The sequence below is a fragment of the Mytilus californianus genome, unplaced genomic scaffold (genome assembly GCF_021869535.1).
Source record: "Mytilus californianus isolate M0D057914Y unplaced genomic scaffold, xbMytCali1.0.p SCAF_12, whole genome shotgun sequence".
In the NCBI taxonomy this organism is placed as follows: domain Eukaryota; kingdom Metazoa; phylum Mollusca; class Bivalvia; order Mytilida; family Mytilidae; genus Mytilus; species Mytilus californianus.
In genome coordinates this window covers 2449327-2521415 of record NW_026262604.1, presented here as the reverse complement: position 1 = coordinate 2521415, position 72089 = coordinate 2449327, and the positions used below count along the sequence as shown (strand labels likewise).

General features: G+C 31.8%; 1 long non-coding RNA gene and 1 pseudogene across 1 annotated transcript; both read right to left on the bottom strand.

Annotated features, from left to right (window-relative positions):
• Window positions 1-28990: 28990 nt before the first annotated feature.
• LOC127721207 (uncharacterized) lies at window positions 28991-36397 on the bottom strand (annotated as a pseudogene).
• A 9915-nt stretch (window positions 36398-46312) lies between these two features.
• On the bottom strand, window positions 46313-56719 carry LOC127721208 (uncharacterized). Its single transcript, XR_007991073.1, has 7 exons — window positions 56654-56719; window positions 54508-54631; window positions 52695-52810; window positions 51719-51807; window positions 49617-49714; window positions 48920-49145; window positions 46313-47295 (listed from the first exon to the last, which is right to left on the bottom strand). It is a non-coding gene; the product is annotated as an uncharacterized LOC127721208 (long non-coding RNA).
• Between the last annotated feature and the right edge of the window lie 15370 nt (window positions 56720-72089).

Here is a 72089-nt window from a genome sequence, read left to right as displayed (position 1 = left end):
AGTGTGTTACCTAGCAGAGAATAAAAGCTTTAATCATCTCATCAATCCTTGAAGCGTATTATTCAATTATAGGCAGAACTTCAAATGATGATTCTTATTGCCGAACTCATATAAATATTTCTACACAAATCATTTGTAACATAGAATATTGTTTAAAAGTTAACCCAATTAATGTATAATACGATAAATTATAGAAACCTTGTTATATATGAAATACTAATTCAGCATTATCCTGACCAGCTACATCTTACATAACCTACTTATGATGACATTAAGCCTTATTTTGCGAAGGAATTAGTATGCCGAACAGGAATGCTTCCAGGTAATCTTTATTTTTTGTTTTTAACATTTTTGTATTTATAGCATGATTATTTAAATCATGTCTACGTCTCAGAAGAGCTCTAATTTTGTGAAATTCTATACATAGATTGAATTAGTGCAAACTCATAACATCAGGATAGTGTTTCTTACTAAATTACAAAGCACATAATAATCTCTGCAGACACTATTACACTTATTCTTTGTATGTTGTGTTATATGCTATTGGAAAATGTGATATTCAAATGTGGCTAAATACAGCATCTACCGACAACTGTTTGTTTTTACAAAACACAAGTTAAGCAATTGTAAAATTCTAAAGACGGATTATGATGTCAAACAATTGAAACAGGATGATTTAAATCGAACGCAATCGAATTACAGAAACATTTTAACATTACACATAGTCAATTACGTAATGACTTGTAAGGAAATAGGTAGAATTTGATTGATTTTAATCAACTTAATATTTTTATTTCAAGAAAGGCTGCGAAAAAATTAAGATTAAATGTCACTAAATTTCTAAACCTTACTCGTCTAATAATTGCTAAAAAAACCAGTATATGACAACAAAGAACGACAACTTTTGAAAATATTTACTTAATACTTTGTACTTTTATGTGACAAACCCAAGTCACTGCAAATGACATGGTTTTCTGAAATATGTTTTTGCGGACCGACCGAAAGATACTGATTAAATATTTCAAAGATTAAAAACTCAAACGATCGGCCAAATTATCCATGGTCATTTCGGCCTGAAGCAGTATGAACATTATTTGTAGAAATAAAACCACCTTTGAAATAAGACAACTAAAACAATTCCGGTGCCGAAGCACTAAAGTTCCTGTAATTCTCGCAAAAGGATCATAAGTGGATCCCAAAACTTGTGACTAGAATAATAATACATTTTAGACTGACTGGTACAGTTATTCGTGTAAGACATTTAGAATATGTTTCAGAAGCAATCAATATGCGTCAATTATATTCCCAATGAGGCTGAAAGCTTTTCTTATAGACAAAACGTGTAGCATTTAAATAGATTGAAAATATTTCACGAAATAATATAGTATTATTTGATAAGATAACTGCGCTAAACGAATATATAAGGAAACTCACAAATACTCTTTATATAACAAGGGATGTCCACTTCTTTACATATAATCATGCTGGATTTTCCTTTAAACCAATGCTTTATATTGTTCCGTTGACATTGTATGTACAAACGAAACCCAATAATTCTGATGAACAGGCACATTGAAATTGAAAATAAGAAAAACCTAACATGGATAAAACAAGAACCAGAATTATAAATATATTTAAAAAACGGTCAATGGAACTAAGCACCAGAAATTTTTGATTAACTGATTGTTGTAAGCTTGGCTGTATGAATGCGTTTTATAATGTAAGTGTTGATTGTCATTAAAAACTTAAAATTTACGACAATACATATTATATAGTTTTCAAAATTTTAGATCTACCATTACAAATGAAACGTTTGTCACGCAATTGTATCTGAATATTTTGTAATCCTTAAAATGTTACTTAAAGATTGTACTTCAGAGGTAGAAAAATGTAAAAAAAAAAAAAAAATTTCTCATAGCACATCAAAAGCAGAATATGACTGCGACCTTACGCGTCGGAACAAAATGCAAATGAAAATCAGTATTTAAATGCAAATGAAAATATGTTTGATGTAATGTTAAATGTTTGATCTATCAATTTATCCGCCACATTTCATCTTTCATAAATGATAACAACATAAGGTGAGTAAAGAAAAGCTTTATAAACTGTTCATTTTTTATTTTTTGAAAACAGTTTTACATCAGTTGTAAAGTATCTATTATTTTCGTTATCACTTAACATATCAACACCTCGTTGTCATAAGATATGTCGCCTTTAGTGTGATAGAATGATAACCTTTGACATGAAATTATACAAGTATTTTACGGCAATTAAGTCCATTGCAATCACGATAGCTTTTCAACCCATGGTATTGTTAAAGTAGTTTGATTGAAGTAAAGATATCATTTTTCTTCTTATCAAATAACATCCAAAGTATATCGAACAATGTTAATCATGTTAATGGATTATAATAGATTTGATGTTTTTTTTTCTCGTGAATGTATGCAAACAACCTACAATATAACTACTTCTCCTTACCCACTTGAATGTTTCTTTTTATCACATTTCAATTGCTGATAATTTAAAAATTAATGTGTGCATTTTTTACTGTGGTATTTGAAAAATGAAACATTGCGATTTCAGATCAATTTGATTGCATACATATACATTTGCAAGATATCAGATATTTTTGCGATAGCAAATCACTCGCATAATTCACATTAATATAAACCTTGAAATAATTCATGCATTTACAGTAATTACAATTTGCCTTTCGTCTCAAACATTTACTGATAAAACGGCTATCAGATTTATGCACATAACGGCTAAAACAAAAACCGTTCTGCACACGGCTACTACCAAATAATACACAGCCCCTGGATGCTTTATAAAATATCTTGATATTCATTTTCTTAGCATTGATTTAGATTTTCTTACGAAAGAAAGAAAAATATTCAGTTATAAAAGGTACAATTTCATTTATTGAAAAATAAGACATCCTCCTTTCGCCCTAAAAAAGAGATAACAATAAACAATGAACATAAAAATTATCAAAATCTAAACTAAAAGAAACTGACCATTATTCTGTTTTTTTATTGTTGCAAACTCATTTTGACCCTGGTACCTCCATAAGGCTGAAAATGACATAGATTGTCACATGTGTGATGATCTACATAATTTAATTTTTTTTCCGAATGACGCAGCTACATTAGTTTTCACTCTATTAACGACACGATTTGTGTGATTTCATATATAATCCATCAAGTAGGAAAAAAAAACATGGAGAAAAAAGTAGATAATGATGGTGATATTCATAATGAAATATGTGTCCTGAGTTTATAACTTTCTTATACGACATATACATACATGTCGTAAGGTTTTGTTGATTATATAATTACAAAAACATGCCCCTTATCAATATAAAAAAAGTAAAATTACAAAATTACCAAACTTAAAGAGAAATTTAAAACGCAGAAATAAAATGCTCAAACACATCAAACGAATGGCAAACAACTGTCACATTCCTGACTTGGTACAGCATTTCCTTGTGTAGAAAATGGTGGATTAAACTTGGTTGCATGGCTAGCTAAACCCCTTTCTTTAAACGGTTTCTTGTGAAGTAATGCAAATAACGGCCTTGCAATCCAAATATACATATGAGTTCAAAGAAAGATAACTCTTTTCATTTTAGGCGACAATATCACCAAAACAGTACGCAGTTATCTACTTTTTCACTTATAACTATACATAAACAGAACTAGATTCATGTGGATATTGTTCTCAACATGAATGATTAATCTGCCTAATTTGCAACATTTCACATTCTACAAGATCTTCATTTTTCCAGTATCTATTTTTGCATTTCTTATCACAATAAAATAGTAAATAGTAAAATTGTGTAAATCAAATAATGTAACACGCACAGCAACAACACAAAATGAACATGTTAATACATACATTTGTACATAGTATAGCCAAGTTTATGTATCATGTTACACATAAAACATTATAAAAGCAGGTTACAAATCATACATCAAATCCGATACATTGATATCTGTTCATTAAACTATTGATACAATATTACTACACTTATGCATAATTCGAAAATGATGGTGACCACATGTAATAAAATTTATATCTATCATTTATTTGTTTTTAACTTATTTTGAAATTACTCCTATTTGTATGCATTAATTGTTGTTTATCAGTTATATAAAACTGAGGTATTGATATAACTTTATTATATTTTCTCAACTTTAAACCAGGTAGGTATTTTCATTGTGTTTTTTTAAGCAACGTTTCCGTTTCTTAAAAAATAAAAGCCCTTTCTGGATGTACCTTCGGCAATAATGCTCAAAGCTGAACATTTGAAAGCCATGGCTGTATAAGAACCGAAACAGTTGAGCTATATGGCCATATAAGGACCATTAAGGACCTAAAGATAAAAGCTGAATCAATCGTAAGTCAACTTTGCCTGAGAAAGTTTCATCCTTAGTTTCTTTATACTTTCTCAATTTATAAACGGACAATTTTAATAATGATTATTATAAATCATGTCAGTACCGAAGAACTAACTACTGCGCTGATGATACGTTTGGTGTTTTATATGCACCCCCCTCAGTTTTTCATTAGTTTTGGCAATTTATACAAGTACATTATAATTATTAATTCATTGTTAAGAAGTGAGGTATTAAGTTGAGGAAATTGGCCTTTTGTATGGAATCTTGGACGTCTTCCAAAAAGGAACTTAAGATGTGTTGAAGAGCAATACAGCACTTTTTATTTCACATAATATATGCTTTTCAATAAAAGCATCAAAGACACAAGATTGAAGCTGTGAACGCCAGACGCGCGTGTCATCCACAGAAGACTAACCGATGGCCGTAAAATCAGAGAAACAAATAAAGTACGAGGTTGAAGAGCATCGAGGACCCGTAATTTCATAAGGGTTTACCAATAAAGCTAAGATTATATATCAATTTAATAGACAATCCTTAGTATTTCGAAAAAAATCAAATTTTTGTAAACAGGTTATATATAATTATGACCATATTAATGATAATGCATGTCAACAGTGAAGTGTTGTCTACTGGGCTATGTTCAAATTTGATCATACGTAATAAAAAAATGGCACATATGTTTTTTTCGAAACAATATAAAAGTGTTGACTGGGAGTATGATAGAATAGTTTGTAAAGTTTATAGAATATATCAGTCAAATGTTATTAAAATGTTGATATAATTCAAGTTTAAAATATTACTCAAATAATGAATAATTGATCTACAATAGAATAGTGTAATGCATTGTAATGCATTAGTTGATGGGAAAGATAATTGTACACAGGATTCAGTTAATTGCACTATATCTGCATGGAAAGAAGTCAAAACAAAGTCAACTCTTACTACATAGCATTACTTTGCGTGTATTCAACCAAAGTAATTTGCATTTATCGTTCTTCCAAATGTCTATATTTACAATGAGTGAACTATTACGGCAGAACATCAATGGGAAATTCAAGTGTGTTGGTACAACTATTTTATTAAGCATGTTCGATTGTGTTGATTGATTTCTATGGTTTGCATGCTTGATTTCCGAATATGTATAATAAAAGAGAAGGGAAAGAAACCAGAGAGACATTTAAACTCATAAGTCGAAAATAAACTGACAACGCCATAAATTGTAGAGGAGAAATTATGAGAAAACCACTGTTTAACTATTGAATTATAAACTCCAAAAGTGTTATTAGTATAGCAGAAGTGTGTAACACATTAGTGTGTAAGACATCAGTATTTTTAAAAATTGTGTCCTACATATGTGGTGAAGGAATTACCTACCCTTCCGGAGCCTCTCAGTTCAATCCCATAATTGGGTAGAGCTCGTGTTGCTTAATATTTACTTTATTTGTTTTTTTTGTAATGACACTGTTTGATTTATTGGGCATTTTGTTTGTTTGACTGCATGATGTATTCTTTCTTTCATTTGACATGTACATGTATGTACCAAGTCTGCATAAACTTAAAATATTTCAAAACATCATCATCTAATTCGAGATGTTGTCATACATGTGTGTAAGTATATGTAGTTTGATTTCTTACAAGGCTTAACGAGAAAGCTATTTTGCTAGACGATAATATGTTTTGTGTAAGGCAATTTTCTTGTACAAAAACAATTATAGTAAAACTACAATTAAAAGTCAAATATTCCTATTTACGAAAGTATCAATTTTATATTTATCTGCTCGTAGTTGATAAAAATCATAATTTTTAAAGCATGAATGGTCTTACAATTTATTTAACATTTGCGGTCGACACATATTGACCTTTAACATAAACCTTACTTCATCAACTTGAATATTTTTAAACTGAATACTCTGCATGGTTTGTGTTTATTTGTGTATTTAAATCACCGTTTTGACTTTATTTTTGCTACCTAGTAACTTAATACAATAGTTATTAAAATAAGGCTACTCGTATTATCAAAATTAAATTAAATACCTGTCAATTATTCTTTTGAGCATAATTGGTGATTATCTATTTCGATTTAGAATGATAAATGTATTCAAATGCAAAATAACATTATAACACGATAAGAATTAAAGTTTGGATTTTATGATGAATTACATCAACATGAATAATCTCTTCGTGTTTCGTTGATGCATTAATTTGTACAAATAAGACATGTAGCTCAATAATTAACAAGTGTACCATCAATTTCTGTTATACGTTATGGAGAAGTGTAACAAACTGATGCATCAAGAATTCCTCGGAAGAAGACAAACGCGGGAAAAATCAGTAAATGTACAGAAAAAAACGCAAGACGGTATAGTACTTCATTAGGATTAAATTTCTTTATTATTTTATTGTTGTTTTTTTATGCATTTCATCATGTTCATTTTGCACCAAATTGCAACAGCTTATGATAACAGTTAAAAGATTTTTAAAAACGGTTCCCCAGTAGTAAATAAGCTAATTAATCGAGATAGTTTACTTTCAGTAAATTTGGACATGCATACCTTTGCTTACAATGCAACACTTCGTGATTTGCAGTTAAGAAGATGAAACGTATAAAACAATAAACTAACAAAATTCATATAACATGATATACTAAGATTATATAAGATATAAATAGTCAATTGAACAGATTAAACGACAATTTTGGTATCTTAAGATCAAAGACTGCAAAAAGATGTCGCAAGCGACTACGGACACATACAAAACGTATCTGACAACCGATTCGCGATGATGACCGTAAAAATTAACGTATTATTCCTTACAGTGATTCTTCCTTTATTTCATATATGTGAGGAACACACTCCTTCGAATAGAGTTTGTACAGTATTTTCATGCAAGAGCGACATATCAATGGTGATATGTACACCCCAAATAATAGGATAGGGCTCTTTTACTGCTATGGAACTTTTGTACATGTTGTAATAGATTTTAGTTTGCAGTCGCCCAACTGTGTCAATACCGCGAAAAAAGATCAAGATATTAAGCAAACCTTCTAGTGATGATAGCATTTCTGACCTCGTGATCTTTTGGACATAAGCTATACAAGCATTATCTGAAATGTTTGAAGATGCTTATCATTTTCTTCGACCAATAAAAAACTGCCCAAGAATAATTATGTGGCATTAAACACCAACAACCAATATATCAGTCATAAGTAGCTACTATTCTCATATATTTAAGCGTTTGTCAGAAAAACGGATTCAGACGGGAAATGTGCTAGCATTTGGTTGTTTGACGTCCTAAATATGATTGGAGTAAACGAAGAATATAGAAGGACTTGCCAACAAGCAGGAATAATGAGAGAGATTCTTGATTCTTTCGAACGCAAAGACTCTTTTTATTATATGGGAAGTTCAATTGAAGGCACCATTGTACCAGGTAACACCTTGTTTTACTAAATACAATTTCAAAGACTTGTTGAGCTGAATTTGATATACGTTTCAGCAGTGAAATTCATAGAAAATGCAAAAGGGTAAACACAAAGAGTTTACTACATCTTGAGCTAAATAATTTTTTTTTTCTCACTTATAGACCATGGACATTTATCTCACTATTTGGTGATAAAGCTGTGAATACTGAAACAAAAAGGATGTTTTTATCTGTTCAAAAGTAATTTCAATTACCAAACGTGTTTCTCTACATTGACGACCTTAACTCTGTAAACAACATATACGAAAACAAATGTGCATATGCAATTGCTCATAATGACTACTGTTATAATTCAATGGATTTATAGATCAATATTAAACATTGCTTTGTTTTTTTATTATCTATTATAAGATTATAAATCAAATTATTTGAAACCCACAACTTTTTAATTTTAGAGTAATAATTACACAATATACAATGGAAATGATCGAAATTTCCCTTGATTTGTATATTTTTTTATATTAAGACATACGATATGAATGTTAAAACATATACACTATGCATGTCATTGATATAAGTATATCTTACAGCGTACTGCATTTCAAAAGATAAAAATATTTTTTTTATATATGTAAGACTTATTGCATTCGTCCATAGTGACGTAAATAATTTGAAATAATCAGAAAAAAAAAACCACATGAATGAGAACCTTTACTCTAGTAAACATTCAAGACATTTAAGACGTATAGTTATCATTATATTCAAGAATTAATTATAAATTAAATTACCAGTTGACATTTTCTGTTATAGTTATACATGTCAACATATAAATAAAAACGGTCTGTTTTGATTTACAGGTGAAATACATGACCTTGATGATATGCAATGTTTTGAATTATTCCCTGTCGTGGAGACCATAGAGAAACCTGAAATTTTGCAAAAGTCGCTTTTAATTGTTAAAGAACTGGATACACCAGCTGGATACATCAAACTACAGCTCGTAATTGGAGATACACAGTACATGTCTAAAAATTGGTGCAACATGCATGACACTAATGTTGATACGACTGTTTTCACTGTTGAAATATTTGAGAGAAGAGTGTTATTTGATTTGCCGAAATTTGCTCCATATTTTCATAATCGTAAAAATAAACCCGCTATGTCATCCGGAAACAAATACAGAAACCAATTTGATTGGGTTATTTCGTATCGATGCCGGCACTGGCTTACGTTTGCACATGAATGGCTCAACCGAGAAAGATTGCATGGGTGGCCATCAGAAACTATGATCCAAGAGTTGTCATCATTTGGATTTTTTGTTGTCAGAAAAGGCCATCAGCTGTTGCCAGAAGTAGATTTCGAATGGAGAATATCGTTTTCTTCACAAGAACAGAAACTAATGTTCAGTCTTACAGACGTACAATATAGAGGTTACATTTTTCTCAAAATGTTAATTAGAGACATTATCAAATCGCACTGAATAACGTCTTACCACTGGAAGACGTGGTTATTTTATGTAATAGAAGAAAATGACGGGGACATTTGGGAAAAAAAACTTTTATTTCAATGTGTTAAACTGAATATAAAAAAGATGTTGAAATGGATCATAAGTGGGATTTGTCCTAGCTATTTTATTCCCGAAGAAAACTTATTTGATGGACGGCTATATAATAGTTGGAGATTAATATTAGAAAACATTTTAAAGGAAATTTTCTATGTCGGATTTGATTGTTTGCTTTGCATTGACATAGGCAATATAAGTAACTATTTTAGATCACGGGGATCTTTAAAACTGTTTGAATGCCTTCAGTCAAATAGTAATAAAATATACAAAGAAGTGCTAACAATCAGAAGAACATAAAAAAACACAGAGGCATTAGATTGCTTCATTCAAACGATACTTGAACGTTATTATTAAAAAGCTAATGAATAAATTGCTCCTTTCATTCAGTTTCTCTGTTATACGCTAGACAATATTCAACGTATTAACACAATCACTGAACACTCACACGAAGATACAAAACGTTATCTATATTTCCTGATACCCTATATCTATACGTGTCTGGCTAGTAACATTTTTGCAATGGTGATTTACACTACGAACTCTTCTGTTCGAGATTTCTTGTTATTCGGATCTTTTACATACTTTATGAAAGGTGGTTTATCTGGAAGAAGTTTATATCAGTAATGTATACACTAAAGTTGTATAAAGACTGTGAATGGTACCTTGACCAATTAAATGAGGAATATATCAAGTGTAATCCTTCTTTTTGTATGTGTAGATATATTTACACCGATTCAATGAAGTCATAGGAAAATATTGTGAAGCTTCACAATTAAACGTATCGACATGTGTTTTATTTCTGCCAACAGAATTTCCGATTACCCCCGACCCCCTGAAGTATCAGATATTCAGATATTTTGGTATTTCTTTACAGGAAAAAGACAAAATGCACGACCTATGCAAATGTAATTGATCTCAATATTTAGTTTCTATTGCTAAAGTTTTTAATTCAAAGAAAATGCAGAAGATTTCAGCAGTCTGAGGATGCTAAAGACAATATCATTGGCTTGTTGCTCCGTTCGTGTCTGAGCTCTACGAATCTTACGATTGTCTTAGGAATCATCTGCGAGTGGATTCGTGGTATATTCCTGTACCACCTTCCATCCTATTTCGGACGAATCTGCCATTTTAACTAGCTTTTGTCTGTAGCGTATAAGTTGATATTTTCTCCTTGGCTAAAACGGTACTTGGATCCCTGGGCTCAAAACTAGCGTCGGCTTCCTTAAAGTTACGGTACGTTTACGGTTGAATTTGTATTGGTCCTCACAAGACTTTCTTTGAACCTTGTAGTCACCATTCACCGAAATCTCATTTTGTAATCTGTTCATTTGTAACTCTGACCTCTCCTTCTGTTGGTGATCAAATTCCTGGAACATAATGATTCAAGTTACTTAATATTTACATATCAAATGAAACGAAAACAATACTAATTCAATGCAGCAAAGTTGAATACATGGGTTATTTTGTACAATACATGGTTTGCACGAAAGCCATCCAACATCTACTTTTGCTTTCAGTGTGTTTTCTATTACACTAGTAAGTAGAAGAACTATTAAAATAGTCATAGATGCAAATAGCCACGTATTGCTAAGAACAATGCCGAAGAATTAATTGATAAGCACATATAGAAGTCTGTAAAATTGTCAGAAGATATAAGTTATCATGTCTCTGTTATCTACAATATTACACTTTAATTTATCTCAACCGAGTTATGTGCAAGTCATTTTAAAAAAGGAGCTTGCAATATAATACTGACTTTTTCAGTTGAGACATTCTTTTGCTTTAAAATGGTTTAAGCGTGTTATTATTTATGAATACTGTATTTAATGAGAGAAAAAAAAACGCTCTTAAAGGAAGACAACTGAAACGTTCTTTAAATGAAAGTATTTTCATATTGTCACACATTTAAATTGTATTAAAAAATTATAGCAAGAATAAATACATCATCACTATTCTACATCTTCCGCATGTTTAAGGGAAGGATTATCAAAAATATAAAAGATAACCTTGTTGAATTGTTGATATACATGTAGTAATTACCGTTATTATCTCTTTTTCAAAATCCAGCAAAGGGGAAAAACTATCAATTTAAACAACAAGTTAATGTAAAATGTTTAAATTTTAGCCGTATTTGGAACAACGTTTAGTATTTTGGGTCCTCAATGCTCTTCAACTTTATATTTGTTTGGCTTTCTAACTATTTTGATCTGAGCGTCACTGATGAGTCTTATGTAGACGAAACGGGCGTCTGGCGTTTCAAATAATGAGCATGGTACATTTGATAACTATTTACCCCATTGGGACGATGCCACTGCTGGTGGACGTTTCGTCCCAGTGGATATCACCAGCCCAGTAGTCAGCACTTCGCTGTGGACATGAATATCAATTATATGGTCATTTTTATAAACCTACTGTTTGCACAAGTATGAATTATTCAAAATACAAGGATTTTCGTATCCCAGGCATAGATCACCTTACCCTTATTTGGCCCAACTTTTTGGAATTTTGGGTCCTCAGTGCTCTTCCACTTTATACTTATAAAAAAGAAGATGTGGTATGATTGCCAATGAGACAACTCTCCACAAGAAACCGAATGACACAGAAATTAACAACTATAGGTCACCGTACGGCCTTCAACAAAGAGCAAAGCCAATACCGCATAGTAAGCTTTAAAAGACCCCGAAATGACAAATGTAAAACAATTCAAACCAGAAAACTAACGGCCTAATTTTTATACAAAAAATGAACAAAAAACAAATATATAACACATCAATAAACGACAACCACTTAATTACAGGCTCCTGACTTGGGACAGGCACATACATACAGAATGTGGCAGGGTTAAACATTTTAGTGGGATCCCAACCCTCCCCTAACCTTGGACAGTGGTATAACAGTACAACATAAGAACGAACTATGAAAATTAGTTGAAAAAGGCTTAACTCATTAGATGGATACAAATAGAAATACATCTAACAGAGTGGACGTGATTTTCTAACTATTTTGATCTGAGCGTCACTGATGAGCCTTATGTAGACGAAACGCGCGTGTAGCGTATCAAATATTAAGCCTGGTACCTTTGATAACTAATTAAACGTGTTGATTTTGCGAATATTTTTGTTGTCGCTAATATTGTACAGAAATAATGATGTTACTTGTTAAATTTGTTTTATGTTCGTGAAGTATTTCTGCATAAAGTTTACAATTTAACAATAACAGGTATAAAATATGCTATTCGGTATGTTAAAGCCTTAATTTTTAACAGTGTTGTCTCATTTCGTACTTTATTATGCCACTTTTAATATTTTTCGTTTTTATTTTAACGTAACCGATTAGTCTTTTGTAGACGAAATGCGCGTCTTGCGTACAACATTTTAATTCTGGTATCTATGATGAGTTTATTTTCGAATTTGATGGATGTTCTAAACTTTCTAAAAATGCTGAAATTCTGTTAAAAAGTATAACAATAAACCGTTTCATAAATTATTGTCGAAAAAATTCTTTTTATTGTAAAATTGCATTTGCTTTATTGGATAGACTGAGGTATTCTACACTATTAACAATTGAATGTGTTTTAATGATGTAAATGAAACAATTATCAACAGGAAAACCCAGGGAAGAAAATTAAATCATTTGAAAGTCCCCGTTAGACCTTCACCAATCACTAAGATATTAATTCAGACAGAAAAATAAATCATAACTGCCTTAATACCTATATATCTTTTTTTTAATCAAACACAACTTAAAAACATGATTATTTGAAAATGTAGGGTTTTACAATCAGTACAATGTTTCTATTCGCAGTTTATAGAAATGTATATTTCAATCAACTGACTTTTGTACTACCATCAAATTATCAAAATGTATATATTTGATATTAAATCTTTTTACCAAGTATCATAATAGTCTTTGCCTTTATTATCAATAAGTATTGACAAATGCTTGTGTAATTTTTATGTATAAGCAAGTCAATGTTAACTTATTTGACTATATATTTCAAATATACTATTATCATAAATAGAAAAATTCAAAACTAATATTTAAAGACGTCAATTTTCTTTTTTAAAGACGCCAAACTGTACCATAACCAATATATTTAGATTCAGATAAATATGAATTCTTTACGACTTAACCGATTCTATTATGGTTACTGTTATTTTATATTCTATGGAAATGACGATATTATATAGGGTACTTTTATTCCTGTCACTGTAGAAACATGCATTCTTTTCGTTTCAAAACACGATACGTTAGTTTTTTCAAAGTCGAGTATTTTCGCATGTCTTGATTTTGTGCCTATTATAAAATAAATGTTTCCGAATAAAGTATGTACAGTAATGTTCATCTACTTAATAATAGTAGATATTAAATTAGACAGAAAAATAAATCGTAACTGCCTTAATACCTATATATCATATCTTATTTTCCTTATAAGATAATAAGAAAATATTATTCGTTTCTTATTATCTTAATAATAATTAAAAATTCAAACATCTAACACACATATTTTTTTTTCATGTAATGTCGTCTGATTTATCCCCAATAACAAGATTGTTTGTTATCATCACTTTAAATACGGATTTTAAAAAATCAGCATATTTCTTCTTCCTGATGCAGTTTCCAAAAATGCATAACGACGGTGAAATAGAATGTAGAAATGTAGGGCGAAAATGTAAAAGCTATTCAATTTGATTGATAATTACATTTTGCCAAACTTCATTTTATAGTGTTATAGAATTTGAGCATTTTAAAACTGATATTAGAGAAATTATAACCCAATTGCTCTGAAATTTTGACTACGCTGATAATAATAAATAATCTTTATTTCCAAAAGTCATAACAACTATAGGCATACAACATACAATACGCATTGTATACACACCTATGTAAGTAATTCAAAACTGTAATACAAATACACACTATGGTGTGAATTTAAACAAGTTAGCTGTGTACCCTGTTCATATTGAAATTTGTCTCGATTCACCATTCATTTAAGGAATAAAGAGATATTCAACAAAATAAGTAAAATCTGCAATCTTGTTATTATTCTATAAAAATAGAAAAGTGTGAAATGTTGATACTAAGAAAAACGCAGAATAAGTTAATCAATGGAAAGGCGATACTAAAACAGAAGAAATCAGGAAGGTACAGTATTGATTTTCACTTCTATTAAATAGTTTTGTCATTAGACAGACATTGTGAGTTTGTATACACACTGATTAATTCCACAACGGAAGGCATTTTTATCAGTTAAGTCTGTTTCCGGAAAAATATTTATTATGTTTTAAACTCAAATAATATATATGGTTTAATAAATGAACAACCACTGCAAATTATACATCTCAACCGTGTGACTAAGACATCATTGTTTCAAGGGATGATCATTGCTATGAATCAGTTTTAAACCTTCAGAAAACAAGAACGAAAAAAGCAAAAAAGTATCCGCTTAGACGAATTGCTTGTTTCATAATGTATTTTTTATAAATGCATTCATTCTTTTTTAAAATCATTAATCTGCCACAGGTTAATACAATAAACGATTTACTAAAATTAATAAAACTTGATAATTAAACTTCTATTTGACAATTGATAGTGAGTAGAGCAGACTTTGAAGGCCCTTTTTATTGTTATTTATAGTTATACAGTTTTGTGCAAGTCAGGAATATTCAAGAAAATATTTCAATTCAGACAAATTTGATCAATTAATTAACAGTATGATTGAAGGTAGGAACAAGACGTATACAGTCATTTTGAATAACTTTCTATAGACGTATTGTGTGAAAGCATATTGATCTTGTTATTCAATTGGTGTCATTTTGTTATCTAATTGATATAACTATGCCAATTTAATGTTTATTTATATAGCAAAACTCATAGTTTTATACAATTGGTTCGTTTTAGTCAATTAATTTCAAAATAATTCACATATTAGGATAATTTAAGCACATGAATATCATTAAGGAAGTACGGGTTTTCCGTATTCTGAGTTAAAGGTGTAAGTATGTCGTAAATCTTCCTGGTAAGTATCTCTGTGTTTTTTTATCGTGACTTTAAAAAAACTTCTTTGTAACTAAATAAAAAAGTTGATAAAAGAAGACTAATCCAACAGTTAAAATTTTAATTGAACACCTGTTAAACGTTCTTGCAAGTAAAATAACTGAGCCGAAGCCGTACTCTTAAGTGACCAGAATTATATTACGGCAAAGCTTGTTTATGCTCAATTAAGTCCTTTACAGCTGGTACTGTTGCAGTGATGCGTTTTTACGCTAAGATATGACTAAATGACATAATAAAAGTCAATGAAATAAAATGAAGGTAACACGTCTTTAATAAATTTTAAAATGTGTGGTATTGAAAAGCGTAACAAATTCGTTCATCGACACATCATCCGAAAAAGACGAATAAAAGTCAATGACATACTGTCATGCAAATAGTTATATGATTTAAGTCAAAGTATTATTCCGTTTAGACAGACATTAGTAGAATTTATAAATTTCACTTTGTTCCCACTTTTTGAACGGTGACTAAATTGTTAATCATAAATCATCCTCCGCTACTATTTGAGCACTTGCTATCAGACTTTAGTACTCTGCCAATTTGCAATTAGATGACTTTCTTTTGACGAAGGCCATTTCAGGACATGCCGGTCGTGTAAATATACAAAAATAACAGAAATTTTCCACATTAAGTCAAATTCTAAACGTTGTTTGCTTTCATTCAATGTGTAAATGGATATAATGATTGTCAACTTTGACAACTTTCGGCAATGGTACTTAAAAAAAACGGAAGTACAACCGTAGAATTGCAATATAATATAAACATCATATGTGAAAAAGAGATATACAAAATACAAATAAATGAACGTATACAAGACGAGGTTGTTAATGAATTGCTTACTGTCTTGAATATGACAATAAGGATATGTGGTATGATTGCCAATGATAAAAAAATCCACCACAGTTCAATTAAAGTGAATATAGGCAATCGTAAGGCCTTTAATTTGAATTTCAATTCTGTGTTGCAATACTTTTTTCCATGTGTATAGATAAGCTGATAAATGCAACTTCTAAGGCTTGTGATATTTAATGTTTATTCATTCATGATTATTGACGATTGCTTAGTATAATCTAGACATTATTTTTGATAGGTTACTTTCTTATTCGCATATCTCTTTATCTCTGTTTGGACATGGACAACAAGCTATGTTGTTGGTATCTGTTTCTGAAAATGCAATTTTCAAATATAAATGCACTGTTGAAACTATTTAATCCACCTCTTTGTGTCCAATCCAGCAACAAAAACAAATACTATAAAATTTCTCTCGACATTTCACACGTTTCAATTTCTGTTAAATCGAACAAACTCTTATTGTTTAAAGGAATTAATGGTACATATCGCCAAGAAACGCTGATAATGGAATTTAAAAAACGAAAAGGAAAGCTTGTAAGACGTTAATTCCTGTAACAGACATGTCCTTGATACGTGTGTATGTTAAACTCTTCCTAATGCTACAATCTTAATTTTCAACTGTTAGGGCATTTTTATTAAAGTTGTCCCATGATAAATTCAGCCATTTAACTCCGCTTCGGTTATTTTATATAACGATGGCTTTCTCAAATTTTCGGCTTTGAGAGTTCCTGATGAATGTAAATCCAGAAAAGACAACGTTTCGGATGCATGACATTTATAGTGTTGTTTTCATTTGTTCGCAACAGGATAAAACTTATTCATATAATAGGATGGTAAGAGATATTATGGCTTTACAGTCGCACTTAAAGCGATGTGTAAAACTCAAAATTTGTAAAATTTGGAATGAATAATTATTCAATACTTTTAATTCAATTTCAAATAACTTTAATACATTTTCCGATGCTGACTGTATAAAACAGATACAGAAAAGGTGAAAACTCACTATTTCAAAACTGTTTATTCTAAAGTGAGGTATATAAAAACTCGATACTAATTATGTTAATGTTGTTATTAAAATACCCACTCAATTTGAACTGATTCCGAACTCAAGTTTAAGTCAAACAGAAAATTGCAAGATATAGTTTTTACATGACGTGGATACCAATGAAGATATTATGAAGGTTTTGTCACATAGAATTTCAAGTTCAATATAAGGTTCATCGGAAAGTACCGAGACCAGGTTGATAAAAATTCGTTTCAACTTCACAAATAATACATGATGCTTTTGAAGTAAAGATTGATTGATTTATTAACTGATTGATTGATTGGGTTTTACGCCACTTTAAACACTATTTCATGGCGGTCAGTTTTTATTCGTGGAGGGAGCTGGAGTGCCCGCAGCAAACCACCGACCTTCGATAGGAAAATTGACAGTCCTAGTCAATTACGATTAGAGTCGAGTGGACCTGGCCCGTGCGGGATTCAAGCTCATAACATCAGTGTTAAATGTCTAATGATACAGTTTCCGACTATTTAGACCGCGCGCCCTTCGGGGCCCCCTCTTGAAATATATATTGTAGGTACTGACGTTGTTTATCATTTTAATTAAATTTATAGTGTCCTTTTGTTTGTCTTTGTAAATTATTAACCTTTACTGTTAAGTTCATTTTTTGTGATATCTATTTTGGCGTGGCTCGGTACCTACACATCACGCAATTTAGTTATTGTTCTATGGTCTGTTATTTGTAGTCTTGTCTTTCATTTTTTGCCTATGTGCTTTGTCTATACAGTACTTGCAACCTTAGGCGTTACTATTTTAGCGATCAGTCAGCGGTCATCGATCCGTCACCGATCAGTCAAGTTCGCGTCAAACTCACGTCACCGATCAGTCAGATATTTAGTGAAAATCCTTGACTGATCGGACGGATCGGACGGATCGGACGGATTGACCTCTCTGACGGATTGAACTCTACTACGTCACATGTTGAACTCTTACAAATTACGGAATCGTAATTTCGTTTTTGATTAACCAAGATGGCGCAACGCACAAGTTCTAATCGTCTGTCAACAGTAGCACGACAAATTATTTTAAAGTATGCTGCAAAGTTTTCAGCACTAAAAATTGCACGTTTGTTGGAGGACAAATATGATATTAAAACATCAAGACAATCTGTGTGGCGATTTATGAACAGGTACAAAAAGTCCAAGAGCATACGTGATCCACCAAGACAGAGACCGCGTAGTATTTCCAAGTTACATATAAAGATCATTGATCAGTGGCTAAAGAGAGACAATGAACTGACTGCAAATGCAATCGCCGACAAATTCAGAAAAACATTTTCGATAAAAATTAGTAAGGGATATGTGTCTTTGATCCGGAGAAAACTAGGATGGACAGCTAAAAGAGTGAAATATTGTCAGCTAATATCGCATATCAACAAAGAGAAGAGACTTCATTATGCAATGAAAGTGTTGTCCTTAAAGGAGAAATTTTTAAATGTCATATTTGTTGATGAAAGCACAGTGGAGCTTACTTCAAATGGAAGAATATTCTTCTACAAGCCAGATTCGGATTTGTCTCAGCTACCAGCAAGAAAGCAGAAGCCTAAGCACTCCTACAAGGTATTTATTTACATACATTGTTCAAATATATCAGGAGCCAAATACAACCAACAGGTTGTTAATTTTCTTTCAATCTATGGAAAGGCTTCAAAGCAACAGATACTTAAAGATACAAACTTCAAAGGCTTTAAAGTTGTGTGTAGATATTCACAAATTTATATATATATATGCATTTTTAAAAATTTCCAAATTATGTTCTATGGGAGAGGAATTCTCAGGAGGTCTTTATATAGCCAGTGGCGATCCAGAACTTTTCATAAAAGGAGGGGGGGGGGGGGGCCTTTCCTGTCATGCTTCAGTGATTCCCTACATGTATATAATCAACAAAATTTTTCGCACAAAAGACAAAGCCCCCCCCCCCTCCTTGGATCCGCCTATGATAGCACCTTTATATAAATAAAAAGAAGATATGGTATGATTGCCAATTAAAATGATTAAACAACCCTTACCAAGAGACCAAACATGCCAAATGACACAGAAATTAACAACTAAAGTATACATGTACATTTTTTTATAGGTCACTGTACTGACTTCGGCAATGAGCAAAGCCCATACTGCAAAGTCTGACAGCTAGAAAACCCTAGAATGACTATTAATGTAAACCAATTCAAACAAGAAAACTATTGGCCTAATTTATGTACAAAATGATAAATTTTAATATGTATGTTACACAGCAACAAACCACAACCATTGCATTACAGGTTCCTGACTATAGCATACATGTACATGTATAGTCTGTTTTAGGATTATAAAGATTGTGTACATTTCATAGTCATTGTTTGAACTTTGCATTTTTATTTTCTCATATTGTGCAGAATTACAGTCAGGGGTACTACTTGTACAAGTAATCTTTATTTACTTGAAGAAGTAAATAAAATATACTTATACAAGTTAATTATAATGTTTGAATAATCTCCCCTTAATTTTCTGAAAAATTTACTTGTATAAGTAAATTTTTTTTACAATCCCACAAAAATTCTCAAGTTTTGAGATGTAAAATCATGCCTTTAACAATTTTTCTCAGGTTAGCTCATAATTTTTGATAAGAGTTCAATGTTTCATCTCATTAATTCAACAAAGAAACTGATTGAGCAAAGATCTTAAGTATTTGCGCAAGGCCTTCAAAAATTGCTCCTTGGGGGCTTGTAAATGAGCAGTGTTCTAAAGATAACATACAAATGAGATTTTCATTGTGCATGAAATTACACTTAAATGAATAGTAAAGACATCTGCAAAGGACAGACAATTCAAAATTCTGTTAGAGCAAAGAAGTTCTAAGAATTCAAGAAAGGAAGATAGGATGACTTTTTTACTTGTATAAGTAAAAAAATCTGAATGTCTAAGGGACATAACTGGGCCAAAAAAAAATTTACTTATACAAGTAAATAAAATACACTTGTATAAGTATCCTACAAATTTACTTATATAAGTATATTATAATTACTTCTTCAAGTAAATAAAAATTACTTGTACAAGTAGTACCCCTGACTGAATTACATGTACATGTGCTATGATTACCAGAAATTAAACCTGTTAAACATGTTAAAAAGCCTTTCTATACATCATAATAATTTAGACTAGCTTACATGTACATGTATATATAATTAAGTACAAGAAGTTCAGGGTGATGTATCATGTATAGTGTCCAGAAATTAAACATGGTAAATAGCCTTTCAAGATGTCATAATAATTTAGACTACCCCGGTAGCTTATACATGTATGTTATTTTAAAGTACAAGAAGTACATAAACTAAAGTAATTTCAATGAATCTACATGATTTAGACTAGCTTATATATCATTATATAATAAAGTTCAAGAAGTACAGATGGATGTCTCTGATGGGAGTTGTTTGCAAATGGTTTGTGGTAATAACTTTATTGTAATACCATGAATACTCAGGGTTTCCCCTGGGTCAGTTTTCTTTTTCGCCACTTTCTAATTTTTTTTCGCCAACTAACAACTAACATTAGCACATTTTTCTTTATAATTTTCCTTCTTTCTAACAAAAAAAAAGTCAGTTTGCCCAATTGTGGTCTATGATATTTCTACAAATCTTTTTTTTACTCTATATTGTAATGTAATGCACTAAACATTTACTTGTCAAGAGATACTGTTAAATTGCAATATAGATCATGAAATCATATTTTTTTACTTCTGGGAACACGAGATTCGTCTTCAATAAGTTTATCGGATATATTTTTTCCTGTCTAGTTGAAGGATAAAGACTAAAGTCAGAGATTTTTCTTACTTTTGAATACTTTTCTTCGTAGCAACAGTTTTTCTTTTACGGACCATTGTAAAAAGAAAAAGGCTAGACGTAAAACTATACGTACTTGAAACATGTGCGTCGTAAAAACTATGGGAAAGTACTGGTACTCACTTCTTATCAATTATTTCTATCAAAGTTTAAGGATAAAGTTTAAAGTCGGAATTTTTTTGGCTTATACTACATGCCTCCAGATGGGGGATTTTTTGCTGTATTTATTTAAGACTCATTGGTGGCCTTCGGCTGTTTTCTGCTCTTTGGTCGGGTTGTTGTCTCTATGACACATTCCCCATTTCCATTCTCAATTTTATTTAATCTGAAATGTGAGTTTTAATAATCTAGGATATTATTTCATTGTTTTTTCAGAGGGGGTTTTATTTACTAGATCAGTTTTTATACGACTGCAAAAAAATTTTGAGGTCGTATGTTGGTATGACGTTTTTGGCAGCGTCGTCATCGTCCGAAGACACATTGGTTTTTGCACTCTAACTTTAGTTAAAGTGAATGGATCTCTATGAAATTTTACCATAAGGTCCAATACCACAAAAGTAGGTTGGGATTGATTTTGGGGGTTATGGTACCAACAGTTAAGGAATAAGGGGCCAAAAATAAGCATTTTTGTAACTTCCAGACATAAAAGAGGGACGAAAGATACCAGAGGGACAGTCAAACTAACTTGTGTGTTTGTGTATGGATCTCTCTGACATTGGACCACAAGGTTCCATATCAAATAGGGAATGCTGGAATTGATTTTGGGGGTAATTGCCTCAAAATTTTAGGAATTAGGGGGCAAAAAACAATCATTTTTCTAGTTTCATTACAATAACTTGTGTGTAAGTGTATGGATCTTTCTGAAATTGTACTACAAGGCTCCATATCACAAAGGGAAAACTGGAATTGAGTTTTGGGGTAATTGCCCAAAACGTTTAGGAATAAGGGGCCAAAAATAAGCATTTTTCTAGTTTCCAGACAATAACTTGAGTTCAAGTGTATGGATCTCTCTGAAATTGTACTGCAAGATACCATACCACAAAGGGAAGGCTGGGATTGATTTTGGGGGTAATTGCCTCAAAATTTTAGGAATTAGGGGCAAAAAACAAGCATTTTTCTAGTTTCAGGACAATAACTTGTGTGTAAGTGTATGGATCTTTATAAGATTGTACTACAAGGTTCCATATCTGATTCAAAGGGAAAGCTGGGTTTGAGTTTGGGGGTAATTGCCCAAAACATTTAGGAGTTTGGGGCCAAAAAACAAACATTTTTCTAGTTTCCAGACAATAACTTGTGTTCAAGTGTATGGATATCTCTGAAATTGTACTGCAAGGTACCGTACTACAAAGGGAAGGCTGGGATTGAGTTTGGGGGGGATGAATCATAAGGGGGTTAAAAAAAATTTCATTTTAAATTGGTTATTTCTGATATATATATATAAGCAAATAATATTGATATGGTTTGAATAGGTAAATTAAAAATTTTAAGCTCTTAGACTTCATTCATTCTGTGTCAGAAACCTATGCTGTGTCAAATATTTAATCACAATCAAAATTCAGTGCTGTATCAAGCTTGAATGTTGTGTCCATACTTTGTCCATACTTGCCCCAGCTGTTCAGGGTTTGACCTCTGCGGTCGTATCAAGCTGTGCCCAGCGGAGCATTTTATTAAAATATTTTTTTCCCTCATGTCATAGTTGGGCTTGAAGAATTTTCTGATGGTCCACACTGTTATTGCAAAATAATGAAAAAAATGTGTCTGTCATTTTAAGATTACTGTGACTTCTTCCGTATAGCAATAATACAATTTCTCATTGTGATATATATATATACTGATATATACATGTGTAAGAAGCTTTCTTTAGATTGCAGTTATTTATTATTCACATTTTTGTTTAGAGTTTCAAGCTTTTTTATGATCAACTTTCTTCAGACTAGGATTATCTAGAAATAATGTATGCTCTTTAAGCATGTTAAGTATGTTATCTCAATTCCGGAACGGAACGACTAAAAACATGAGAAACACATTAACCATTATTTGACCAATAAAAGCAACATGCAGTTACAATGTACATGCTAGCATTACTTAAGTTACAGGAATATACATGATATGTAATGACAGCAACCAATGACTCAGATGTACATAGAGTTTTTAATTTCTTGACCTCTACCATTTTAATACATACATTAATAATCATGATCATATATAATAAATATGACAAATAATATTAAATGTGTTTTTGTACTATACATTATGCATGTCTTAACTTGTGTGTTTAAACTTTTTAAATGTACTGTACTTATGAGGGTACATGTAAACATCACATTATACATGTTCTCGATAAAAATACATTATGTACATGTACATATGTAACTTGTACTTAATTTGTGTCATTCTTACAGGTTCATGTTTGGGGTGGAATTTCATACAGAGGGAGAACAGATGTGTGTATTTTCACTGGAATCATGGACTCTGTAATTTATCAACAAATTCTTGCATCTAATTTTGTGCCATATGTTTCTGCTGCTTTCCCAGATGGATATCGCCTATACCAGGTAAGTTAAATTTCATATTTGTTATTGTAGATACATTTTGTTTTATTTTTTATTTAAAATTTTGTTTTCCAACATGTCATAATTTAACTGCTAGTAAAAAGTCACTTTTGTAATTAAGAATTCAGATTTATTTGTTTTTATACGCCAGTTTACGGGACATTTAATGTTATATATACTGTTGTCTGTCTGTCCGTCTGTCGTCAACATGCTGGACAATAACTCAAAAACGATTGAACCAATTCACATGAAACTTTAGTGAATTGTTTATCATGTTTATATATATTGATCATGTTGATGTAAGCTCCCTTTTCGATTTTTTATAAACTCAGATTTTCCATTTCGAAGTTATCATGGTTATGTGATTTTATTCATAAATCATAAAAAAAGGGGGGATTTCCCAGTTTTCAGACAATGCTTTGAGCGGTTTTCATGAAACTTTTGTGACTGCTTTATCGTGTTTATATCTATTAAGATAACCACCCGTACTTACAACTTCAAGTAAATTATCATGCATACATGATTTACATGTATATATCATTGACATTGTATATCAGGGTATACTGTGGAGTGCAGTAGTTGTCAGATTTCATACACATGTTATACATTTATATTGCAACTAAATATTATTTAATGAAGAAAAATAAATGCATTGTTATGATTGTTATGCTAATACTAAATGCCTTTATCTAAACAATAACATGCTATAAGCATGATAAGAAACCTGATACATTTGTACATATATATATATATATAATGAAAGAATTGAAATTTGTTAATATTTTACAAGCTTTCTATAAATTGACTTTTCCATCATGCATTTCAGCTATATCATGTGTATGATGTACATGAATTATTGATTTGATTTAGAATGACATTGCTATCATATCAATGTACTTTACAGGATAACGACTCAAAGCACAAATCCAAATCAACAAAAGAGTGGATGAGACAGAATGGAGTACTTGACTCTGTAATGGAAACCCCTGCATCTTCACCCGACCTCAACCCCATTGAAAATGTTTGGGCAGCAATGAAACAGCATCTCCAGAATAAGGTGAAACCAAGAAAAAAAGACGAACTTGTCCAAGGAATAGCTGATTTTTGGTTGACCTTGACACCTCAGAAATGTTCAGCATACATAGACCATCTTCACAGAGTCCTACCTTTTGTAATTTTGAACTATGGAGGTCCATCTGGATTTTAACATTTTGCATACCTGTATATCAATGTATATGTGTACTTCAATTTTCAATGTTAATTTTGAGTTTCTTTTTCTTGGTAGGTTTCCGTTTCTCATGTGTCTTTGTCATTTTTATGTTTTATTGCAATTATCATGATTAATTCGCATTCCTACCAAGTACAGATTTTGCATTGTACTACAAAAACATTAAAAAATAGTAAATTTAGTGTATCCATTCAATCATCAAGTAGAAAGGTAAATGTCATGTTGATTGAACAAATCTTGATTCTTAAGTTTATATTTAAAATATTTTGGTAAATCATCTATAAATGACTGAAGAATTTGGAAAGGATCTGTAAAATTGATATTTTTATATTAGATTGTATGCAACATCATTGTACATTGTTTTAAACATTTTAAAGGTGTATAAGTATTTTTTCTAAAGTGGCATACCATTTATTTTCAACATTTTGCAACACCATTCACTAGAATATTTTAGACCAAAATTATCTGGATTGCTCAAAATTTGAATTTAGAAAGCTGATAACAAAATATAGTGTAGGTATATGACTCCTATTGATTAACTGTAAAGGGGGGTATCTTACAATATTGAGAGAAGGATTATGCAAAAATTGGAGATGAAATTCATTTCTTATTACATTTTGAAATCCAGAGTTTTATCAATCCTTATGTCTGATTTAGTTATTGCGTTATGCACACCATAATGGCATCATGCAGCCTCTTGTAAATATACCTTAAATAATATTGCAACAATTCATAATGATCAGTGTCAAAAGTACTTAATTTCTAGTCACTCAGATCTTTTTTTTATATCTTTATATGCCCATACTGTAAATATATTTGTTGATAAAATGTTATTTCTCTTAAGGATGTTAAATTGTTTTCACTGTACAGATTTTGTTTTGTAACTTTTGTGGTACTTGTATGTCCATAATACTTTGTTGGCTGTACTCTAGCATTTTCAAATCTTGTATATATATATATATATATAAAATATGCAATGTTCTACAGTCCCTTGTTCTCAGTCATGTCCTGTTGAATTTAAACTTTTGCATAGTTTCTTATAGCTGCTGTTTGTCTTATGTCTTTGTTGTTAACTGTACTATAATTTTATAATCAAGTGTCTTGTATTGATTTATATTTTATGATCCAGCTATATCTTCTAAAAGAGGTTTGCTACTATTGTTTTTAAATGTTTGCCAGATTTTCAGAATCCTTTTGTTTTATATCCATTCATTGCCATTTAAAAAAATTGCCTGCTACATGTAACTCCTACATTTATTTTCATAATTAGTCCCCTACTGATTAAGTCAAAAGGGGACTTTAGGTTTGCACTCCGTCTGTCTGTCCATCCATCAGTCTGGCAAATCAGTTTTCCACTTTTTTTCTTCGTGCTTGAAGATATTAATTTGATTTTGGTATATAGTTTAATCATGTTAAGTTACAGTTCAAGTTGAATTTTGTTTCGGTGTGAGGACTTTTTTTGTCATTCTTGCAGATATTGTGCAGAGTTATGGTCCTTGGAAAATTCACCTAAATATTTAGTTTTTCATGCTTACAGATATTGACTTGATCATGTTGATATTTGTAGTTTTAAAAGCCATATGAGAAAATATTGTTATTTAGTTTTTTAACTAAAAAAGCGGCCAATGATAATCATAATAATAGTATGAAAACTCTAGAGAGAATCATTACAAGCCAAATTTTCAATGGGTCATATTTTGAAAACAAGCACATGGACCCTTCATTTTTTTCTGCTGTTTTAGTTCCTCTATTTATATACTATTATTTTAGAAGAGTCTTTTAAAAAGCTGGTTATTTTGAAACATAGTAATAAACATCCTTAAGTGTTTAATTAATCTTAGTAATAAACATCCTTAAGTGTTTATTTAATCTTATTTTTTCATGCAAACATTTCAGAGTGTCTTTTTTTTATGACAATAATTCTATGGTGGAAATTAAATATATTATGTATGTCCGCTTTGTAATTTTCAATCATTATCTGTTAGGATTTATTAAAAAGTATTTGTTGTACATATTTTATATACATGTATATATAGATCAGATTCATATGTTCTATCTGGAGTAAATGTTAATTCAGTGTTGTTTTCTTTTAAGTACTAGTTTTTCTCCAGTTGTCCCTGATATTTTCAATCCGGCGGCAGCTGCGGCGGCGTTAGCTAACTTCTTAAAAGCTATAAATTTTAGAAAGTGGAAGATCTGGATGCTTCATACTTTGTATATGGATGCCTCATGTTATGAAGTTTCCGTCAGTCACATGTCCAATGTCCTTGACCTCATTTTCATGGTTCAGTGACTACTTGAAAAAAAAGTTAGGATTTTTTGTAATGTTAAATTCTCTCTTATTATAAGTAATAGGATAACTATATTTGGTATGTGCGTACCTTGCAAGGTCCTTATGCCCTTTAGACAGTTTTCACTTGACCTCGACCTTATTTCATGGATCAGTGAACAAGGTTAACTTTTGGTGGTCAAGTCCATATCTCAGATACTATAAGCAATAGGTCTAGTATATTCGGTGTATGGAAGGACTGTAAGGTGTACATGTCCAACTGGCAGGTGTCATCTGACCTTGACCTCATTTTCATGGTTCAGTGGTTATAGTTAAGTTTTTGTGTTTTGGTCTGTTTTTCTTATACTGTATGCAATAGGTTTACTAAATTTGGTGTATGGAATGATTGTAAGGTGTACATGTCTAGCTGGCAGGTGTCATCTGACCTTGACCTCATTTTCATGGTTCAGTGGTCAAAGTTAAGTTTTTGAGTTTTGGTCTTTTTTTCTAATACTATATGCAATAGTTCAACTATATTTGGTGTACGGAAATATTTTATGATCTATATGTCAGTCACACAGGTTTTATTTGACCTTGACCTCATTTTCAAGGTTCATTGCTCAGTGTTAAGTTTTTGTGTTTTGGTCTGTTTTTCTTAAACTGTAAGCAATAGGTCAACTATATTTGTTGTATGGAAGAATTGTTAGCTGTACATGCCTGCCTAGCATGGTTCATCTGATCTTGACCTCATTTTTATGGTTCATTGGTCAATGTTTAGTTTACTTGGTTAATGTTAAGTTTATGTGACAGTTGTAATAAAGCTTTATATTTAGGACTATCAACATAATATCATAATTAGTAAAGAAGGCGAGACATTTCAGCGTGTGCACTCCTGTTTCTTTTGTGTCAAAGATGGATACTCCATATCCATTGTTTTAATATTAAAGTACAAATATGGATGAAAGCAAGAAACATCAATCAAATGATTATTGGTTTTGGGCTTGGGAAAGGCACACAGAACTTTGCAGAGCTAAACATGTCTGTAAATAGATATAAGAAGATGTGGTATGAGTGCCAATGAGACAACTCTCCATCCAAGTCAAAATTTATAAAAGTAAACAATTATAGGTCAAAGTACGGTCTTCAACACGAAGCCTTGGCTCACACCGAAAAGTAAGCTATAAAGGGCCCCAAAAATTACTCGTGTAAAACCATTCAAACGGGAAAACCAACGGTCTAATCTATATAAAAAACAAGAAACAAGAAACACTTGTGAACCATATCAACAAACGACAACTACTGAACATCAGATTCCTGTAAGTAATCACATCTACAACACCAAGAACTAACTCTTAAAACCAATTCAATTGAATTTCCTCAGGTGGTGCTTATGATATAATAAAAGACAATGAAAAAAGTCCAAAATGCAGTAATTATAGGTACTGAAAGAAATATTTCAAGTTGCAAATAAATCATGTTCTGGAGACTGACACTGTCCTAAACAATACACATCCACTTTGGTAATCATATCACACTTTGTGTGCATAAACTAAACCAATCAAGTCTACAACTTGCATTTTAAGCAATCAGCAATCACATTACTAGAAAGTTAACAATCAACAATTAATAAAATTACTAGGATTGTAAGCAATCTATCAACTTTAAAACTTAAACTTTTCAAAAGTAAAGCCCACAACAGCTTTTGTTCCGCTCTTCACAAATATTCTGTTGAGGAAATGTTAACTATTAAAAACTAATGAGATAACGGTACAATAAAGTGATATTTTAATAAATATATAAACAAAAATAAAATAATCTTCAATAAAAACTATTCACAACATATGCAGATTACTGTTTCACACCTTAGGTAAATGAAAGCTATTTAGCCGCAAAACTGATGTCCATAAATTATTAATGATGGACAGTCCATTTTAAATGAGCATTAACTGTTTAATTGTTTATCACCAGATGAATAGATTGTAGTCCATTGTTTTAGTTGATGTCAAAAAGCTTATTCAAATTTTATTTCTTTCGGAACAAGTTACGTATCCCGTTGTTAATAGACGTCCCAACCTGTTTTAGCACGTGTGGTCCTTTGTTGTCAAATATACAGTGCTCAATGGCATGCTTCCTTCTTGGTGAGAGGCTTTGTTTTCCTTTCTGACCGGTGAAATTCCTTCCATACATTTCTGCAGGCGTATACAACTCTTTTGCCAAATTAAAGATGAATTGCGAATCAGTTAGGCTATTGCTAGAAACTTTAGTGACTGTATCAGGATGAATTCGGAGTTCAAGGAAGTCAATTTCAATATCTGTGTTAGATTTTATTTGATGAATTGGTCCAGGATAGCAGTTGTATACGTTTGCTGGTCTGAAATGTTGTAAAGCTAGAGATGACTGAATTGTATCCCTTGTAAATGAGGAATTTGATGAAAGTGGTAATGTTGGTTGCAATGATGCCTGATGTGTGGATGATAAAACCTGAGTGGCTGGTGTGGTGTTAGCTTCTTGTAATGGAGCAGAGGTACTATTCAAAGGAAGTGTTATATCTGGAGATGAATGTAGAACTGGTGATATTGTTACTGGTGTTGAATTAAATGATGATCCTGGAGAGATATCTATATCTAATGATGTGTAATCCACTAACTCTGGTGGTGTAGAAACAATGTCTGATTCTGAGGTTATGATGTCATGCTCATCAATTGGAGGCAGATGGCGGATTCTAGGTCTTGTTACTGAAGATGTTTGCATGTTTTGGCCTGCTGTTGTGCCATGCTGAAGCGCATTGGAAATTTGACCTGTTCTGGAAGTTGATGTATTTGGTCCTGGTGTTGATACTTGGTTGGGAAAATTGTGAATATCCACTACAGTGATAATAGGTGATGAAATGCTTTGGCCTGTTGTGCTCACCTGTTGTTTTTTTTGTAGCGACAAGTCTTCTGTGATACAAGTTGTTGATACCCTTGATGTATTAGGCATTTGTTGATCTGCATGGCCAGATGAAGAAGCTCCTGATGATGTTATCTGCTGATGAGTTGTAGCTGGCATTTGTTGGAGTGTGGGGGCCAGTGGTAGTAGCTGCTGATGACGGCATACTTCCTGTTTGACATAATATTGAAGTAAATAATGCAGTTGCATCAAAGCTGTCTGTTGGTGTTGATTTAGATGATGGAGGCGAACCGGTCACTAATTCCATTAGGTCTAAGTCCTGTAAGTCCGACGGCGGGAACGGTGCTAAGTCCTGTAACTCTTGGGAAAAGGATTGACCTGACAATGGTAAGTGTCCATGGATGTCTTTCACTATTCTAAGTATTTCCAATATCTGGCTTGGCATATCTGGAATTCCAGGAGAATCTGTCTGTGTTGAAACTGATCTGGTCTTTGGAGTTGGCTTGTTAGTTAGTATGTTCTGCAGATCTTTCTCGTCTGATAATATAATGACAGCATCAGTCTCAGTTTGTTTGTCAACAACACCTTTCTCGTAATTCTGGACCTGATTCATGACCATATCTGCTTGGTCTTGGGTAAGGCCTCCCTTAAAACATGGCTGTCTCTGTGGAACTGCTCTTGTCTGACTATAATCTCCAGCTCCTTGATACAACACTTTGACTAAACGACTCTTGCTACCCTGCCAATACAAAAAAAATCAACTATAAATATAATTACTTCTATAAGGAATCAATTGACATTTCAGCCACATTGATACATTTGCAAATATTGTCTAGTTGATCAATTGTGCTATTTTCAGTTTTTCTTTACAAACTACTATATTTTTGGAAAAGAAATGGGAATGTGTTCATGGGACACAGATGGTGCTATTAAATATCATTAAGGGACATAACTGAAGAAATCGTAAAAGTGACACTACCCTAATTTGTACTTGATCTGAGTTTTGTGGTATAAAGTATTGTGTAAGTTTCATTTTATTTGGTTGATGCTAACTTAAGAATGAGAACATAAATTCAGCATTTTTCAATTTGTAAAGGGGCATAGTTCTAGAACAGTAAGTGACGTCACCAAAATTCATTCTAGATCTGTATTTTGTGGTTTTAAGCGTTGTATATTAGTTACATAACATTTGGCAGAGGTAAACCTATAAAATTAAGAACAAAACAAAAATTCAGCAATTTTTCTATTTGCAAACAGGCATAACTCTATCACCTGGACAGTTAAATTGACACAACAAAATTTTAAATTTGATCTAAGTTTTGTAGTAATAAGGATTGTGAATAAGTTTCATAACATTTGATTGAAGCCAACTAAAGTGGGTGAACCGAAAAAAAAAATTCTGCAATTTTTTTCATTTATAAAGGGGTATAATTCTAGAAAGTTTAAAGTCATGCCACAAAATTCAACTTTGATTGTGTTTCGTGGTAATAAGCATAATGCATAAGTTTCATAACATTTCGATGAGGCTAACGAGGAATGTAAACTCTGTGAAGAAATAATCAAGTATGGGTTTTGCTCATTGTTGAAGGCCGTACAGTGACCTATAGTTGTTAATTTCTGTGTCTTTTGGTCTCTTGTGGAGAGTTGTCACATTGGCAATCATACCACATCTTCTTTTTTATATTTATAAGGCCATACTTATGTCACTCAGATTAGTAGCAACTGAAAGAAAAGTTAACAGCTGTGCTTCTAGTGCATGATTCATTTGTATTTTGCAGTTCAGATAATATGCTCCGCACTTTGATACGATGACAGAGGCATAGCCTTGAACAGTTGGGGCAAGTGTGGACAGAACAGTCATGCTTTATATCGCTCTGAATTAAGATTGTGCTTAAATATTATGACTTTAATATGACTTTGAATGTGACTATGGTATCTTTCGCCTATTTTTTTACACTGAATAGGTTTTGGCATGGACATATACAAATCTAGTCTGAATATTTTCAACATACCTTGAACTCAGTAGGCTGGTCTGGTAAAATTGCTATTTCTGGAGAGTCAGCCTGTTCCTCTTGAATGTCATCAGCTCCAATGGAGGTGTCATGTTCTGAATTAACAGTATCCTAAAAAAAGAAAACATCATGATATATGTTGGTCATAAGTTGCAAACAAGTACATCTCCTTATTTTTTATATAGAACAGAACATAAATGCACTTTTTTCCTGGCTTACATTTTATTAACCATTACATATATTTATGTATTGTGCAACCTGATACGAACACAGTGGTCTAATTTTATTGTAGCTGAAATCAAACAAAGTTTAATTTTGGACCCTACAAACCTTAATATGAACTATTAATTTAAAAATGGGGCCCAAAATAAAAAATCTAAATGCACAATAAGATTCAGTATATCATATTGCCGCAATAATTCAGTTTTTGACCCTTTTAACCTCAATGTAGACCAATTCAAGAATGGGGTCCAATAACCAAAACAGTAATACAAGTTTAGAACCCCAAAAATATTAATCCCATTGAAATTGGTTAAAAGATTTGCATAGGCAAATCCAGGGGGGGGGGGGGATAGGGGGGCACGCCCCCCCCCCCCCCCCCCCCCCCCCCCCCCCCCCCCCCCCTTTCGTGGGATCCGCCACTGATTTGAATTTATTTTCAATTGAAGATTTCTTGCTTTTGCATAAACTGTGCAATTAAAGATTTCTTGCTATTGCGCAATACAGTGCTATTGAGGATTCTAGCTACTGCGCAATACTGTGCAACTGAAGATTTCTTGCAAACGCTTGTTTATCATTATATCGATATTAAATAACTCGAGTTGATATCAAGCGATATGCCATTCTCACTCCTTATGAAACCTATAATCATTATAGGCTTTTTTATAAGTTGTTAGTGGCTTTGAACTAGCTGAAAGTAACTGTGAGTACACTCACATCTGTACTTAGTGTTTTTTTGTTGTTGGGACATATACAAGTACTCGGCCACATCCACTCTGAGTAGTATTTCTATTTGTATTGATCTGATGCGTTAAGCCTTTTTCCAACTGATTTGTATAGGTTGTTTTTATGTTGTAATGTTACAGCACTGTCCCAGGTTAGGGGAGGGTTGGGATCCCGCTCAAATGTTTAACCCAGCCACATTCTGTATGTATGTGCCTGTCCCAAGTCAGGAGCCTGTAATTCAGTGGTTGTCGTTTGTTGATGTGTAACATAATTGTTTTTTGTTCATTTTTTGTACATAAATTAGGCCGTAAGTTTTCTCTTTTGAATTGTTTTACATTTGTCATTTCGGGGCCTTTTATAGCTGACTATGCTGTATGGGCTTTGCTCATTGTAGAAGGACGTATGGTCACTATGGTGACCAATAGTTGTTAATTTCTGTGTCATTTGGTCTCTTGTGGAGAGTTGTCTCATTGGCAATTATACCACATCTTCTTTTTTATATTCTTAGGAAAACATTGAATTTTGCATTATGTAGTTAACAATAAATTTGTATGCAGTAAATGCAAAAACATTTTACCTGTTGTGGTTAATTACATAGTTATAATTAAATGTTTTATTCTTATCTACAGAACTTACATGTGTGATAAATACACATGATGATTATAACATGACTTTTCCATATTGGCCCTGGTATCATCCCTCAATCCATATCTGCTAAAGCCTCAGGCCGATATGGGAGTATCGATATTATACCAGGGCCAATATGGAAAAAGGGCATGATATATATAATCTACAAATATATATTTAAAGGTCTTAAGTGAATGGATGATGTTATATCATAAACAAGGGACGTTGTCCAATTTTTAACCATAAGTTATGACCTGATGACTGAAAACATTTTTGCTTAAGGCTTGACAGTTTGATTCTAATAGCATTTGTTCAAAAAATGAAAACAAAAATTTTTGGGCAGGCACTCAAAATAAGGTCTAGCAGAAACATAATTATCTTTTGTATAAAGCATAAGTTTAAAATAAATATAAGTTTTATACCTCAATCTCATTAGGCTGAAATGGTTCTGCAACAAGTTCATCTGTCGACTCAGCTGTTGATTCCTGCCAATACAAATCAAACATGTTTTAACACTTTTTATCAATGGCAAACTTATCATTTTTATATTAACTGAAGCTTTCTTGTGCTAATGTGGTAGACAATGGTTTCAACTTGACACATTACAAATTATTCAAAGATACTGTCACCAATATTAGAGTTAAGAATGGTAAAATTTCTACGTCACCAGCAATTAACATTTGTTTGAAATTTCAAGTTACTAGTTTGTTTTTCTATGGTTGTTTATCATGTTTATTAATGGGTTAAAATAGCAGATATCTGCTTGTTTCTGTTGAAGGTTTTCACAACTTTGATTTTAAGTACAATTCAGAGCTTAGTATCAATTAATATATTGGAAACGCACATGTCTAGACTATTGTTGACAACAGTATGGTAACCTGTAGATGTTTATTTTTTGGCTTGCTATAACCTACTTCTCCTTCCATACTTAAATGTTGTAGAAAAGTGTATAGCTGTTTCAAAAATAAAAAATGTTAAAATAACTTGTTGAAAGTTTTTCAAAGCCCTTTGATGAACAATTGATTAAACATGTTGAAAGTTATTTTCCCTAATTACAACATTAGCAGTCATTAGAAAATTATCATAGTAAGAAAAATGCTTACAATTTTGGCAGCAAATGCTAAAAAAAAGCATGGTATAATATCTAGTCAGGAACCTTTAGTTCACTTGTTGTTGTTTATCGCTGTCTATCATATTTGTTTTGTCTCATTCTTTTGTACATAAATCAGGCCTTTAGTATTCTAAAATATACTAGTTTTACTTTTTTGAATTTCCTGGCCTTTTACAAATAACTATGCGGTAGGGATTTTCTCATTGTCAAAGGCCTATTGTTATTAATTGGCAAGTTGTCTCATTGGCAATCATGCCTCATATTCTAATATTTTTTAAAGGTACTTTAAAGTATCTATTTGGGCTTACCATTTCTTCTGGCCAAACAGCTAAAAAACCGTACTCCTGCTGGTCTAAGTTTTGTCTTCTGGCAATTTCCCTGTCAATGGCAATAGCTCGATGAGTTTTCTCCCATTCATCTTCATATGCGTCTAACTCTTCTTCAGTTTCTGTTCAGGAAAAATAAAAAATAATTTAACCAAAAAATTCATTCAACAATTGTCTAAATGTAAAGTAACAAAAATACCAAACTCAAAGAAAATTTAAAACCCACTTTAGCTCAATCACACAAAATTATGGATAACAAAATGTTGTAAATCAGGGTGAACTGAAGCATATACCTAAGTATGAAATTGAAGTAATATAGACTATCCTTAGTATACCTTACAGCCAGAAGTTATACCTTTTACATGATATTATAAGTGGGGTTTTAAATGCATATTTAATTCAAAATGAATATCTCCTAGAATAAATATATATTATTCCTTACAACATATACAATAAACATGATAAAGTGAGATGTAGTATGATTGCTAAAGAGACAACTTCCCAGTTCATATGGATTGGATGTAGGCAATACCAGCCAATTGTCAAGCTTTCAACAATGATAAAAACCCAAACTATATATAGTCAGCTATAAAAAGCTCTAACATAAAAAATGAAACAATTCAATTGAGAAAACTAATGGCCCATATTTGTTTTAAAAAACAATTTAGGAAAAACAAATCTGAGTCTAAAGACTTCATTAACATTCCGAGAAACACATGTTATTGTGCATTGCCAAAAAATAAGTATCAACTAGAAAATGTGGATTCAACAATATTGTAGTATCGTTCTAATTAAATAAAATAACAAAATTAAAATTCATACCAATTAAAACAATAGTATATATATTTCTTGGCATCTCTGACAATAAATATTGTTAGAAAAGTACTCTCTTCATCATCATGATGACAGTAAAAGAAAAATACAGGAAGTGTCATACAAAACATGCAAAATAAGTCTTTGCCTAAAAAGCATTTGTCATAAACTTTTGAATGTACAAAAAGTAACCACTTAATTGAATAATCAAACATACCTGCTATTTCAAGAACTTCAACTTCCAATGATTTGGTACCAAGTACCAAGGATACTTTGGCACTTTTTGGAGCTGATGACAGTTTTGTTGATCTGACCTTTGCTGTATTGCCATCAATGTCAAATAATACAAGTGACCATTTGGATACCTGAAGTTGGAAAAAATGTAATAATAGACTGACATATATTTTTTTTTGTAAAACATTATTGTTAATAGTCTGTGGTCCTTCTTTTTGGCAATGTTAGCACTCATGTGCATCTGTTCCATACCATATGAGTATTTGGACCATATGCGTACGGTCTAGACCGTATGCATACTTTTTCCAAATATGCATTCGGTCGGACTGTACACGTACGGTCTGCTGATATTAAGAAGTTGGGTAACTTTATTAGATAAAAATGTATCCTAGGCGCCCCCCCCCCCCCCTTTTGTGGGAAAAATTTGGTTGATTATATAGGGAATCACTGAAGCATGACTGGAGCAGTTAGTGGGCCCCCTTACAAAAAGTTCTGGATCCGCCACTGTGTATATTATTACAAATCAACCTAACTTAAATCTCAAGTTAATACAAAAGTTCAATTGTAATTGAAATCAAAACTTGATCATGTTAATCATGTTAATATTTTAACTATTTAAGATATAGTCCTGTATTTAGCATATTTAGTATGTCAGTAATATACATTAATGGAATTCTCTCACTCAAATTGAAGTCATCAGAAGTACTGGACATAATCATTGATAATTATGTAGCAATAAAAGTTTTTTTAAATATTTAAGAACTTTACAAAAAATGCAATTTAAAGGAACATGCATGAACAAAACATGTAAATGTTGACCATATATGATGTATCTTCTGGTAGCAAGTGTCAAGAGTAAGTTACCAAAATAGGATTCAGATAGACAATTAACATGATTAAATAAATATTTAATTTCAATTGATAGAATGTTCACTTATTCACTTTATTCATTTAACTGCAATAATTAATTTATAAAACTAAATAATAGTTTTTGATAAATTTTTGTCTCAATTAAACCGTATGATCCAAAGACATGTATGGTCCAGCTTGCAGTACTAGACTGTATCATCGGACAAGTATGTGTATACGTGTGCGGTCCAAATACTCATATGGTCTGGAACATATCCATTATGTGTCCACTTACATGATGTAATTCATATTTTTCAAAAGGTACAAAAATTATTTCATGAACTACATTTGATGAGGCAGTACTTTATATTAACTTACTCATGTTACACAACATGCTAAATATAAAAATATTTAATGAAAATCAAAAACTATTGGAGGTTCTGGATGGGGTATAATTAAAAAGAGAAAACTTGAGTGTTATTGTAACCATGGGTTACAACAGAAGGCAAAAGGCTATAAACATGTAAAATATCCAAATTATTTTGTATGTTTCATTGCTTACTGGTATTTTTTGTTCAAAAGTGTGACAAGTTGGTGAAAAAGTTGGGTGAGTTGTCATGGATTCCCTTTTTTTTTACGATTTAATATGGTGTGGCCGTGGAGCCTTGTTTTAAAACGTAAATTGTGCAATGTCATGGGACTTTCAACCTGGTTAATTTAAAAATATAGTATTTACACTTGTGAAACGTTTTTGAACTTTAAATATTGATGTTACCTTATAAATTTGTCATTAAGTAACTTTTAAATCCCAAACTGTTATATTTTCCTTGAATTTTGCCATGCTTTTTATTAGAGGAGTTCCGAAAATTATTATCTCTCTAGATTTTTCAATTGGGTGCGTTCAGAGATCTTTCTCTGTGCGTTTTTCTAAATCGAGGCATAACAAGTTTTTAATAGTAAATTTCATTGGTTTAACTTATGTGTTGATATTTCTTATTTGGTTTATAAATTTAGATATATAGTTTCTATAATTAGAACTTAATTAGTATATAAGGCCCACATATTCTTAATATCATTGCTTTTTATGCAAGAGCCACTTGTCTGTAACAGACTCTTAAGGTAGGTGCCTATTAAATTAGGAGTTTTCTACTAGCCAGCGTTAGTCTTCGACTATTAGCAACTTGGCTGATGCGTTAGTTACGACTTACAATTTTGGCTTGTTGTAAGACAAAACTTTGGCAAAACTTTTCAAACTGTTAAGCTTCCTCGTCTGGTTTTTCCCTTCCCAAATTTAATTAAGTAGCCTGTTTATTTTATAAAACAAGTTTAGGTAACTAGTGTTAAGTAAGTAGGAAATTAAGGTTTTTCAATATTATTTTAGAAAAGGGGAGATAACTTTGCCCAATTTTCATTACACTGTGCTTTATAGGTGAAGTGTTGATTTGATGTATATTTATATTAAATTGTGACATGTAGATTTGTCGTTATAACATCATTAAACTATGTGAACTTGATTGTCTTTATTTAAATAAGCTACCAAGAGGAGTCAAAGACTCAGGATCAAACTACAACAGAACCTAGAGCTTAGATATACCCTGTTTTAAAGGTTTAGTCATTAACATGACACCGTTCATATTATTTTGGTTGTTTTAGTCATTGTCAATAATTCTGGTTGTTCCTTTTTGGTTTTTGGTGGTTTGAATCTTCCAATATATTATTTAGGTTGATCTCCTTGAACAATCATACCGTACTAAAACAAGACATCAAAATTTACAAATAAACAATTCAGAAATTACATGAAAAACAAGACAGGATAACTAGCTCCGGTTACAATGGATTCAAAATTTAACAGTTTAAGTAGGTGGACTATATAGTAAATGTGGATACTTATTTGGTGGCCTTCGACTGTTGTCTGCTCTTTGGTCGGGTTGTTGTCTCTTTGACATATTCCCCATTTCCATTCTTAATTTTACATGTACAAAATAAACACACAAAGGAAAATTTAGTCTGAATCTTAATCCTGTCTAATCATGTGTAAAAAATGTCAAAATGAGTGAAATTTGGGTTCCCCCTTTTAGATGCATTTAGTTTTTACTAATAAATATAATACTAGCTTAGTTTTCGTGTTTTGACATTTTATTTCTTGTTCTCTCGAGTTTGGTTTGATGTGCTTGCATCGTGTTTCCCTTTATTCATTTTCCATGTTTCATGTCGGTACTCATAACTTCTGGTGCTTGTCTTGCATTCGATTTAATAAAAAGTAAACTGGGACTTATTCAAATTATTAATGAACTGGTTCCCATGATATTAATTGCTCTCATGTCCCTGATTGTCATTAATAGCCTATAAGTACTTAAATAACAGTATCAACAAGTTGAAATGAATGTTAAACTAGCGGACTCTATAAGTTGACAGCAGGCCAATATTGACTATGTTGATAGACATGTATGACTTGACTTGTAGATATAGTCTTATATCTTATATCTTGTATCACATCTTCTTATATCTAATATATAGACTTGAAATTGAGGAGCATGATTTGTTCTCGTTCATGAAACTCACTTCCTATTCATTTTTTTAACCAAACTGCAGTTTAACCAGCACCTGTTCAATCACTAGTCTACGAATTGTAATACTATTCTTATGATTTGGGCCATGAAGTATCATTTTTTTCTATCATTACAATCTTGACACATGATAAAAATCGGAAGTAACAGGGTTAAACTATTTCTGGATTGCAATGTCGTATACAGAAATGACTTATTTCCGTATTTTGACAATCGGATGAAAAAAATCAGAACACAAACTTTATATATTCAAGGATTTAAATTTCATTAAAGTTATACAGTGGCGGACTCTGATACCTGTCCGCTTTATGGAGGTTAACATTTTACTCATAAAGGGTAGAATAAGAATAAGAATATTTTATTTCCAATTAAAGGGCCCTATAAAGAGCTTTCAGCACCTTACATACAAGTACATAAGATTAGACAAAAAATTTAGAGACATATAAGAAAACAACACCGTTTAACAGTGTTAAAAATGCTAAAAAAGGCCAGGACAGAACCAGATAATATAATCAATATCTTTAAAATATACCATTGAAAAACATATACCACTCAAAATATGTATATTTGTGGCTAATTAGCATTTATTATCTTTGAACTTCTCCTTATCTCTAGATTTTTAGAATAATACTTTCCCACATATTTATATACATTTCAATTTTCTTGTGTAAACCTGAGACTACTATGTGTTAAAGTAGTCTCAGTGTAAACAGCCATGAAAACTTTGAAAAATTGTCTAAAGATTGAAAATTATTGCAAGTTACAAGAAATTTCAGTAAAAAATTCATTTCTATTCTCAACATATAGTGGACATTCAGTCACAAAGTGTATCTCATCCTCAACTTTATTTAATGTACAGTATAAACATTTTCTAAGTGTTCTATTCACATAGACTTTGGCATATCTATCAGTCTCAATTCTTAATGGATGAGCGCTAATTCTAATCTTACAGATTGATTGCCTTAATCTAAAATCTTTTAGATCCAAATATTTTTTTAAACAAAATAGTTTTAAAGGAAAAATAGGTATTCAGTTTACCTTGATCTTATTGTAATTTTTTATTTCTATTTCCCTTCCAGAAATGGAGATAGTTTTAATATAGCTTATCTTTGACAAATTTTGTGAAAGAGTAGATGCTGGTTTTTAAATTGCATGTTTGTATGCCCAGCTTTTGTAAAATACAGTCTATACTTGAGAAACATGTATTCACTTTATTATTGTGAAGTTCTTTACTACATAAATATGCATCATATAATAACATGTTCTTAGAATTATCTAGTCGATGATAATATTTAACATTAATTGCATATATAATATAAAAATACATTGGGTATCTTCCTAGTATAGAAGTCACAGCAAGATTACTGGATTTCTTATTTACACGTGCCTAGAATATATTTCAAAAATTTGATATGTGATTTGTCATGCAGCTGTATAATTTGAAAACACCTTTTCTAAAATATATTGATCATTTTTCTTACATGCAGCTGAGTTTACAGAAAACATACCCCAGACTTCACATCCATAGGTTAAAATTGGCTTTACAGTATAGTCATATAAATGAAGTAAAGTTGAAACACTAGGGTTTGACGATGACAAACATTGTTGTAATTTAAAACATGCTTTCAGACTTTTTGTACAGTTCATCTTTACATTGAAAAAATTATCCACTGGTTATAAAAGTGATGCCCAAATATATGTAATTATATGTACAACTAATAGCTTTCTCACCTACGTAAAAAGGGAGATTAAAATGTCTCCCTGTTTTATTAAAAATCATAACTTTTGTCTTATTCTCATTTACATTTAAACACGATTTAACAGTAATTATTAAGCATCGTTAACCTCTCTTGCAATCCCTCTGATGAATCTGGGAGAATTACAATGTCATCAGCATATATTAAACAATCAACCCTTTGGTTATTAACATTGAGATGGTTAGCACAAGAAGAGAAAACATCAGGGAGATCATTAATAAAAAATTTGAATAAATTGGGGCTTAAAACATCCCCTTGTCTCACTCCAATAAATGATCTAAATAATGGAGTTTATTGGTTGCCAATTAATTTTGACACATAGCTTACTTTTACTATACATAAATATGTGGTAGATATCTGAAAATACCTCGAGACCAAAGAATATATGTATAACTTGTAAAACGTTAGAAGATGAAAACCACTTTCATGTCTACTGTGAAATTAATAATTAATATATTACGTATACAACTTTTTAATGACATGGCAAATATAAACCCGGGACTATGAAAATAACTAAGCGAATGGTTCTTTTATAAAACAGTCTTTAGAGCTGAGGACAAGGAACTCTTATTAGTTATTTTTTGCATTATTTGTGTGTGTGTGTGTGTGTGTTTTTTAACAAATATGTGTTGTACTTAACGTTATTATTTGTTTTATGTCACAAGACAAGAAGAAGTATCATTTTACTTATATGACAATAAAGAATTACATGTATTTATATTATATGGTAAATGCATAAACTTCCTCTCTTAGTAAATTCTCCCGTTAGGCCAAGGAATTTTAATCTAAATAGAAGTAAATTAATAATTTGATTCTTTTATGTTGACATTTAAATAATTGTGCATATTTTTTCGTAGTACTTTTCAAAAGATAATTTTAAAACTCGCTCTTTACAGAGCGGAGCCAACAAAATAGTAAATTCAACATAATGCAAGCAAAGTCAAAGGTACCTATGTATCTATATATACATGTACATGTATATGCTAATGTACTGTCTTAAAAATATATATTTGAATAAGAAACGGCAAAATATGATAATTTCTTTTTAGCCAACGGTCTAAAATTAAATAGAAATGTCAACCCGTTGTTGATATATAACCTATTAATGCTGGGACATACATTATAAGGCAAACGAACAGAAAGTCGCCGATAAATTGCTTCTAATTGTTTAAATTTATAAGAGAACACTTTTCAACAATTAATTAGCTTTTTTATTAACATTTTTTTGTCACAAAAAGGATACCATGAAGCCATTAATTTAAATACCAAAGCCATTTTGACAAATTGTTTTCTTAACAAATATTGTTATCATTATTGATTCTGGGGCTCTTTTTCGTTCATGAAATGTATTATCAATTAAAAGACCATTAAAAAAAATATTTGTAACGCTTCTTTTTCAAAGAATTATAATCTCACGACTGAATTGCGACTTTTTTGCCGTCCTACATTCACATTATGATATATAGTAAAATAGCCCCAGATGCAAGTGATTTATGAACCTATGATTTTAACACGAAAAAGTTCTACAAAATCGAATTTTGAATGATTTTTAGAAAAAAAAAGTTTTAAATTACAAAAATGGGGAATTTAGATGGTGAAACACTTTTGAACTTATATACATTGTATATGGAAGCTTTTAACGACCTTAACTGGCTATACACCCATTGCACGGTCGGGTTTCGGGTTTGAACTTATACTGTATAATGTAGCATTTCTGTTTAACCCTTAAAATCAATATGAGAAAAAAGTTTAAAAATGATAAAACTTAAATTTTGTTTATCTTTTTCCAAGCAAAATTAACTGACCACTACTTGAGTATCTTAAATTGAATACATAAGTATACAATTGTATCATTCTACTTTAAATCGTGTAATTCACATAATCTTCATCATTCTATAATCTTAATTGATAATTCATGTCCAAAGAAAATAAACTTCAAATATAAATAATTTAGAAACAAATTCACACATTTAATGTTCTATTATGAAAAGATGTTTAAATTTGAGTATTTTACAACAACCATATTATCATATTCATGAGTACAGTACATCCCTAGTTCAATACATTTTTTTGTATTGAAGTTGGACTTACAATAGTTTTTTTTTTATCAGAATCGTATGCAAAATTTATACTGACCTTTTCTCTGCGCACTGTCTTCATGGTGATCTGTTTCTTTTGTAAATTGACGAATTCAACGAAGTATTAATGATGCGGCGATTGTTTAATGAAATAATTTGCTAATGAAGTCAATGAAGATGACATTGACTTTTTGTTCCAAAAAACTTTTCTTTTTGGGGGGGGGGGGACTAATTACAAGATTTAATTGGTTATGTAAACTCACCAATGAAATTGAATGTCTACTTCATCATTTAATGAAATTGGCATTAAACATGCCATAGGTGGGGCATATGAACTAATATATTTGTTTATTCCTGTGGGTCCTAAGTTTGAAACACCTGCCTGTCAACACAAATTTGTGTAATACATATTTTCCTAAGTGTCAAATTTTTACTTTATGTGTAAACAAAATTCTTGCTAATACATGTGCATAAATAAATATAACATACATAAATAAATTTCCTATTTTCGAAAGAACAGAGGTACCAAACACTGACTTCAACAATGAACAATTTAATGCTTCTCTCCAATATTTAAATCAATAAAGTATGAATTTATTGGTAAAAAAAAAATTATAATGCCATGGCTCTGACATTACTTACATGTACTAGGCGAAAAAAACATAAAGAAAAAGAAATGACTTTTGTCTTTCACTTTAAAAAATGCTTTGGATGGGTTTACATACTTTGCGATAGGGCATAATCATACAAATAAAAAAAAAAAAACTACATCAGGGTCTGAGTGTTGGTGGTTGAGGGGGGGGGGGGGTCTTTCATTTCTCTATTCTTTACATGTTTATGCAATTTTTCTCTATTCTTTAAATTTTTATATATGCCATTTTTCTCTATTCTTTATATTTTAGCTCCCCATTATTCTCTATTCTTTATTTATTTAGTCAATGTTCTCCTTTACACATTGTATATATTTTTCGCCATTATTATCTATTCTGTAAACCCATACAGACCCTCATAAATTTTTGGCAATTTTTTTCTCATGTTTTTATCAGAAAGTCAAAACAGAAAAGTCACACTTCATTTTTCACACTAAGAGATATGTCAGAACAAGCAGGACATGCATTCTCAGATCTGTTTTATGTTTTCAAAATATAGAATAATGGACCTGAAATAATTTAAAACAAAGAGATAACAGAACAAAGGAAAAATCAGTATACAAAAAAAAAGTAATTGATGTATTTCTCAATTAAAAAACTGGTTTCAAATTGCTGCAGTTTGTATTATTGAAGTATTGTACAAATAAGTAATCATACTTTATACCAGCATTGTATACAGAACCTTTGCTTATAAACTGGAGAAGAAAGGGAGGCTGCAATTTTTCTCTTTAATTTTTGGAGACTCCTGTTTACTCTTTTATGCATTAATCTATACTTTGTAAATATATGATGTAGGTACATAATGGTTAAAATGTTCATCATTTATGAATAATTTTTATAAAAGCTCTTATTAATTATGGTTATAAAGTTTCATTTTAATACATATTCAAATATGGTCTTTTGAAAACAAGTTCATTTCAAGTTTTCATTTCAGTATGCACGTATGATGCATGAATGTTTAATTTAAACTATTCTGTTAGACATAATTAGTTACATTTCAATACAGCCTACTCAATATACATGTATATAGTTAATACTTAATCATAAAATAATTCAACATCAGGTAACAACTTTACATTTCAAATACTCAAATTTTGGTTATTAATACTCAGTGGCGGATCCTGAACTTCTCATAAGGGGGGCCCGCTGACTGACTTAAGGGGGGGGGGGGGGGGGGGGGGGGCCGCTCCAGTCATGCTTCAGTGATTCCCTATATAATCAACCGAATTTTTCCCACAAAAGGGATCCGCCTATGATACTTGATATGATGTTGAGGGTTTTAGAATATTTTTTTTCTTCTTTTTTCTGATACATGTAGATGTATAAAATCAAGATCATTATTTTTTGTATCTCATTATCAATATCAATCATTTACAATTTTAGATTAAATTCTAAATTACAAAATACATTTCCAATAAAATTTAATCAGATGTTGTTGTTACTTTTTCAATTTGCCCGCCATAAACTAATAGTCAAATCATCTTTGTGGTTTTTTGTTGAAATATCCATGATTACTGCAGATTTTAAATGTCACCAAATCATGAGGGTTTGGATGGGGTCCTTTAATTCTCTATTCTTTAATTTTTAGGCCATTTTTATCTATTCTATATACTTTTGTCCAATAAGAATCTCTATTTTTCATATTTAAGCACCTCATTATTTTCTCTTCTTTATTTTTGGGGTCTATTTTTGTCTAATCTTTATGTTTTTTGTCCATCGTTCTATATTCTGTAAACCCCCTCCACATCTTCAATGATATTTTTTTTTAATTGCAATATCAATATTAGAATAAGGAGATGTGATATCCCTTATGGAAAAATATGGCTTCTTGCAACTATTTGCAGCAATATTGCCGCAACTATTTGCGGCAATATTGCTGCAAATATTCATTTTTCGTATGCAAATGAGTTTTCTTGCAAACAGTTGCCGCAACATTGCCGCAACAAATTGCTGCAACATTGCGGCAAATATTTGCAGGAAAATTAATAGCTGCAATGTTGCCGCAATATTGCGGCAAATATTCATTTTTCGTATGCAAATTAGTTTTCCTGCAAACAGTTGCAGCAACATTGCCGCAACAAATAGCTGCAACATTGCGGCAATGTTGCAGCTAATTTGTCAGCATTTTCTTCTGAAAAAGGAAAGAAAGACATAATGTACTATAAAGCAAATTAACTTTTATTTTATTCTAACCATCTAAAAAAACAGACATTTGACACAAATGCACACAATAATAAAATAAACAGTTTGAGAAAAAAGAACTATAGGATAAATAACAAAAATTGTTGATTTTTGTATTTCTACAATAGTAGGTCCAGATGCATTTAAATGATCTTTGAAATATTTGACTTTCTTGTTTTTCTATTCATTAAAGGATTTAAAAATGCTGATCAATGCCCTACAGAAGATACTGTATTTAAAAAATAAAATTGCTATTGTATTATGGGGGCATATAATTATTCACTCAGCAAATGAAAAAAAACACCTCCAAACCTTAAAATCTACTGCTCAATTCAAGCTAAGGACCATCTTATAATGTTGCCATATCACTCAACAAAAAAATCTTTCCAACATTTTTTTTTGTGTCATTTGGTTGTTTGGTGGTTTTTATTTCTTACCAGGCACACCTTATTTTGATTTAAATCTGATGCATTTATAAGCTTTTCACTTTCATATTTCTTTGATCAAAATCATATATTTTTACCTCTGACAACATGAAACAGTACGTTGTATGTGACCATTCATTAAATAGGTTCAGTTGAGGTTTTAAGTAAATGTTAGTGCTCACATCCTTTAATTAAGATCTCTCAAACAAGTCAAAGGATAGCAAAATGAAGCCATGCAGATTAAGATTAAAAAATTAATAATAAACATGAATAAATAGTAACTATTTGTCTCTTTGTTCTTAACATCATCAAATAAGTATAAAATGTCACATTTAATTTTTCACCACCCAATATGTAACTGTTCTATAACAGGGACAAATGATAATCCATAAAAATAACTTCAATTGCTCTCCATTGAAACACTGTGACACATCTTCTTGTGTAAACATTTCAAATTGTCAAATATTAAGTAAGACTCCATTGCATGAAATTGAAACAATCATTTCTTCTCTATAATCTTTGTCGATGCCCTTTTGCAGGTGTGTATCTTGGAATTTAAAGCACTATTAAAGTCACTGTCTTTGACATTAAATTTGTTGATTATATATACTGAAAAATAAAAGTAGAACTATGATCCATCTAGCATATGAAAGTATAATCATACAAACGTGTTATTGTGTTAAAACATAATTCAGAGTTGGAAATTATAGCCTGCCCGAGACGGCCTATTTTACGATCGGGCGGTCAAAAATTAAATTTCAACAGTCCGGTGGACGGTCTATTTTTTGCAGGTGTTTGGGATTACTTTTTTTCTATTTTTGGAATGAGTTCTCAGTATTACCCCATTCATAACAGCACGTAAGAATCATGACTGCCAATTAACCTTTTACTACCACATGTTTCCACACGATTTCTGCAGGGAACATGGTGATACCTGTTGTTTGTAAGATCCTCACTCATTGGCTAGTTGGTATCGAATCGTCCAATCGCGATCACGTTTATTAAATAAAAAATAAATATAAGAGGAAATCGAAAGTACAAATTTGTTTTTGTAAACTCATGTCTTTACGACAGTACTTGGGCCTTTCGTTGTCGAAAAAGCGAACTGCTGTTGACTCAACAGGAAAAAATAAATTGTACGATCAGTCTAAGAGGAAGCGGACAATTGTTCCTGGTTGGAAAACGGAGTTCGAGTGGTTGAGTTTCAAATATTGTGAAAATGAGGAGCAATAAAATTATAAATGAAACCAAAATTTTATTTTTATTTGCTTAAAAGTAATTTTGTGGAACAAAGGTACAAACAAAGGTATGCTGAATTACACTGAAGAATAACTAACACCCCCAGTGCCCAAAAATTAAATCACACCTTGCTTCTGAACAAATGGTCATTAGGCTTAGCAGTGTCTGCTTAAATGTGCACTTGTAAGTCTTGTTGCAGTGTGTATTTACAAAAGCAGTCATAAGTCATTTTCATCACAAAAAATCCTCAAATTTATCTAATAATACTTCTAGTCATTAAAACATCTCAAAACACAAAAACATAATTTAGAATCTTGAAGGAAAATGGGTTTGATTTTTATTGCATTAATTTTCAGGGCTGGTAAATTTTGATCAGGACAGGTAATTTTTTTATGCAGCCAGCCCTGTGGTCTGGTAGACATTTCAGTGAGTTTCCTACCCTGCATAATTGCACGTTTTGAAGGCCACTTTCTATGTCTTATCAATTGGTCTTCCTATCCTTTTCATACAACTTATTCTGAAATGGCCTTTACTTAAATATAATTTATAAATTTTTTGCTCTTATTCCCTGTCACAATTAGAAAGCCCATTCAAAAATTTAAAATTGTCATAAAAAATGACAAACAGTAAGTCTATAGATAAAATGTTAGATTCAATAACTAAAGTTCATTTTCAAGGGTATAATGGCAGACAGGAATAAATTTTTATTCTATTTCATTCTACTTGTGTCAAATTATAGTGGCATGTATACAGTTTTGATCTAGAGATATGTTCCTTACCCATAGACAGGAAATTCTTAAAAAAAAAACTTGTTAAAGACATTATATCTTGATACATATTGTGAAAGAACTATTTTACAACTTTAATAATGATAAAAGATCATTTATTAAGAAATTGTCTGACAATTAAAGCATAATTTCATTTCATTTTAAAAGAAAATGAAAAAGACCCTTTTACATTAGATATATTTTCAGTATTATCTATGACAACTTACAACGTATAGCCTGAATTATCTTGTTGTTTCGGAGACTACTGGCCTTCTGCCCAACTAGCTCCTGTGGCTCAAAAAAGCCATCTAGCATTTTTTTGATGGTGAAGGAGGAGCCTTTGCCTTTACACTTGGATAGAAGGGTTACCATCCACTTTTGAGGGACTGAAACTTCAGTTCCTCCAATCCTCTCATAAAGTGGAGGTATTGCTTGATCCAATGGAACCAATTTCTGTAAAAGACCAAAATACAAGATTTAATACAACAGTATTCATATTTTATATTGAAAGAGAAAAACTAATACATTGTCGTATCTTAATCATGTTAATCAATATATTACATTCATGTTATAGTGTAGATATTAATTGTGCAGAGAATTTTTTTTTATGTTTCCTATATGTATCTTACATGTCTTACATGGTTTAGAGTATGTTTATTGGAAGAAACAGTTATATCTAATTCCATATTTTATGATGCTAATTTTTAAGTTTATATACATTTCTATAATTGTAAGACAATTTATACTTTCCCCAATGTGTTGGTTTCAATAGATCTCAGTTCTTCATTGGTTTAAATTTTGTTACGACATCTGTCATTAGATGTTATCATGACAGATGTTATCATTTCCATGCATTTTTCTTTATAATGATTTGTGCATATCATTAATTGTTGATAATTGGTTTTAGAACAAACCTCCACTTACATAATTAGAGTGATCAATTTGAAGACCACGAGACGGTATGTAGTGGTCGACAAATACTTCAGTTTCTGTGGCGTCCTGTGGCTGTCTTTCACTTCTTTCTAAAAAAAATTTGTTTTTGTTTTTATTTAAACCATTTACAAAGGTACTAAGGCCTTTAACCCTTTCCTCCATAATGACGCCTTTTGATGCCACCCCCATTTACTCCATAATGACGCCTTTTGACACCTGTGTAGTGCCTCAGTTGAAACATCTTGTCTACGAAAAATCTGTATTAGACTTGATAAAATTTATATCTAATATAAAAAGGATAAAATTTCATCGATGAAATATTTGTATTCGCAATGCATTAATACTTTAAACCTAATGATTTTTTTTATTGAAAAAAATCATATGCGAATCAGGTATGATAAAAAATAATCCATGGAGGAAAGGGTTAATAGAAAATATACTATACATTGTAGAGATATGCAGTTGTGGTCACTCAATATTTAATTGTACTTTTGTTAACAGAACATATTTTGACCATATTATGACATTTTTGTCGAGCCTTTGACTTTAGTCGAAAAAGCGAGACATAGCGATCCTACATTCCGTCGGCGGCCACAAATATTCACTCTGTGGTTAAAGTTTTTAAAATTTTAATAACTTTCTTATACTATTTTGGATTTGTACCAAACTTGGACAGAAGCTTGTTTATGATCAAATGCTAGTATCTAGAAGGAAATTTTGTTTTCTTCCAGTTAACATTACATTCAGTCTGCAGTTAAAGTTTTTAAACATTTTGATTCATAAACTATCCTGTATTTTTACCAAACTTGGACAGAAGCTTCTTGCAATCAAAAGATAGTATCAAGAGGAATATTTTTATTGATTTACTTCCTCATTTTTGTTGAGGCTGCGATTAACAGAAAAAGTAGGCGAGACACTGGGTTCCGCGGAACCCTTACGAATTTTTGAAAGGAGTGTCTGTTACGACTATACAATTTACCATGTAATAGCTCTATATATCACTCACAAATCTAAAATTTAATTGATGTTTTGACCAAAACTTAATATGCTAGAAATAATTTTTATGCAGTTTAAATAATTTTAAATGCATCCAAATTTCGTAGAAATCAGAAATACTGCAGAATTGATTATATAGTTAGGCTTATAGCAAATATTACAGCAGCTAGTGGTACCTATTCGCAATGCAATTTTCTCCCCATGCAAATGTGTGCAAAACAAATCCACTGTAACTGACTTAACCTACCAGTTTTATCCTCCAGGTATCTAATCCTGTTGAGAAGGGCCTCATTGTCAACTCTTGCCTTCTCTAAGGCACCACTTAAAGCTTCTAATTTTAGAGTTTTATTTATGCAACCTTGGCACTCCTCATTTAAAATATTAATAGTTTCATCTTGAATATCTACATTTTCATCATTATTATCGTTTTCCACAAATTGCAGCGCTCTAAGTGCGGTGGACATACAGGATGAGGTTAATGGTTGGATGTCCGAATTCACATGGTTTTTATCATTAGAAGTACATGAAGTATTAAGCAACGGATTTGTTAAATTGGGATGAGTTTGGTCATAAAAAGCAGAATTGCTAGCACTAAAGAAGTTATGGTTATAGTAGGGATGAGGTTGAGGTGGAGTGGAAGGGTAAGAATAGGTAGAAAAATAAGGATGAGGTGGAGGATGAGTTGCAGGGTTATAGAAGGCTGGCGTGTTTGGATGAGATGGAAGTTGTGATAAAAGATTAAAGGTGTTTGGTGTGTTAGGATGTGGTGGGGGTTGAGTTGCAGGGGTAGAAATTACTTGCGGGTTGGAATGCCTGGGAGGTGGAAGATTAGAAGGGACTGGTGTGTTAGGTTGCTGGGATGGTTGAGTTGCAATATTAGATAAGACTTCTGTGTTAGAATGTGGGGGAGGTTGAGATGGGGGTTTAGAAGAAACTTGTGTGTTAGGATGTGGGGGAGCTGGAGGGTTAGAAGGGACTTTTGTGTTATGGTCTGTTTGAGATGCAGGGCTAGAAGGGACTTGTGTGTTAGGTTGAGTTGCAGGGATATTGTTAGTGACACTGCTATTAATGACATCTACATTTGTTTCCATGCTTACATTAGTGGCATGCTCTTCAATCCATTTTGTTGCTGCCTCCATTGCAGCATTTCTGCTTATCTGACGTTCCTTTTTCTCTTTTTGCAGTTCTGAAAATTAGAAAATGAATTAGTCTATTCTATGTTTATCGTTCAGAATATTTCAAGCACCTTAATGGGGCTTGTATAATTCACACTTGTACATTGTCAGCATCCTCCTCCTCGCCATGAAATTTCAGGTAAAAAATTGTTTTGAAAATGATAAGAGCGCCCTCTACAATATCAAAAACAAATATGGCAGAACGTAAAATTGATTTTTTTATATGCAAATAAAACACATGATTCAGGCTGTGAATCATCATCAGACTCTGTTAAGGATGTTCGCTTGTCATGGTTTGGATTTTTTGTCAGATTTTCGGAATCCTCTGGTTTTATCCATTTGAATGCCTTTAAAAAATTTGCCCATTGACCCCCATTTTTCTTTTTTATAAATATAAGCCATCTGTAAAAGTTTTATAAAATCTTTGTTATTTTTTAATAGTTTTTGAGAGCTTAAACTTGTCAATGGTAAAGCTATACAAAATCTAGAGAGAACATTTTCCTGCCAAAATTTTAATGGCTAATATCTCAAAAACAAGCACATTGACCTATATATTTTTTTTGCTGTTTTGGTTCCTATATAAATCCCTTATCAATATATACTAGTTTATGAAAAGCTTGTTATTTTGAAACTGAGTAGCGAACTTCCTTAATTACATACTTTAACATTACCTGTACTTTTGATTTAACTTGAATATACTAATCAGGAAGTTAGAAATTTCTTCAAAAGTGTACACTGTGATTTCCTATATAGATAAAATTTTATAAAGTGCAACATTTGCATTTTGGCTTAAATTTGTGCACCAGTTCTTTAATTATTTAAAAGAAAAGTGAAATGAAAACAATTTGTTATCTTTGATAAATCACATGTGTATAATTTCAAATGGAATAGCCCTTACCTTCTTTTGATTTCTTTTTTGGTGGAACAGAATCAAATTTTGATCTTCTTTATCCTGTTTTTTCTTTCTTGAAGCCACATCTAAATTCTGTTGACCTTGTTTCTTTCTTTGGACTGCTAATACAAAATGTAAATATTTTTATAAAGATTTAAAAATAATATGGAATGATTGATTGATTGTTGGTTGCTTAACGGCATGTGGCAAATATTTCATGCATATTCAGGACGAGAACAAGTTCACAATAAATACAATAGGTAGGTTCTGTAATAGATTAAGAGATTAAGGTCGGAGAAATGAGGGTATATCGGATAGGGACAGAAATTTAGCCTTGCAACAGGTCACCTACGGACCCCTCAAAGAGTTATTGCAAGGGTTCTTAACGTGCAAAGAGCATGGGCACTCTCTTTACACGAGGCATCGGATTTAACGTCCTCATTCTGACCGTGTCTGCAAATTTGTACATCCCGCACAGCCAAACGGACGCCCCACTTTGGCAAGGGTTTTACTGCCGGTCGGAGGAAGACCAATGGTGACCATACTTCTATTCCCCAGTCACCCTTGGGGGTTAATATGGAATGAAATAGAGTATTAAATACAGAATGAAACTCACTTTGAAAGGGAAGCCAACCATAGTCAATAAAGCAATTAATAAATAATATGAATATGTTATTCATATAGCATGTATAGCAATATCATGAATTTCAATCAAAGTAAAAAAAAAAAGCACAGATAATATAAACTGTTGGTTGTCACATTCAATGTTTGTAGAAATGCAGTCCAATAAAATGATCTATAGTTGCAAACATCTACATCTGGCATTAAGTTATCTTTTTGGCAATCATACCACATCTTCTGGTTGTCGAGCCATCGACTTTTGTCGAAAAAGCGAGACATAGCGATCCTACATTCCGTCGGCGTCGGCGTCGTCGTCGTCGTCGGCGGCGTCCACAAATATTCACTCTGTGGTTAAAGTTTTTGAAATTTTAATAACTTTCTTAAACTATCCTGGATTTCTACCAAACTTGGACAGAAGCTTGTTTATGATCATAAGATTATATTCAAAAGTAAATTTTGTAAAAAAAAAATTCCATTTTTTCCGTATTTTACTTATAAATGGACTTAGTTTTTCTGCCAATAACATTACATTCACTCTGTGGTTAAAGTTTTTCAAATTTTAAATACTTTCTTAAACTATCCTGGATTTCTACCAAACTTGGAAAGAAGCTTGTTTATGATCTTAAGATAGTATCCAGAAGTAAATTTTGTAAAAAAAAAAATCCATTTTTTCCGTATTTTACTTATAAATGGACTTAGTTTTTCTGCCAGTTAACATTACATTCACTCTGTGGTTAAAGTTTTTAAAATTTTAACAACTTTCTTAAACTATCCTGGATTTGTACCACACTTGGACAGAAGCTTGTTTATGATCAAAAGCTAGTATCTAGAAGGAAATTTTGATAAAATTTTGTTCCATTTTTTCCGTATTTTACTTATAAATGGACTTAGTTTTTCTTCCAGTCAACATTACATACAGTCTGCAGTTTAAGTTTTTAAAACATTTATTAGATTCATAAATTATCCTGGATTTTTACCAAACTTGGACAGAAGCTACTTACATTCAAATGATAGTATAGAGAGGAATATTTTTATTAATTTTTTTCCTCATTTTTGTTGAGCCTGCGATTAACAGCAAAAGTAGGCGAGACACTGGGTTCCGTGGAACCCTTACGAATTTTTTTATATTAAGATCAATCTATTTACTAATGTATAGCTAACTCCTGATAAAATATTTATCTTCATTGTAGTTTTGTACCTTTTTTTGGTCCTTCAGCTGATTGATCATGCTGAGTTGTGGTGTCTTCACTGGTACATGTATTAGGGTCCATTTCAAAGTCCATTAATAGATTTGGTTTAGACACCCTCTTTTTTGTTGGAGGCTACAATAGAAAAATGCATCTTCACTTTTTGTACAGATGTAAAATAATTCATTAAGATCAGGACTTTTAATTGTTACTTTATAAAAAGCCAAAATAAGTCATTAATTATTTAAGGAATGACTGTAATATTTTTTCTGTCTATGCAGAAATAACATAAAAAATGTGGTGCACACTGAATAACCCGCGTAGCAGGTTATTTTAAAGTGTGCACCACATTTTTTATGTTATTTCGAATAGACAGATAAAATATTAGTTATTTTTTATAATTTAATTCTTAATTCCATTTTAAACCTGAGTAAACCATTAAAAAACGTTGGTGATGTCACAGTCACATGACTAAATTATGTCTATGAGCGGATAAACAAAACGACGTCAGCCAATCAGAAGACGTGTTACATCCAAAATTAAATTATATAGATTAGACTGTTGGTTTTCCCGTTTGAATGGCTTTACACTAGTAATTTTTGTGGCCCTTTTCAGCTTGCTGACAATGCTGTTCAGTGAGCCAAGGGGCAGTGTTGAAGACTGTACTTTGACCTTTAAATTAATAGTTTTTAATTTACAAATTGTGACTTGTAGAGTTGTCTCATTGGCACTTATACCACATCTTCTTATATCTATATATATCATAAACTTAGTCTTCTGTGCACAGTTTTATCATTTTTTACTAGGGATGTCAACGAGTACTTGAGTATCACTCGGTGGTACCGAGTATCGATTACCAAAATGATACTCGATTAATCGGTTTCTGTTTGTATGTTGTTGCTTTCTTAAGCTAAAACAAAAACTATTTTTATTGAGAGCGCCTCCAGAGAAATTAAACTTTAATCACAATAAATAAAAATTAAAATACGATTCAAATTTTTGGTTTAACTGTCATTTAAAATCTCTCCAAACATAGGTAGGCTATGAACAAGAGCACCTTTCCAAGGCTTACACTTTAGGCTAATTGTGTCTTATAGTTATCCAACCACCTCTGTACCGTCAGAGCATATATTTTTAGCAGCAGGACTGTTAGTTACCTAACAAAGTTGAGAAATCGCCTCGTCCAAGAAAATGTTGACATAAATAATATTTTTAAATAAGAACAAATTCGTTGCAGCCTGTGTCGACCCTCAGAAAATGATAAAAGGCATCAGTAAGTTCTAATCATCACACCTTTGATGATCAGTAAATGTGTTTTTTTAAGGTTACCAAATACTGTTGTTTGAGTAATAATTTTTCTATAGATATTGATTAATTACTTGATTAGATTATTGCCAGTTTACATAATTAGTACATGTAGTAAATCTAATTAGCTATTAATTGTGGTATAAAATTCCTTGGACTATTATCTAGGTAATATTGTCGAGGGTTTTACATTCATAAAACAACGACCCACAATACATATATATATTAAAATGGGTATAATTTTGTGTTTCCATTTTGTAAATGTTATACCAAGGGGTACTCGAGTATCGCTCGGTAAATCCAACGAGTACTCGATTAGTAAATCTTTACCGAGTTGACATCCCTATTTTTTATGCATCCTTTTCTTTCAATCTTCAAAAAAATATTTCACTGTCAGTGTTGTGAAAATATGGCAGCTACATGTAATAAATGGTCGTCAAGGTTTTGAATTACCAAAATAGCAAGGATATTCAGGTAAGCAGGTGTATAACATCATGAACATGTACAATAAGATTATTTCGATGACAGAGCGATGTTTATGTTAGAATTTGGTTTCCCCTTTGCACTTGTGTATTGCGATCACTGGATTTTTACATGAAAGGTCATGCTCAGGCTCAGGCAACAACATTCTGAAAACATGTAAACCAAATTGTTGTCTAGAAGCCAACAATTAAAAAAAAGTACATTTCTTTTAAATTTGGACAAATTAAAGAATATTTTCAGGAAAAGAGTATACGTACATAATTTTAATAATAAAAACTAGCTTTTTTGTTATAAAAAACATTCATGTATGCATAATTTGTTTTAAATTTGAAGTTTCATGTGAGTTATTTATGACTTTCATAAATGTACCTGAGAGTTCTTATTTTTCCGCCATATGCCGTCACACTTATTAGCCATAGTATAAAACTGATCCTCATCTTTTCCTAAAATTAAGATAGATACATGTTGTATATTGAATGTAAAAAATAAATAAAGATCACTTCAGTTCAATTTGTTTACAATCTTTTTTGCATTTTGCCAAAAAATGCTGCCAAATTTGAACATGTGTTTTAAATTGTTGTGTCAGTAATTGAATCTATGTTAATTATTATTTTAAAATAAGGCCAAATAAAAATATATGTGTGGTTCCAGTTACCCGACCGACCCTAGAACTTTTTTTTTCATTTCTGTAAATTTTAAAAAATAAATTTACAAACGATCAAATTTTGAGGATTATGAATTTAAATAATTAAATTCACAGATTTATATCATCTGAATTTCAATTAGCTGCGGAACCGTAGCTCATAGGTCGGAGTCTGGTCCTTATGTTATTTTTTGACTATTTGCGGACTTCCATCAGAAGTATTCGTTATGGCTACAATGCAAAAAAATCATAACAGAATAATGATAAGAAATAAGTAAACATGCATGTACATGTAGTAAGATCATGTCATGAGGTATGTAATGTAGATGCACTTGGCCTATAGGGTACGAAATGGTTTAATTTTACATTGGGTACGAAAGAACTTGATACCATGTCCAGTGTGCATAAGCAGGACTATAACCCTTTCATATCTTTCAAGTGCCTATCCCAGGTCAGGAGCCTTTATATATATACATGTACATATATTGGAAGGCTATTTTAAATTTTTGCTTTGACGCCTTCCTGCGTAGCGTCAAAGAAAAAAAATATAATAGCCTTTCAAGACGTCATAATTATTTGGTCAAGAGTCAAGACCTGAGCAGGCCCCACTGATGAAAATTTCTTGATCCACCTCTGCATCATGATAAGAGATTCCTCTGGCTCTGAGAAAAGATAACCCAACATTTCCAAAATCCTCATAAAAAAATATACAGTACCCCCCCCCCCCCTTTAAAAAAAATAGATATAAATAAACTAGCACAGATGAGTTATTTATAATATACCTCGAAATATCAGAGTTGCATGATATTTGTCAGTACCATACATCGCCTCACATTTCTGGCCGTAAACTTTCTCTGTGAGCTCTGACACAGCTATATTAACCAGGTCGTTTTTGGTAACCACACCAAATTGGTTATCTTCCCAAAATACCAGAAAGAAAACACCGTCAGCTGCTTCGGTCACTTTCGACGATTTTGCCATTTCAAAAACGTCATGTTTTGGAATAAAATCCATTGCTGGTTGGGTTTTCTGTATATAAATTGTAGTCTATTGGAATAAAAATTTCAAAGATGGCGCGCAGAAATTCAAACAAGAACTTCCGTTTCCGCTACTAAAGATATTTTTCATCATTGAAGCGCTTTATGTAACAGTTATCTCCGTTAAAGTCTTCGCTTCAATATTACGTTGACGAGGAAAGTGTTTTGAAATCAGTGTGTTTATAAAACGAAGTTTACTGTCATTATCACAGAATGAAACGAGCAAACAAAGGTAAGATTATCACCAGAGAGTCGCACGACCATTAATATTCATGATTGCAATAATCATGACAACTGTCAATCGCCACTATTTTCTTGTCAGTCGTGGATAGTTTGTAATTTGGGCTTTAAATAAATGCTTCTTTCTTTTAAAATTATATAAATTATTCACTGATAAGGAAGCCACGAGATAAGGTCACTATACGTAAAGCAATTATAATCTTTAATATTGGGTTTTCAGATGCGCATCTACGATTTGAAAAAAGGGGGGGGGGGGGTCGGAAGCTAGACAACCTCTTGGAGTGGACAGGTAAATAAAGTCTGAATTGTTCATGAAGATGGCTTCATTAGGATTTTGTATTGTCATTGAAATTAACAAATAATGAAATTTGTAGTCTTGAATTTACAATTTTATTGAAATTGCTGATCAATTTTCTATAAATATTTCAGACTCAAGTTATCCTGCTGCAAGGCCTAAAAGATATAACACCGGCATGAGACTAACAAGAGATGAGCATTATGAGGTATTAAAATATAAGTTTTTCACTTTGTATTATCTGATCCAACTTGTACAATTTTGACAAAACAGCACTGATAATTATATCTAAGCTCTATATGCACATTCATGAATTTTTGTGCTGTTCATTGAATGTTTTCAATATTTGAATTCTTCCATTAGTAACATGTATATTCTTTAATTCAATGCAGGTTAAATATTTTTTAAAGATACCCAATTATAAACATATCTCTTCTTGGTTATCAGTTTATTTAATTTTAATGTACATGATGTATACATATGCTTATTCTTGAGATATATATATTTATTATATACTTAGTAGTAAATACAGATAATTTGTATGTGTAATACAAAAATTGGCAAGCGTTCTGTATCAGCCAACTGTGATGATATCGATATCAGCAAGGTTGCAAAGGCTTTAACACACCTTTAATCTGTATGACGTCACATCATCGATTGCAGTACGTCACTGTTGCAAAGGCTTTATCACACCTTTAATCTGTATGACGTAACGTCATCGATTGCAGACACTGTTGCAAAGGCTTTATCACACCCCTAATCTGTATGACGTTATGTCAAACCTATAATCTGTATGACGTCATTTCAAACCTCCTTACCTGTATGACGTCATGTCACACAAAAAACATCTACGTGAGGTATATGTATATAATAAAGTGTATATGATATGGCTTTTTCAATATCACACACCGTATCAACCCTCAACCAATATAATCCCTCGAGCAGAGCTCTTGGGATTATATTGGTGTCTCGGGTTGATACAGATGTGATATTGAAAAAGCCATATGATATTCTCTCTATATATATATATATAAATTGATTTTTATGGCCCTGCCACAAAGTTGTGGAGCCTGAAGCTTTACTCTTATCTGTCATTCCGCAACAAACAGTTATACAGACTTTTTCTAAACAGACCCAGTATGAGTTTGGTTTTGTCTCATGACTTTTATTGAAATTACCAGCTTTAATTTGGACTTTGAATGAACATTTTATAATAACAGTTACCTTTTGTATATGGATTTTTTTACAAACACCTTCACGTATTCAGCAGATTGTTTGTATGTGCGTACTTCTATTATGATGAGTTACAGATCATGTTTACATTTGGTTCCACTTCACTGATTTTTGCAGAAATTAAGGACTTTTGACCATGTTCACATTGAACATTTCATGAAAATATCATTTATACAGACTGAGACTAGTAATTTTTCTAAATGCATTCACACATTGAACTGAATTTTAGTGTGTGTGTCTACTGTGATGAGTCTCAGATAAAGTTTTAGGATTGGTTCTGTACTGCTGATTTTTGCAGAAACAACATGCATTGGACTGATTTGTGCAGAAATTACAGGTTTTGGACTTAAATAATAGATACAACAACTGTATAATTCTCAAATTTCCACTTCAGAAAAAGTTTTTTCAGGAACTTATATTTGATTTGAATGGTTGTAATTTGTAAGTTACCTTTAAATATGCCGGCACCTAATTTTGTTATTACTTGTAGACTGCTGTCTCGATGACGATGGTTGACAACCAAAATGACGTGAATGAGGTAGTGGATAGATGTAGTCCTGACAGCCCAGAAGGAATGATGGGCAGTCACAAAATGGTCTTGAGAACCAACATAAAACAGCCAATAGTTATAATAAAGAAGCAGATTCACCATTCTCAATAACAAATTATCACCAAGACATTGAAATTTTAGCCAATGAAGATGAGGGAAAAAATGAAGAAGCAATTTATCAACAATTAGACACTTCAAATTTTGATGTAAACACAACACATATTCAGGCTTTGATAGAGGAAATTAACTATGACCCTGAAGAGACAACTTGCAATGCAGAAAATTTAGAAGAAAATCTTTTTCCTGTTGATGATGAGGAACTATTTGATGAAATAGAAAATGATTCAGATTTAGAAGAACCTGAAACCGACAAAGAAGAAAATTGTACTGATGCTGCTATTTATCACGGTCATGACATGCCAGTATGGGTCAGCATGGTAATGATATTGCTACATATGATAACAAATTTTGTTTCAAAACATGAAATTGAGCAGATATTGATTTTGATTTCTGCACACTGCCTTGAGGCTCATCCTGGACTCAAGAGTTTATATCACTTCAAGAAACATTTTGCATCATTTTCTTCACCATTAAAGAAGCACTTTTATTGTATTAATTGCTTAGCATGTGTGAATGAAAATGCCAACATATGTGTGAATCAGTATTGTTTGAAATCATTAACAAATCTGAAATCAAAATCCTACTTCATAGAGCTTCCTATAAAGGATCAATTGTCAGTTTTATTTAATAGAGAAAATTTCACAGTATTGCTACAAGAAAGATTTAAAAGGGAAGTTAAAGCTAACATTATCACGGATGTGTATGAAGGTAAAATTTATAAGGCGTATTCTACCAATGGTGGACCATTATCAGAGGAATTTCCAAACAACATCTCTTTTGTTTTAAACACAGATGGAGTTGCAATTTTCAAAAGCTCAAAGTTTTCTCTTTGGCCTATTTATTTGATGATTAATGAACTTCCTTATAAGAATAGAAAACAAGTTGAAAATATGGTTCTCGCTGGGTTATGGTTTGGTGATAGTAAACCACTGATGTCAACGTTTTTGAAACCAATTTATCAATCATTACTTGAACTTGAAAGAAATGGTGTAGATATAAATGTTCATGAAAATGTTATAAAAGTGAAAGCATTTCTACTTTGTACAGCAGCAGATCTTCCAGCAAAAAGTCTATTAATGAACATGAACCAGTTTAATGGGGAATGTAGTTGTGGAAAGTGTGTCCAGAAAGGACAAACATTTAAGACAAATAAAGGTGGATGTGTACACATATTTCCTTTCAAAAAGGATGAAGTTATGGAACTCAGAACAAAAAGAACATGTATTGAGAATGCCATCACTGCAAGGGAGGCAAAAAAAACTATAAATGGCATCAAAGGACCTTCTCTCTTAATGGGGCTTCAAACTTATGACTTTGTTGAAGGTGCTATCATAGACTACATGCATGGTGTTCTTTTAGGGGTAACAAAGCTCTTGATAAAACTCTGGATAACATCAACCTACAGTAAAGAGGACTTTTCACTTGCAGAATATGCAGACGTTATTGACCTGCGTTTGATGTCAATTAAACCACCAAAATATATCACTCGTGTGCCACGTTCTATCAGCTCACACTTCAAATATTGGAAGGCATCTGAATTGCGTTCCTGGCTGTTTTTCTATGCTCTTCCAGTTCTAAATGACTTGATGGAGGATTGCTACTTTTTACATTTTGCCTCTTTAGTTGAAGCTATTAATTATCTCTGTGGTGACAACATATCTTTGGATTTAGTTGCCAAGAGTGAAAGACTTATTAAGTATTTTGTAATGATGTTACCTGCCTTATATGGGGAAAGGTATATGACACTGAATGTACACCAGTTGTTGCACTTGCCCGATTGTGTTCGAAACCATGGACCATTATGGGCATACTCATGTTTTTCCTTTGAAAATGCAAATGGTGAACTAAATAAATTATTTCATGGAACTCAGAACATAGAACTACAGGTTTTAAGTTCAGTGAATATAATTCAACATTTGCCAGCAATGTTGGAGTCTCTGCCTGATCGTTATAGAAAAACATTTCAAAAACTTTATCCTGAGAGAATGACAAGATTAGTTAATCATTTTCATGTTGATTTTCTTGGGAAAAAATATTCTAAGGAATTGCCTGTGTATATTTTAGAACAACTTGTGCCTTTACTTGGAATGGTTCCTCCAAATATGGAATTCTATAAGCGTGTAATATTACGAGGACATGTATTTCATTCCATAGAGTATGAAAGAGTTATTAAAAGAAATTCATATACTGTAAAATATTTCTGTCCACAAAACAAATGTATGCGATTTGGTTTTATTCAATACTTTGGAGTTCACAAATGCATAGATGACGAGCATAATAGACAGTCTTTGGCATTTGTTATACCTGTTGAGGAAATAGGATCAGTCACTAGAAAAATAACAATAAACAATGCATTAAAAATAACTGTGCCACATATTCACCCCTGCAGGAATAGATCTTGTGAAATAGTGGTTATAAAACTTGAAAATATTATGGAAATTTGTGCTTATGTTTCCTTCCAAAATGGAGAGGAAGGGGAAGGATATGTTTGTGAGCCTGCCAACACATTTGAGGCTGACTAAGGTCCAAACATACAAGTTCCAACTAATGTTCAATGAAGATAGACACATATTTAATCAAGTGTGTAATTTAGTTATCAATTTAAATATTGTTAGAAAACAAATATTGGAAACTTAGGAAATTTATAAATTTTACACATTTATCTTTGCATGATTTATCTATCTAAAATTCTGCTTGTTATCTTGTTGACCATTATGTGCTTATATTATGACAGCACCAGGAAGAACAGATAATTTAATGCAGTTTTTGTATATTTTAAGGATCAATGTATTTGTCAGTGATAAACATGTGATATTTATATATTAAATATACATTATTGTGTCTTTTCTTTTCATTTTATTCATTGTAATCATTTTTACCAAATTTAATTGATCATTCTGCTTGTAATTGGCATGATATTTAATTGACAATAAAGTATTTGAACTTGAAATTGTTAACATGACAAATGAAAAGAAAATTAAATTAGATTAATGTAATCAAATATATATTTCAATACTTATAAACAGGATTAACATTTCCTTTTTAAACAAAACAAAAAACACACTTAAAACTTTGCTCCTCTATCCTTATAAAATACTGTTCATAAAGACAAGATGGTGATTTTTATAAATGAGATTGTTTATATACATGTACATGTATACATATAATACATGTGATAATAAGATGTGGTATGATTCCAAATATTAAGACTTTCCTCCAGAGACCAAATGACATAGAATTAACTGTTATACAGTTACAACTGTAGTATATGTCATCATAGCAATGGTCAAACCCATACTGTATAGTAAGCTAGAAAAGCCCAGAAAGGACAACCCTTGCAAGAAAATAACAGCCTGATTTTTGTACATAACTATGAATGAAAAAACAAATATGATGTATAGTAAGGACAACCACATGTATTTCAAAGAAAATTTCTTACTACATTTTTGAAAACCATCAATACATATATACATAATATATATATATACCCGGTAGCTTAAAGATATGATTCTTGCGACATTCTTGCAAACAATCTTGTTCAAAATTTTATTAAGTACATTTTCTCGCAACATTTTTGCAAACAATCAATTCCTATATCTTAAAGATATGATTCTTGCAACATTCTTGCAAACAATCTTGTTCAAAATTTTATGAAGAACATTTTCTTGCAACATTGTGGCAAATAGTTTCTTTCCTGCAACATTGCCGCAAAGTTGCTGCAATTTTCCCGCAAACAAAAGTTGTTGCAGCAATGTTGCGAGAACTTTGCAGGTAGCTGCAACAACCTGCAACTTTACTGCAAACATTTCTTGCAAACAGATTTGTTTGCTGCAATATTGCGGCAATATTGCGGCAATATTGCAGCAAACTTTTCATTTCTGTAAGGGATGATATGATTACCAATGAGACAACTATCCACCATAATTCAAATGAAGCAGATGTAAGCAATTATCATAAGACAACAATACAGTCTTCAACAATGGGAAAATCCCATACTGTATATATAACATATAAAGTCATCTATTAAAGGCCCTGACATGAAAAATGTGAAACAATTCAAATAATAAATCCTAATTTATAACAAAATAATTTCCAGAAGCAAATATGACAGCCAACAACCACCAAATTACAGGCTCCAGTGACGGATCCAGAAATTTTCATAAGTGGGGGCCCACTGACTGCCTAAGAGGGGGCCCGTTCCAGTCATGCTTCAGCGATTCCCAATATAATCAACCAAATTTTTCCCAAAAAAGGGGGGCCTTGGGCCCCCTCCCCCTAAATCTGCCTCTGGGCTCAATACCAAAGGGACAGGCGCATTGAAAATGTATTGTCTGAGCTTAATATAAAAACTAGGAGATGTGGTTTGATTGCAAATGAGACATTTATTCTCCAAAGTTCAAATGAAGTGGATGTAAGCAATTATAGGATACCATACCACCTTCTTCAATGAAAAAAACACCCATATTGTATGGTGGGCTATAAAAAGGTCCAGAGAAGAAAAATATGAAACAATTCAATTCAGAATTTAACTAAGGTCCTAATTCATAACAAAAACAATTTACAAGAAACAAATTTGACAGTCCTCATGAACCCACAACTAACTCTGAACTATAGACTCCTGACTTGGGACAGACACACAAAGAATGTGACATGGGTTAAACATGTTTCTACGCACTCACCTCTATGCTTAAACTAGGATAGTAGTGTAGCCGTAAAACATAAGAACAAACTAAATCAGTCAAAAAAGGCTAAACTAAACAAACATGTTTGTAAGTGCTCAACCCAACACCCTAACCTGGGACAGTGGTGAAACTACACTACATAAGAATACACTGTAAAAATCATTTGCAATTGACTTCAAAGGGGGGGGGGGGGGGAGGTTAATGGGTTTTTTCTTGGTCAGAATTTTTTTTCAAGCATAGCGCAAACAAATTTATTTAGTTTTCCAACACAATCAATCATAATTTTTTTACTTAATTTAACACTATAAGGTATAGGGGGAATTTGCATTCAGGGTTTTTGTCTTCTGATTGACCAGAACATTTTTTTTTCTTCAAATTGGGGATCAGAATATTTTTTTAGAAAAAAACCATAACTCCCACCCCAATGAAGCTAAATGGTCATTCCCTTATAAATACAAATAAATAGCTAAAATAAATCAGAAAGCAAATTAAAAATATACATATACTTTTTAAGTAAATGAATAGTGTTGATGTACTATATATAAATAGAAGGTTATACATTCTCGATGAATATCATGAATATACATTGATATAGTCATAGATAAATTTCTATATAAATGTTCACACATAGGTCATCCTATTGATTCTGTATATAACAGTCAAATCAATATAGATTTACTCATACAGGGTTTGGAGGGGGTCCATTTTTTGTGTAATTCCTACACATATAAGATCATGTTCCAATTCTTTAATTTTTTAGCCCATTATTCTCTAGTCTTTATATTTTAGCACGAAATGACCAATTTTTTTCTATTCTTTATATTGACAATTATTCTGCATCTGCACAGTATGCCCATGATTCTCTATTCTTTAAATCTTATCCAGACCATCACACACTAGCATTTGGTACTATGGATACATGTACATTATATGTAATGGTAACTCAAATATAATATATAATTCTTAAATGCATGAGTGTTCTATGCAGAAAACCATGGAAGTAAAATGAAATAATTACTACTTCCATGATCAAACAAGTAAAAATTGCAAACTGTGTACATGTATGATGCTGAAATTCCTGAACGAAATTGAGACTATACATTGTTTTAAACCATGTTTTTATTTTATGCATTAGAACAATAATGACTGACAAGAAATACAAAATGAAATGCACGTTATGTACCGAGTTGCAGAAAGAAAGGTTAGAAAAGAAAGGGTATCAAAATTAAAAAAAAACAGTTCATCTGTTTATGCAGCTGTTTGAGGTTTATTTGCCGGTACAGTACTGTTATGTAAATCGGTCTCAAGCTGTCCAATTGGACGTTAAATTTATTAAGAAGGACAAATATGCAAACATGATAATACATATAATAATTATACAGTTTGTATAATTGACTGTGCCTCGTTTGTCAACTTCCGTAAAGAGATCGGTCAAGGGTGTCTTCGTCGAAGTCCGCGTTTGTCACATGTAAACATTGCGGAGTTCGTTTCATATACGAATTTTAAATATATATGTATCCGTCAGATCCGTGCATAAAATTAAAGAACGGACTGATCGATGACCGTTGTCACGGTAACTCTCACATAGCTTATTTGACGTATCTGACGGATCCTATGGGTCATCGATCACCGATCATTCATCGATCAGTCAAACATCCGTCACCGATCATTCACCGATCAGTCAAGTTCGCGTCAAACAGTAACGCCTAAGGTTGCAAGTACTGTACATCATTTTGTTTTTCTTCGTTAAATTACTTATTCATTTTATTTGTTTTTATAGTCATTAAGATTATAACACAATGTTGACTGCTGTACCCCTGTTTTAACATTGTTTACCTATTATTACATACAAATGAGAAGTTTAGCTAGGTTTAAAACAAGGTTTAATCCGACATTTCTATACTAGGAAATGCCTGCCTCAAGCAAGGAATATGACAGTTTTCCATTCGTTTGATGTGTGAGCTTTTGATTTTGCCATTTGATAATTGACTTTGCGTTTTGAATTTTCCTTGTAGTTCGGTATTTTTTTAATTTTATTTTTGTATCGTACAACAGATTAGCAATACAAGGCTTCTCATGGTGAAGTATGTTGATTTCACAATCATTCAATTAGTTCAATTTGAAATGGAGTGCGACTTTTATAAAGTTAATGATGGAAAATAAAAAAAAAACTTTAATATTGCCTGAAAAACGAGGAACCTATTAACTACTATAGATTGATATATATTCGTGATTTGGTTAATGCGATGAAAAATCGAATAGACCATTTTCGTTGTTTTTCTTATTTGGATATCAGACAAAAGAGGTACAATGATATTTAGTGTTCTATTAATAATACTTGTGTTGTAAAATTCGAAATTCTTCATTTAAATTCAAAGTTACTTCTAGATATAACCACTATAGCAGACTTTTCAATTTCTAGTAGGGGCTTTTGTGGCCGAGTGGTCTAAGTAGTTACTACTGTAATCACTAGCCAGTCAACACTGAGGTTGTGAGTTCGAACCCCGCTCTTGCGGGTGCACTCGACTCCAATCTTAATTGACTAGGATTGTCAGTTTTCCTATCGAAGCTCGGTGGTTTTCTCCGTGCACTCCTGCTCCCTCCACCAATAAAAACTGGCCGCCACGAAATAGCCCAAAAGCGGTTCTTAAAAGTGGCGTTAAAACACCAAAAATCAAAAATAATTTCTAGTATTGCATTTTGATGAAAAAAGATGGACTCTGATAAAGGCCGATATTTATATATATTTATATACTGTAAACAAACTTTATTTCGCGGATACTTTATTTCGCGTTTAGCCCTTTCTAGTCCACTTTGTGGCGATTTTATTTCGCGATTTTCTTATTTGCTTGATGTAGTTACATAGGCAAAGATCCATGTTATACATATTCGCGACGAATCAAATTGGCGATATATCTCTACTCTCGAAGTCGCGAAAAATAAATCGCTCGCAAAAATTAGTTGTATATTATATTCGGTTTGATTTTTCTTGTTTCTCATTGGTTTATTTGATCACGTGTTTTGCAATATATATTTTGTATTTTTTCACTATTTTGACATATTGACTCGACGTTACTATATTTAGAAATGATATTGACGCAATGTTACCAAAAATAGTAAGATAGCGTCAATATCATTTCCAAAATATGTAACATCGAGTCAATTTCGTTTTCAAACTAACGCTTTGATCTACATATGTAATATAAAAACTAAGGACTTTCACTCAGTCAATACGTTAATTATGGACCTGTTTAGATTATATTGAACCTCGGACTTCGTGAAAAGTCCATAATTGATAAATATATATTATATAAATACAAGATTTGTGCAATATCGTCAATCTTTTTGCGTACATTATTTGTGTCCCATATATATGCCACAAACTTCCCCGAGTTTAGATTATGTGCTTCCCCGGGCTTTACTTTCAATCAAATTGACCGCTATCCAATGTATTTATACTGGTACAATTTTCAATTTGTGTAGCTATAAGATGCATTACGAAGATCAGAAGATACACAAAACAAAATATCTATGAATATTAAGTATCCTCATAAAAGAAGAATGGTTTCTGAATCAGCTCTATCTATAAAGTGCAATCTGTATTTGGAACTGTTATACAAGACCTTTATAATTTGCTTATACTAACGTTCTCGCTAATCTTGACCACATGAAGCGTTAATGCAGAGAAACGGGATGAATTGTACATTATGTAACGTGTGATGGTGATTAAAAAACAAACGCCATACGTTACAGCACTGTGATATAACTACACATAGTTCGAGTATGAGTGAACTTTAACAAGTTACCTTCATAACTATTTGGAATTACAAAGATATTGATAAAACAAACTAACGGCATCCGAATATGTAGAATGTACAGTCTTTAAATATTTTATAGTATGGAGAAGTGTAAGACTTTGATGAGTCGAGGCATACTTCCGAAAAGACAAACACGGATTCAGCCAGTCAACAAAAACAGAGATAAAGACAAAAAGAGCCAGAGCGGTAAGTTATTTGATTTAGTTTAGTCATATAGTATTTCACAATGGACATATTGTTCTGACTTTTCGAAATGTATTCCTGATCGTGTATGCATAGCAGAAGACGATTATCCTGTTGACACATCCAGTATCTTTTCTTTTGAATTCATACAATCCCCCAAAATTGTATGTAATATCATCATTTGTCTTTTTAGCCGATATATAATATAAGGTTATTAACATTGAAAATTATTTGTTCCTTTGTTCTTTTAAAATTCTATTCGCATAACTGTCATCGGGTGGTGAATTGCATTTGTCGTCTTTTTGTTTATTCAGGTTCCTCTGAAACTACGGAACTAGTTGAGACAAATGCTTCTCCTACTTTTTATTTGGAGAAGTGACAAAACTCACCAAGACAATCAAAATAAAGAAAAAAGACAATAACTAACATAAGCTGAAAATGTAACCGTTTTACATTTAAATTGCAAGGAATCAAAATGATTTAATTGTATTTGAAAACACAAACAAATAAGTACATTTTAATGAATTGCCTCAGGCTAGAAACAAACAGTGTTATTTGTAACTTACAATATAAATCGTGTGTTTTGATGTTGGGTTTAAATACTGTATTTATGTTTATCATTTATTTTACTTAAAAAAGATAACTTTATGAGTTAAAAACATATAGTTTATCACACATCATTTATTCGCATCGACATCTAAAAAGTAAATTAACAAAAATAACGAACTCCAAAGAAACCTCAAATCGGAAAGTCCCTTATAAGTTGAACTCAACCCTTCGTAAATTTTACGGACGCCATCACAAGTTGGTTGACCGTTATGGAATAACTGTTTCACAGATGATATCTGATATTTTCCTTATATCGTAACTACAATCCCGTTCCCTTTTCACGAATGTGACCTACCGAATTGGACTATTTACCGGGTTTGCAATAACATGAGCAACACGACGGGTGCCACATGTAGAGCAGGATCTGCTTACCCTTCCAGAGCACCTGAGATCACTCCAAATTTTAGTGGTGTTCGTGTTGCTTAATCTATAGTTTTCTATGTTGTGTCTTGTGTACTATTATTTGTCTGTTTGTCTCTATCTTTTTAAGCCATGGCGTTGTCAGTTTATTTTCGATCTGTGAGTTTGACTGTCCCTCTGGTATTTTTCGCCCCTCTTTTATCAAATGACAAATCAAAAGCAAACATATCAAACGAATGGAAAACAACTGTCATATTCCTGACTTGGTACAGGCATATACATGGGCAAGCAGACGCTTTTGATTGTCAGTTCAAAATTCAGGAAAATGTTAAAAAAAAAAGAAACACTATGTTTATTTTTATGAATTCAGATTAGTAGAACATCAATCAAATCCATATCCGCGCAACATTGATGTGCTCTAAAATATGAAAACCTCCATTGTATGACAGTTCATGTCGTTACAGAAAGAAAAAAAAATCAAATTGTTTCCCAAAATTGATTCATCTTTTATTTTGCCTTAAACAAAGATATAATACTTACAGTAGGTGCTTCTTATTCATGGGATCTGTTTCAAAAGAATAAGAACCATGTGTTTAACAAAAGTAAGAAGAAGATATGCATTAGCCAAGGTATGCTTTGATCATAAGACAACTACTCCAAATTATCATTATCAGAAAATTGACTAAAAACACTATAATATCTTTGGACGATACTTGCTATAACGCCAAAAAACAATTACAAAACGTAAATAGTCACTCTAGCATCTTATGCCGATCCTCAAGGCATTGCTATCCCCTTTTTTAATTTTTATTGAATAAAATTCAAAACAATAGACTTCGCACAATTTACATAATTTCACTCGGCAGAATTAAATCCATGCAACTTTCAAAAATGTAAAGTCAACAAGTTAACATTAATCATTTAACAGTAAAACTGAAAGTAGAATATTAATATTACAACACTCTAAGAATTGTGTGCGTCTGATGCCTTATCTGGGTTTACTTCATAAGGAACACTCTAATCTAAACATATAAAGGTCATGAATACATGTATAAACGTGTAACCGTTATGAACAATTAAACAAAAAGAACATCAAAAGAATATGCAATTTTGTCTAAAGTCATGTTTGTAAGATGTATAAAGGAAGAATATTTTAATAATTTTCAAAAGAATCATATTGTGTCAAAATAAACCCCTCTTGTAACCGGACTATACATCTTTTATCATATTACAATATCAATATTGTGGCAAAAATCTATTGATCTTTTTAACAAGAAAAACGGCTAACTAAACATCGGCGATGATTTTTTGATCTTATAAAGTCATTGATTTAATGTCATTACTTTTTTTTTATAAATCAAATATATATAAGAATAACAACTTATTGTTCACTTCTTTGTTTATCATATACTCATAATGTTATACCTCTCTTTTTGTAGTGTTCTTGATGCAACGCTTTCAACAATGACTAAAAACTGTACCGTATAGTACGTTAAGAAAGGCCCCGAAATGACAAATGTAAGACAATAAAAACGAGAAAGCTAACATCCTTTTTTTATGAATAAAACAATGACCTAAGAACAAATATGATAAATACCAACACACGACAACCATGTTTGACGGTACCAACATTCCTCCTAACCTAGGACAATGGTGCAACGAAACAACACAAGAACAAACTATATGAAACAATAAACGAAAAACAAATATAAGAAAAGCAATTAATAACAACCTCTCAATTAGTGACTCCTGACTTGGCATGGACACATATAGAATGTGCCGGGGCTCAAAATGCATGCTGGTTCTAAGCCCTCATACCAACTTGGGACAGATGTATAGCAGTACGACTAAGAACAAACTAACACAATGTTAAATGCAGTACCCCTATTTTTGTACTATTTTACCTATTATATCTGTTTGTTTTCTTCACACATCATTGTCAATATATTTGAATTGTATGCGACTTTCATACAAATGAGAAGTTCAGCTAGATATATAAGGTTTTATACATAAGGAAATACCTGTACCAAGTCAA